At 34.9% G+C, this 63999-nt stretch overlaps 1 protein-coding gene and 1 long non-coding RNA gene across 2 annotated transcripts; both read right to left on the bottom strand.

Annotated features, from left to right (window-relative positions):
- Positions 1–26785: 26785 nt before the first annotated feature.
- On the bottom strand, positions 26786–29592 carry LOC108459283 (probable leucine-rich repeat receptor-like protein kinase At1g35710). Its single transcript, XM_017758627.2, has 2 exons — positions 27369–29592; positions 26786–27268 (listed from the first exon to the last, which is right to left on the bottom strand). The coding sequence occupies exons 1-2, from the start codon at positions 29590–29592 to the stop codon at positions 26874–26876; spliced, it is 2619 nt and encodes an 872-aa protein (XP_017614116.1). The 3' UTR covers positions 26786–26873.
- A 3381-nt stretch (positions 29593–32973) lies between these two features.
- LOC108458150 (uncharacterized) lies at positions 32974–34203 on the bottom strand. Its single transcript, XR_001867258.2, has 2 exons — positions 33821–34203; positions 32974–33745 (listed from the first exon to the last, which is right to left on the bottom strand). It is a non-coding gene; the product is annotated as an uncharacterized LOC108458150 (long non-coding RNA).
- Between the last annotated feature and the right edge of the window lie 29796 nt (positions 34204–63999).

Below are 63999 nucleotides of genomic sequence, written 5' to 3'. Positions count from 1 at the left end.
ACATCAGACTGCTCAGGAAAGCCAAACAATGTACCCATTCCAAGGATGATGGTTGGAACCTTTGAAACAACTGGAATTGAAGGTGTTTGCCCCAACGTAAGCATAGAGAGTAGGCGGTAGTTTCTTATGCCAATTTTTACCAGTCTCGGTCATCCTCTGTAATTTTTTTTTTCTTTTCTTTTGGCAACCTTTGTTGTACTATGGTGTGGCGCATTATCTTTGAAAAGACTACAAACTTTTGGCATTGTGCAGTTATATATAATCTTCTTTTCTTTTTTTTTTGGAAATGGATGACTTTTGACTTTGTAATATTAGCATATGAAGCTATCTCCCCCTCTTAATGGAGTAGTTGACGTCCACAAAGATGAGTCATTGTCAGCTTGAAACTTTTGATGAGCTCGGGCCCATAACATACATGCCTCATAAGTCTTGACTCCTTTAAATTTGGCATTCATTGTACAATTGATACGATCCCTTTCCATAATGGACCAACAGTGCCCCAAAACCTCATGTTTATCCTGGCAATTACAAATCCTCCTGCATGCGTCTTTAGACCACATTTTTGAATTCCCATAATAGTCTCAACAAGGTCTTGTTTTGTCTCCTCAGCTAATTCCAATTTCGCAATCTTTCCTTCCTCTAAGGCTATATTTCCTACCACCACTTCATGGTGTAAAAGCCATTTTCAACAAATTCAGAAACAAGTCACAATTTCTGTCACCTTCAAAGTACTGAGATTCCTCTAAACACATATCGCACTCAAAAGGAACTCTGAATATGTAGTATTGTTGCCTGTGTCATTGATATCTAGGGATCTATGATAGGCACACAAAAGAATATACAAGGAATTCAAGAATGACTATTTACATGAAATGAAAATTTATAAAGAATGTCAAAGGTCAAAAGAATCAGAATGAAAGAATATTTACTCGGATAAATAATAAAAGTATGTTTTATTGAAAATAAAAATGTCTGAACATGAGCCCACTTCTCAAAAGAAATCTCATTACTCCTAGGCTTTTGAGCAACAAGAGTGTTCTGAATATTACTCCGTAAAATTCCTAAAGATTACAGGAAGTTCTTCTACAGTCCAATTGTTTAAAGAACTTCCCGGTTCGTAAGGGTGAATGCCCTCAAGGTTTCTTTGTTTAGTCCCTTCCTCATGTATGACATTGATGGGATGATTTTCATTTCCAAACACCCCCTTCTCTGGGTAAGCTATCCCTCCTGACACAAAAGTCGGGGATATGTAAGGGAACGTCGTTAATTCCCATTCAACTTCTTTTTCACTCAGTCGTGACCTTCTTCTCTCTCTCTCTCTTTTTCTTTCTCTTTTTAATAACTTTAACTAATTAGGGTCTTTTTATAATTTTGAATGCAAATGATGCAATGAAATGCTAGAAGATGCAAATGAATGCAAAAGGTATTGATCTCAATTCAATCACATTTAGAAAACTTTATTTAGAAAAAGAATATCTTTACATATAAATGGATTACAAATACACTTTCGCCCTAATACCCAAAGTTTTAACTCTATCTAATAAAAGGGCTAACTCTCGTCCTATATCAGACGATGATCTGCACATCAGACTTAATATATCAGCTCGTATTGCCAAGTCTTGCACATATTCAGCAACCCCTCGAATTTGGGCTACAGCTTCACCAATAACGTGATCCTATAGACTGATGAAGTTCTCCCTTCAGATAGTCTTCTCGCGCCTCGAGCTGCTCAATCCGAAGTTCATCATCATACAGTGCCACTTCCAAATCTTCAATCTTACTTTTTAGTTCCTTTAACTCGACCGTAAGATCATGGTTTCGATGCCAACGAAGGGATCTTCCAAGCTCAGTTACCTTGGTCTTTAACCCTTTATTCTTTTCCTTTAATGCCAAATTCTGCGACTGCATCTCTTGGAACTTCCTCTATCAATACTCGGCTCTAGCTTTTTCCTCTTGGACCTCTTTCTGCAACTGATCCGAAGACCCTTCTATTCTCGCTCTCCTCAAGGATACTTGTACCTTTTTGTAATGCTCTTTCAAATCATCTCGATCTTCCTCTCTTTCTCGGCCTCCATCTTTTGAACATCGACGTCTAAGCTCAAGTACATCTTTTCTTCTTCAAGCTTTGCCATCCTTTTCTCGAACTCTAAGTTCTTTCTCTCAAACTATTGCTTCATAATTTCTAACTCCGAGGGCATCACTTGCAAATATTCCTCTATCGGTCGAGCTCCTTCCACGCTTAGCTTAGGGATGTTATCATTAATTCTTCTGCCCCTCCATTCGTCATACTTCGGAGTCGTAGTAGGGCTAATAGCTACTCCTTTCAACCGATAAATCTTGTTCCAAGCACTATAAACCTCGCTAATCTTCCTCTTATAATCGGCTCTTTTGTATACAAACTCACTTTGAGCCAACCCATGAGTCACTGGTACGAACTATCTTAAACCATGCTGCCTTAGCACGAGCAAAGGGGCATAACCAATGGCACCCCAAATTCCCAACAGGGGAACCCAATCAAAATTGTCGCATCGATAAAGTATCTCACCAAGAATCATCCATAGAGCCCTCCACTCAACATCTTTCCACTGAAGGTTCTGAAGTAGCGCTATCCAATTCTCTTCTGGCACATCCACCTTCCTAGATGAAGCTACTATATCTTTCAATAGTGAGTAATCCTCGAAGAAGACCCGACAAACCACTTTGTCTATCAATCGGAAGTAACTGTAGAACCAAGCTAAAAGTAACTGAGCACAACCAACAAACTTGCCTGCACTGGCCCTCCTACATGCATTCAAGGACTTGAATGTCTCTGCCAAGATTGCAGGAATAGAAGTGACCTGTTTACTAAGTCGATGGAAGAGATCCATGGTCGCCTTGTCTACCTATCCCAAGGCCCTGGGGAAAACCATCAATCCTATAAGCTTAAGTCAAAAATGTCTACCCTCTTCGCCTCGTATGGATGCGTCTGGATCACTTCTTTCAGAGCCCCCCACGGAATGTATTTACTCTCACCCTTTTCCTTGATTCTAGCCATGATCCACTGCTCACTCATCCCCGTAATAGTTATCAGCTTTTAACCAAAGGCTGGGACACAAGCAGCTCGAGAATAAATCCTATCACACTGAAATCTAGGACACCGAAGTAAGGCGGTGTACTCCTCTACAGTAGGCACTAAATCCACCTCCTCAAAGGTAAAACAACTGTATGGAGGGTTCAAAAACTGAGCGAGAGCTCGAAACAAGTGCTCATCAATCTGAATATCAAGTAAGTGAGCTAAATCTCCGTAATTACCGTAGAATGACTGTTTAGTCTCATGCCCCACTGATCCCAAATCTCCTTAAGCTCCTGTAGGTTATTCTGTGTGACACTGATGCGAGTGTAGTCTGACAGCTCCGACATATACCCCACAGCTATACTATCCCCCTTTTCTAGTTGAGTTTGCTCAGACCATCTATGGAAGTTAGCGTTGCCCTCCACTCTATCAAGAAATCCGTTCTCCATAATAAAACTTCCTAACATTAGAAACTGACCGTGAATCGATACCTTTGTAAATGCAAAATGACATGCGAACAAAAGAAAAGAAATAGTTAGTATCACATGATATTAATAAACTTAAGAATGATATGTGAGGGTAATATCTAAAGTATAATTCTAACTAAGTTGAGCTCTTACGGTTTTTCTATATGAGGTTTTAGTTCTAAAGTTGAGGTACCTGAACCAGCAGATTCCTCGATCCTCACCCATTGTAGGCTTATTTGAATCGAGTTCAATTCAGGGGAATACATTTCCCTATGGCTACACGGAGATGAAAATCTCACGAAACCATAGGTACGGATGTATCCCGAAAGTGATCCACTATCCTGCATGGAGGCGAAAACCTCACGAAGGCGTAGTTTCTCACTCCCACTTAAGGGTGTGACCACAATGGTGATGCAAATGCAATGTGCATCAGAATATATAACATATGCAATAATACAAACACATGTAATGCAAACAGGATTGAATTTTAAAATTTTTTAAATTTTCGACATTAAGACAAAAGGTAATCAATTATATTGCTTGACTCTCTTATTAGTCCCCAGCGGAGTCGCCAAGCTGTCGAAACCATTTTTAAATCGAGTTTTGGAAAATGGGATTTGACTTTAAGAAAAAACAAAAATGAGAGTCACCACCAATCTTTTTAGGTGTGATTGGATCACCAATAAATCGTTTTGTTTAAAATCATTAGTTTTGGTCTACGAGATCAAGAAAATGGGTTCGGGAGTCGTTACGAACGAGGAAGGGTTAGCACATCTTTTTAGGTGTGATTGGATCACCAATAAATCGTTTTGTTTAAAATCATTAGTTTTGGTCTACGAGATCAAGAAAATGGGTTCGGGAGTCAGTTACGAACGAGGAAGGGTTAGCACCCTCGTAACGCCCAAAATTGGTACCTAATTGATTATCAAGTGTCTTTAATGTCGGGATTTTGAAAGTTTTAAGATACAATCCTCTTTTATTTAGAATGTTTTGATTTGAAAAATTTAGGTTCGCTTATTTTAAACGAGTCAAAATATCACATCCAGTAAGTTAGGAAGCAATATTTTAAAACTTTTGAAGCTAAGCTTGCCTTTTGAAAATTTCTATTTCGAAACTACAAAACATCATATCCAGCAAGTTAGGACACCATGTTTTGAAATTCAAAAATAGTTGTTTGTATTTTGAAAATTCCAAAAATACTTAGAAGGGTGCTAGACTATCGAAATCAATGAGAAAAGTTGCAACCCAGTAAGTTAGGGTACTACTTTTCTCGAAGCTTCCAAATACCAAACATTGCCTTTTTATTTTTTTTGAAAACTTGGAATCTCGTTTTTAAATTGATGCTTTAGGATGACATATTAATGCATCATGAAGCATAGATGTACAAAATATTCTAACATTTCCATACAAACATAAATAATATCATTAAGACAAAACTAAATAACATGAACATATGTTTAATGAAAAAAATCATACTAGGGTAAATATAAGATAATAAACAAATAAAAACATGAGTAAACTAAAAGAAAAACATAATACATGCAAAAATTATACAACAATATATATCATAAAATAGCACAAAAAGAAATAATTAAACATAGCATATAAAAAAATGAAACTATGCACAAATAAGATAAATGGCATACACTAAAAAATGAATAAATAGAACATTTACAAATTATAAAAATATAATGCAATAGTTCAAAATACATGAAATGATAATATAATATATATACATGCATAGAAAATATATATTTGAAAATAAACTATACAAAAGGTTAAATATTATAATATATAAAATACATAATCCAATGTATAAAAGATAGGAATAAATATATATATTTGAAAATGAAGAAATTAAAATAAAAAAAGGGTTAAAAAACTAAGATAGACGAAGAATAAAATAAGAACAAACCACAGAGAGTAAGAACGCAAGGAGAGAAATTTGAGTGAATGCTCTCAAGAATTCTTATTGCTTCCCAAAACTCAAGTGATTTACAATGAAGGGAGAGACCTCTATTTATAGTTGAACCTCCCTAAATCCAACGGTACAGATCAATTACATCAACGGTTAAGATTAAAGGATATCTACAAATTAAATCTCCAAGATTACAAGATCATATCTTCAAGATTGCATATCATATCTAAGATTGTGTCATATCTAAGATTGCATATCATAACTAAGATTGCATATCCTTAAAGATTATATTTCCATATGAGTCAAGCTCATAGATGGACCTTCAATCTTTTCAAGTAATGGGTCATTTCGATTGGGCTAAATTATATGTTTGTAATTTTGTACTGGACTTGGACTTTTTTTTTGAAATTATTTCTGGGCCCGGGCAAAATTGAGTGTCTACAATATTAATAGTATGCATGAAATAAAATTGACTTTACTATAAAATATGTATATGTATATATATATATATAATAGTGTATATACAAAAGATATTAAAAAAAATAGCATACAACGTGACAATGCGATTACCAAAATTATAGCATATAAATAAATGATACAAATGATACGATTAACACAAATGAACAAATACGAATAAAATAAAAATAACATGAAATGAATCTAAAAAGAAAACTTATTTGGAATCACTTAAAATAAATAGGATAATTTACAAAATAATAAAGCCATAAGACAAATTTAAGGGTTAAAGCTTAATGCGCATAAATGTCCAAGGACTAAAAGCAGAGATTATCCCCAGATTCTAAAGCACAACGTTTAACCATTATGTACAAATTTTAGGAACAAATTAAAAAAACGAAAGAAAACAAGAGGACTCAATCGAATGATAGCGCGAATAGAAAGGACTTAGCGCACAAATTTCCCTCACAGGCACAAAGCAAGCGAATCTGGCCACGTCTGGGTCAGGTCACTAGGTCTATATCACTCGTGCGACACCGTTTTAGAGTTATAGGAGTTGGCTCCAAGCGGTGTCGTTTTGTCTCGCTTATAAGGGAAGAAAAACCCTAAAACTAATGAAAAAATAAAAAAAGGGAAAAGCTTTTTAACTTTCTCCTATCAAATCGGCTGATTTAACCAGCCCCACCCCTTTTTTCATTCGCAGGCTTTTGCTTCGATTTGGACTGCGGTTCGCAGTGCGCAGGGGTACCATGGAGAATCATCGAGGGTTATCTGTTTCGATTTCGAAACCCCGTCCTTACTTCGATTGCGACGAAGAAGACGAGCTTCATCGACTAGGTAAATCCCTTCATCTCTTTTCCTTTTTTATGCCCAAAATACACGATGTGTAAAACCAAAGAAAGAACCAAAATGAAATAGGAGAGCAATCGGAGAAAAAATGAACCGAATATGAAAATCACCTTTCGATTTCTTGATTGTTTTTGTTTTTGATCTGTGTATATCGTGTAGTATCTGTGTAAAAAACTTATAATGGCTATTACATGGCTTTATAGCTGAATGTTCAAAAGAAAAATACAAAAATTTTCATTCTTTCTATTGGCTATTGCTCTGTTGCTGTTGTGTTCGTCCTTTTGCAGGTACGGAGTATGCGTTGGCGTGTGTACAGGGGCATGGCATGGCTGCTGAGTCGTTGGGGCGTACGGAGGCATGGAGGCCAGGGCTTGGCTGCGGCGCAAGGTGGACCTTAAGGTTTCTGCCTGTTTCAAATTTTGGGCCACTTGGGCCGATACAATTTTGGACTAGGTTTAGTATTAGTTTTGGGCTGATGGGGTCGGGCCTTTAATCATGTAATTTGGACTGTTATAAAACTTGGGTCAATTTGAGATTGGGTATTAATTAGGGTTGGGCTTGTATTCATTATTTTTTTTGAATTTGGGCTAGGGGGCATGTAACCAGACATTTTAATAGACATTTAATTAATTATTATTTTTTATTTTGGATTTTAGTTCTGCTTTGGGCCCGGGCAAATTGGCCTGTTTACAGCTGCCCCTCTTTGCTCATTGTCGTGTAACTAGAATAGAGCAAAGACTTTAAAGAGGATCAATTTGCCCGGCCTTACCAAATCATGACTTTTTTGAAGCTCTTCTTTTCTTCAAGTAGCTTCAATATGCTCCACTGCAACTTCAGGGAGACATGGTTCGTGTGTTTTTATCTTGCTCTACTGCACCTTCAGAGAGATAAGGATTGTGACTTCGATCCGCTCCACTATAATTTTAAGGAGATAAGATCTACACTCTTCGGTCTGCTCCACTGCAACTTTAGGAAGATAAGATGGTGGCTCAAATCTGCTTCACTACAACTTTAGGAATGTGAGATTTGCCATTTTCGATCTACTCCACTGCAACTTCAGGGAAACAAGATCTACAATCTTCAGCCTACTCCACTACAACTTTAGGGAGATAGGGAGGTGGCTTAAATCTGCTTCACTGCAACTTCAGGAAGGCGAGATTCGCCATCTTCGATCTGCTCCACTGCAATTTCAGGGAGACAAGATCTGTAGAATCAGTTTCATAGGCCTATGTATATGTCAAATAGTTAGGATGCTATGATCGAAATGAATCAAATGTTCCTAACTAGACGTGGTGCTTATGTCAAATAATTAGAGTGCTATGATCGAAATGAATCAAGTGCTCCTAGATGAATGATTATGAATGTAGAAATGTCATGAGAGTAATTCCCTTTTTTAAGAGCTTAAGGTATCATTGCTCCTAGTTAATCAGGGTTCTATCATTGATGTGCTATCGCGCCTTCTTGCTTAGCAGTTATCTTCGATAGAAAATTTGAAGAAATAGTCACAATTTGGACTATTCGTTTTCCAATGTTTCCCACTTTTGAGTCTGGTTAGTTCTGACTAGTGGCCTTGTTTCTGGTACCATTTAGAGACTTTCCAGAGCAAATACATAACTTCTTTTGTGTGAATATTATAAGTCCAAAAATCGTGATTTTTCAACAAAAATGTTCGAAAGAGATTATCATAATGGACAAGATAGAATTTTATTTAGCAAAACTCAAAGTGAATAGATTAAACAGGATAGAAAATCTGCTAAAGTACAATATAAGATGGGAAAAAGGGTGCCCCAGGTATCGCAGCACGAGCTTCACCATTTTGACTTCTCAAAGACCATTTCGAGCTAAATATGTGTTCAGGAGATCCCGCGTATTTTGTTGATGCTTCAAGGTATACTGTTCTTCTCTCTTGTTAATTTGGGAGGACAAGACTACCACATGCCCTACATTCAAAATTTGAGCTGCCCGTTTTCGGGTTTTCAACTCAAAAACCCCTTTGGTCTCAAAGTGCCCTTTGCGGGTTTTCACCTTGGCCTCTCCATTTTTTTTAAGTATCAAAGCGCCCTTTGCGGGTTTTCACCTTGGCCTCTCCCTCTTTAGGTAAAATACTTCTTGACAGAATCTGAATTTACAGGATTGGGCAAGTTTTTACCATCCATCTCGGCTAGAATTAATGCTCCTCCGGAGAAAGCTTTCTTCACCACGTAAGGCCCTTCCTAATTGGGCATCCATTTTCCTCTAAAATCCTTCTGTATAGGAAGGATCTTTTTTAAAACCAAGTCCCCCTCATGGAATTCCCTTGGGCGAACCTTTTTATCATAGGCTCGTATCATTCGTTTTTGGTATATCTGACCATGACGGATAGCTCTTAGCCTCTTTTCTTCAATCAAGTTCAATTGATCGTATCGAGACTGGATCCACTCTGCTTCATCTAACTTTAACTCTAACAACACTCGAAGGGATGAGATCTCAACTTCAATTGGCAAACTGCCTTCATTCCGTAGACCAAAGAGAAAGGGGTTGCCCCAGTTGAGGTTCTTACTGATGTTCAATAAGCAAATATGGCAAATGGTAACTTCTCATGCCAATCTTTGTAGGTCTTGATCATCTTCCCCACAATCTTTTTAATGTTTTTATTGGCCACTTCTACTGCCCCATTCATCTTTAGGCGATATGGTGACGAATTGTGATGTCCGATCTTGAATTGACTGCAGGCTTCCGCTATCATACTATTGTTCAAGTTTAATGCATTGTCAGATATAATCCTTTCCGACATTTCATATGACATATGATCTCAATTTTTAGAAATTTGCTCACTGCCGACTTTGTAACATTGGCATACGAAGCGGCTTCTACCCATTTTGTGAAGTAGTTAATAACCACAAAGATGAACCGATGCCCATTGAAAGCCTTTGGCGATATTGGTCCAATCACATCCATGCCCCACATAGAAAAAGACCATGGGGAAGTCATGACATGCAGCGGTGAAGGAGGCAAATGAATTTTGTCTCCATAGATTTGACATTTATGACATCTCTTGGCGTAATTGACACAATCTCCTTCCAGAGTGGACCAATAATACCCGAATCTCATAATTTGTTTGGCCATTGTAAAGCCATTAGCGTATGTCCCATAGACGCCCTCATGGACTTCTTCTAGGATTTTCTTAGCCTCTACAGCGTCTACGCATCTTAAAAGCTTGGTCCTTTCTTCTTTTGTATAGAATCTCCCCATCTAAGACATAGTCGATGGCTAATCTTCTCAGCATCCTCTTGTCATTCTCGCTTGGCTGGTCCGGGTACTCACGATTCTTCACGTATTGCAATATATCGTGATACCAAGGGTGATCATCTTTTCCTTCATCCTCTTCAATATTGTAACAGTGGGCTGGAGTTTTATAAATGCTCATCCGGATGGGTTTGACATCTTCTTGTTTGTTCACCTTGATCATGGAAGCTAAGGTGGCCAAATCAGCTATCTGATTTTCATCCCGTGGAAGGTAGTGGAAGGTAATGTCATCGAACTCTTTAACCAATTCAAGGACCAATTTCCGATAATCGATCAACTTGGGATCTCTGGTCTCCCATTCTCCCTTGAGTTGATAAATCACTAGCGCAGAATCTCCGTACACCTCTAGCACTTTAATCTTACGTTCTATGGTTGCACGGATACCCATGATGCACGCTTCGTATTCTACCTTGTTATTCGTACAATCAAAATCCAATTTACTAGTGAATGGATAATGATATCCGTTTGGGGATACCAAGACTGCCCCAATTCCATTACCCACAGGATTTGACGCCCCATCGAAGTTCAGTTTCTAGGGAAGTTCTTCCAGAGCACCTTCTTCAGTGGCTGCCACATACATCAGGTCTTCATTCGGGAAATTGAAGTTCAAAGGCTCGTAGTCTTCCAAAGCTGTACTGGCCAGAAAATCTGCTATTGTACTCCCTTTTACTGTTTTTTGGTTCACATAAACTATGTCGAACTCAGAGAGCAGAATCTGCCATCGGGTCATTCTTCCATTCAAAGCTGATGACTCTATCATGTACTTTAAAGGGTCCAATTTTGAGATGAGCCAAATAGTGCGATACAACATATACTGCCTCAAACTTTGGGTTGTCAAAACTAGGGCGAAACACAACTTTTCTATCAGCGAGTACCATGTCTCACATTCAGTGAACTTTTTGCTAAGATAGTAAATAGCCTTTTCTTTCCTCCCTGACTCATCATGCTGACCCAGTACGCATCCCATGGAATTCTCAAATACTTCCAAATACAGTATCAATGGCTTATCGGGGTTAGGTGGCATCAATACCGGAGCGTTGGCTAAGTACTGTTTGACCTTGTCGAAAGCCCTTTGGCATTCTTCATCCCATTCACCTGGGTTGTGTTTCTTGAGGAGGCAAAAAATAGGATCACATTTCTTGGTTAGTTGTGAAATGAACCGAGCGATGTAATTTAATCTTCCTAGAAAGCCTCGAACCACTTTCTAGGTACTCGGCGGAGATAGATTTTGTATGGCTTTAACTTTGTCTAGATCGATCTCAATCCCTTTTTCACTCACCACAAATTCGAGCAACTTTCCAAACTTGGCTCCGAAGGTACATTTGGCTGGATTGAGTTTTAGCTGAAACTTCCTCAACCTTAAGAACAACTTCCTCAGGACTTGTATGTGCTCCTTCTCATTTCGAGACTTTACGATCATATCATCTACATAAACTTCAATTTCTTTATGCATCATGTCGTGAAAAAGGGTTACCATGGCCCTTTGATATGTTGCCCCCGCATTCTTCAGTCCAAATGGTATCACCTTGTAGCAGAATGTCCCCCATATGGTTACAAATGTGGTCTTTTCCATGTCTTCATGATGCATCTTGATCTGGTTATATCCAGAGAAACCGTCCATGAATGAAAACAGTGAGTGTCCTGTCGTGTTGTCCACTAGGGTGTCAATATGAGGCAGTGGGAAATTATCCTTCGGGCTGGCTTTGTTCAAATCTCTGTAGTCCACACACATTCGTACTTTTCCATCTTTCTTAAGGACGGGGACGATGTTGGCTACCCAATCTGAGTATTTTACCACCTTTAGAAATCCGGTGTCAAACTACTTCCGAACCTTTTCTTTTATTTTTAGAAAGACATCAGGCCTCATTCTTTGGAGTTTTTGCTGAACTGGCTTACATTCTTCCTTTATGGGGAGTCGGTGCACCACGATGTCAGTGTCCAACCCGGGCATATCTTGTACGACCATGCGAAGACATCTTTGAATTCTTGAAATAATTCAATAAGGTCTCGCTTCATCTCCATGGTGATACAAGTTCCGATCTTCACCTCTTGTCCCTCTCCAAAGCTCACAATTTCTACTGATTCTTTGTAAGGTAGGATTTGTTTATCTCTTGTTCTACCATCCTCAACAAATCAAGAGATAGGTTACAGCCTTGGTCATCTTCAAAATCCTGAGGATCCTCCATACACATATCTCGCTTAAAAGGAGACTCTGAGCCACTAGCAGTGTCGTTCATATCATTGATATCTGGAGACCTATTATGAGGATGAAGGAATATACAAAGAATCAAAAGAATTCAAGAACACTTATCTGTATGGTATGATTATAAATAAAGAATGAAAGAATATTTAGAAAAATGTTCGAAGAAAGAAAGAGTCCGAAAGTAATCGTTGGTATAATATGATTATGAATGAAATTGAAAGAATGAAAGAACATCCGCTCAAAATGATAATAACTGTGCATTTCATTGAAAATAACGTTTTTAAACATAAGCCTATTTCATAAAAGATTCTTATTTCTCCTAGGCCTAGAGCAATAAGTGTGTTTTGGACATTACTCTGAGTCAGTTCTAAAAACTATAGGAATCTCTTCCGCAGTCCAGTTATCCAGAACACTTCCAGGTATGTAGGGGCAAATGCCCGACAAATTTTCTCTTCCATTCTCTTCTTCATATGTGGCGTTGATGTCCAAGCTTTCCAACCTTTCTCCTATGGCTCCCTTCATTGGCGTGCTTCTCTCGGGATGAATGATTCCTCCGAACACAAAAGTTTTCGATATATGGGGGAATATCATCGGCTCCCATTTGATTTCCCCCCCCATTAACTGTGCTCTCCTTCTCTCTTGCTTCTTTTCTAGCTCTTTTCTCCTTTGTCTTGCATCTAGCTTAAATCCTAAGCCAAAGCGGTCTCTCTTATCCTTCAAACTGGCGTTTCAACCCTTCCTTGGAGATGTCTCCCAAGCCCTCTTCTGGGTAGGGCCCCTTTTCCAACCATCAACTGTAGGCTCATCCTCGTAGTTTTGGACAATTCGGCGTCAGAATCTTGTTTCCCTCGGCAATGAACGTCGCGTTAACAAATTCTAAAGACCCAAATGAGCATTCGATTGCTTCGTCATTTGTCTCCAAATAGGGCGTGTAGCGACGTAAAGATTTTACTTTCGATCGCTAATTGGGGTGTTTGATTGAAAGTTTAAAGACCGAGGTTTGATTTAAAAAAGGGAGTCGCTATCGATCTTTTTTCTAGGTGTGATCAGACACCTAATAAATCATCCTTTTTTTTTTGAAAAGAAAACTTATTCTTGAACAAAAATGAAGGCTGAATTTGGGTCTATGTGAAAATCCAGAGAAAAATAGGGTTCGGGAGTCGGTTACGCACGAGGAAGGTATTAGCACCCTCACGACGCCCAAAATTGGTATCTCGTTAAACATATGTTGTCTTGGTTTTCAAAAATAGGAGTTCAATGTAAGATTTAATCGTGATCCGATTGAAAAGACGAGAAATTTTAAATTTTGATTTGTTAGAAGGGCATTCCTTTTTCAACACGAGACGATATGATTCACCCAACATAGCGATGAAATCAACGACTTAGTGTTAAACCGATACGTTGCCTCATGTATTGAAATTAATTAGAAAACAAGAATAAGATTTTAGGCGTAATGCAAAGCAAAATTGATATGAAATAAAAATAAATAAATGGAAGAGCTAGAAATATATTGAAGCAAATAATAAATGCGGCAATAATATTAAAAACGATAAAGATGTATGTGATATTAAACGTAAGACTAGAATTAAACATGAAAGGAAACAATGAATGTACAGTATACACATATAATAATGGTTAATATGATTATGAAAACATGATATTAAAAATATTAATGATGCTATATATACGTATATAATACGGTGTTAAAATACATACATCATATAGATATTAAAAATATATACATAAGATAGTACAAAAACATTAAAACGTATATATATATATGATAGTACAAAACATTAAAACGTATATATACATGACGTACATAATATGGTAAAAATCTATGTAATATAGTGTTGAGAATATATACATGAAATATATAAAGATATAATATTAAAAGATACATATACGTAATATATATATAATAAAAACATGTATATATATTATAGTACTAAAATATTCACATAGTATACACCTATTAGAAATAATAATAATGTTAAAAAACAACTATTAATATTACATAAATATACACACATATACATATATATATTTAAAAATTGCATAATAATAATAAAATGTGTACATACTATATATATACATATAATATAGTTATTAAGAAAATACATACAATATATAATATCAAGAATATATATAACAATATGGTATTAAAAATATAGTATTGTAAAACATAATATATACATATAAGTATTGATTTTTTAAAAATAATACTAACAATGGTAATAATAAAATACTAATAAATGATAGATATAGTAATAATAAGAACGATATAAACGACAATATGTACGAGGAAAATAAAATAATAAAAGAAAATTAGTAACACTATGTATATGTAAACATAATATTAAAAATACTAATAGTGCTATATATATATATATATATATATATATATATATTAAAGTATGTGTAATGATAAGAGTGAAAAGTGTATACATAGTAATACTAAAATACATACGTAATATATAACTACATAATATATAAAATGACATATACAAGATACATTATAAATACTAATAACATAAAAATTATATACATTAATAATACTACACAAATATATACATATATTTTAAAATAAATACATAATAATATTAGAATAAAATAATAAGTATAATAATAAATATAAGGATATATGAAAATAATACTATTTATAAAAATATATATATATACGTATAATAAAATACATATACTAATATTAATAATAAATATAATAGGAATAAAAATAAATAAAATAATAGTATATATATGATGTGGTATTAAAAGATATATATATATATATGTAATAGTATTCAAGAAGATATGAAAATAAAAGTATACAAATAATATGGTATTAGAGGTATATACATAATATACATGAAAACATAATATAACATTAGAAATACATATACATAATATAGAATAAAAAATATACATGTAGCACATGTGAAAAGAATATACACACAAGTATACGTATATATATGTACTAAAACATATATGTAATAATATTATTTAAAGAAATACATATTAGAAATGTCTATACGTAATATGGGATTTAAAAGTATATATACATAAATAATAATAATAAGTAATGAATAAATATAATGAAAATAGTAAATATAAAAGTAAAAAGAAAAAAGAGAAAATATAATATATAAACAAAAACTAAGTATAATAATGATATAAAGAAAATAAAATAATAATATGTTAAAATAAATAATAAATATAATAATGTAAAATAGTAAAAAGTATGTCTATACGTATATAATAAAACATATAATAATAATAGTAATAATACCAATAACAATAAATAATAGAGAGTATAATAATAGAAAATATCAAAATTAATTAATTTAATAGTAAAGGAATGAAAATAAACTAAAAAGTCTAAAATTGAATAAAAAACAAAGTTTTGGGGTTGATTTGAAATAAAAATAAAAAGAAAGGGATGAAATTATCGCATGCATGCAACCTGAAGGGACCAAAAACACAATAAATCCCTTGGTCAAAACGCAGCGCAGCACGGGGGACCAAATTGCAAAACACAACGTATTTTGGGCCAAATTAAAATAACTAAAAACTTAATTGTAAAAATATAAAAATGCGGAAGGGCCAAAAGCGCAATTAGCCCTTCCGCTATAAAAACACGCGGATCCTAGCGGGTCGGGTCGGATCAATCCGACCCAGGGCCAAAACGACGTCGTTTTGTGCCCTGGGTTTTAATGCCAAAACGGCACCGTTTTTTAGCGTTATAAATAGCTCTAAAATCAGAAAAAAAAGGTCATTTGTGCCAAAACCAGAAAAAAAAAGAGAGGAGGAGTCGATGATTTTCTACCATAGGTCGGTCTCCCATTCCCACAATGGATCGTCATGGCGTTATATGCCACCGTGCACACAGTGGCCAGAAAAGGTAAAACTTAATTTTTTTTCTATTATAATTTTTTATGTATTTGTAATATTCTTTTAATATTTGTGTGTGAAAAACGAGCCCAAAACAGTAACTAAAATGAAAAACATTACCTTAGGTTTTTCGCCCTTTTGATTCTTCAATCTCTGATATGTTCGATTTGATTTTATGATATTCTTGTATTTGAATATTGATAGAATTGCTATTGAATGTTTTCCTTATTTATTTATGCTTGAACTGCCGAAGAAAAAAACAAAAAATTTAGACTTGGCTTTTTATAGCCATACAATTTTTATTTTCTATTGTTTTCTGTCTTGTCTTTTTTATTGATTGCAGGGAATGGGCATGGACGGTGGAGACGTGACCGGTGGAGCGGCGGAGCAGGCTTTTGGCAGAGGGGTAGGTGGCCGAAGGTCAAGGGGTGGTTGAGGGTTAGTTTTAGGGTTTCTCTTTTTTTTTTCTGATTTGGGCCTAGAGTTTATAGTTGGGCTAGGGGTTTTGGGTTTAGGTTGGTTTAGGCTTTAGTGGGCCATTCGGGTTTGGGTAAAATTTTGGGTTTAATTTGTTGGGTTTTAGTTTAAGTTGGGCCTATGTAATTTTGATATAATAGGCCCAAAATTGGCCTACAACAGGGCGCATTACTGCTTACAGTTGCAATTATATCCTCTTCAGCGTTGATCATTATCAACCGCCCCTCCGATACCAGCTTCAACTTTTGATGCAACGAAGAAGGCACTGCCCCAGTTGAATGTATCCAGGGCCTCCCTAATAAACAATTGTATGAGGGCTTGATATCCATCACTAGGAAATCCACCTCATATGTGCTTGGCCCGATCTGAAGAGGTACCTCGATTCTGCTCATCACCCTCCTCTCCGTGCCATTAAATGCTTTCACTATGTTCTGGCACTCCTTCATGTGAGAGTTGTCTATGGGTAATCTTTTTAGTGTAATCAATGGTAGGACATTTAAGGTCGATCCATTGTCAATCAATATGCCTAGCAGCGTATACCCCTTACAGCGCGTGGTAATGTGCAAAGCTTTAGTCGACCCCATGCCACCGGGTGGTATCTCGTCGTCATTGAAGAAGATATAGTTGTCGGCACTTATGTTGCTAACCAAACGGTCCAGTTTGTTGACGGAGATATCATTGGCAACATATGTTTCATTCAAAACTTTCATTAGCGCACTGCGGTAAACTTCCGAACTTAGGAGTAAGGCGAGCACCGAGATACGAGCTGGTTGTTTACTTAGCTGTTCCACCACACTGTACTTGCTGTGTTTTAGGAATTTCAAAAATTCCTTAGCCTCCTCCTCTTTAACTGGCTCATTAACGGAAAGTTCAGGTTTGGTCGCTTTTTCCTTTATCTCTTCGACCACTAGGGCTTTTCCTTTTACAGGTTGTGCCTTCTCGCTTACCGTATCATAACTCCTCCCACTACGTGTATAGGAGCCCGTATCTTGGCCTTCTTTTGAAGCGTCAACCAGGCTTTCCTTTCTCGGAATCGTCACGTTACAGTCATAATTCCATGGGACCCTTTTGCTGTCTTTGTAGGGGAAGACTGCAGGTTTCTGGATTATGACCCTCGGTGGCATTCGCACTCCAGCTTCATTATTTTTGGGTCTCGATATGATAACCACAAGGTAGTTAACTGTTTGATTCTGCACCATCGATTCTTCCTCCGACGCACATATATCTCCCTCTATGGGGTCTTCGGTCTCTTCATAGAACTCCATTTCCTTATTGTTCATCATGTTCTGTACTAAGGCCTTGAACTCTACACACCCTTGGATTTCATGCCCCACCTCATTGTGAAATTCACAGTAGTTCCTCCCTTCTTCAGATTCTTCTCTAGAATCCAACACGATCAACCCTCTCTTGACCATCTCCTTCCACACCCGTCTCAACGGGGTCCTGACTTCTGTAACCTCATATTTGATCTTATTGTTCCTACCTTCACTTATCCCGTTCACTCATTGGTCGGTATGATTGGGAAGTGGGTTTCCTGCTACATTGGGTGCGGCTGGGTTGTCAAATCTCACGATCCCCATCTTAATGAGTCTTTCGACTACTTTCTTGAACGCAGTGCAATTTTCGATTGAGTGCCCTATGATTCCCGCGTGGTATTCACATTGGGCGTTTGTGTCATACCATTTGGGATACGGGGGCTATAGTGGCTTCAGGGAAAAAGGGGACACTACATAAACGTTGAATAGGTTCTGGTACAGCTCCCTATACGTCATAGGTATAGGGGTGAATTGTGGCCTTTCTGTGTTCTCCCTCGCGTTGGATTCTTGTCTCACAGTGCTATGTTGATTGGTGGTCACCGTTTTTGGTTGATTTACGGTGAGTGACTTGGATTGACCCTTACCGAATGTGCTCGTGTTGTTCACTTCATTATCTCTTTTCCTCGAGATCGATTTTCTGGTACTTTCTCCTGATTCTATCTTTCCGCTCCTCACAACATTTTCAATCATTTCACCCGTCATCACTATGTCTGAGACGCTCTTGGTAGCGCTTCCCAACATATGAGTGATAAAAGGGGACTTCAAGGTGTTGATAAAGAGCATCGTGGTTTCCTTTTCTAGAAGCGGCGACTGAACTTGTATGGCCACTTCTCTCCATCTTTGCGCATATTGCCTGAAACTTTCATTTGATTTCTTCTCCATGTTCTGGAGAGTGATTCTGTCGGGGGTCATGTCCGTCACATGATTGTATTGTTTCATCAAGGCCTGAGCCAGGTCCTTCCATGAGTTAATTTTAGTGCGGCTTAATTGGTTATACCACTTAGATGCCGCCCCAATCAGACTATCTTAAAAGCAGTGAATTAATAGCTGGTCGTTGTTAACGTATCCCGTCATTCGCTTGCAGAACATAATGATGTAATTTGGACTGTTATAAAACTTGGGTCAATTTGGGATTGGGTATTAATTGGGGTTGGGCTTGTATTTTTATTTTATTTTTTTTGAATTTGGGCTAGGGGTCATGTAACCGAACATTTTAATAGACATTTAATTAATTATTATTTTTTATTTTGGATTTTGGTTCTACTTTGGGCCCGAGCAAATTGACCTGTTTACAGATACCTCCTTGGTTTTAATTTAATCACTCCCATAACAAAAAATTCATTTATTTTGAAAATATAATAATAAATAAGCATTATCCTTATATTATTATATACGCGATGTTGACCCCTGACAAAGACGACTCCGTGTTTAATTGTGGCCCCAAGCCTTTTCTATTATTTTGTGGACTTACTTTTCCATTAAGTTCCTAATTATGACTCAAGGGAATTTTTGGTTCAGTCGTGATGGAATTTATTTTCCAAAGACTTACGGTTTTAATCTTGAGACACAAACTCTCCTTATATGTTCATTGTCATACATTGATTCATCACCAAATGGATCCGTGTTGATAGGTGCTTAAATTAGGATGTTTTAGATATGGTATGCATATAAAGGTGATAGAGTGGTTCGGAAAGGACTCATCACCTAAGTGATACAAAGGAACATATCTTTTTACTCTTGACTTGTATAACTGCAAGTCCTTAGTGAAATACAAGGAATTACAAGTCTAACATGAATGAACAAAGACCGGCACTGTGTCATGCCTTTTAACTTATTCGGGTTATATAATGAAAATATTTAATTACACAAAAATATTAGACACTGAGAGTCTTTATCCCAAAAAATCAATTTTAACTTTACTAATAATTGGGGTCATGATAAATTGCTAGATTCTATAATTGAAATAGAATATATTTATTATCAAGATAATTAGAAGTTTAATGGGTCACACACAGTAATAAAATTTAGAAATTAAAACGAGTGGGGCTAAATTAAATAATTTAATAAATCTGAAAGATTTATGTGGTAATTAACTAAAAGTTGGTTAAAACCCTAATCTATTTATTCCTCACTTAACCCCACACTTCATAGGTTAACCAGTCTAAGGGGTTTGTTCTTTCTTGTATTTTCTCCCTACTCGCACAAAAAATAAAAAAATAAAAATCAGTTGTTGTTATTGCTTCAGTCGGTGTCATGGAACTTAATTTTACATAGGCAATACTCTTTTTTTTTCATGGAAATTTCGTGCCAACATAGTGATTAGAAAAGATAGAGTATATATTTTCATGTTGTTATTAGTATCAATTATGAAAATGTAGGGGGTGAGCGTTGAATCGAATCGAGTTTCATTTTATTATTCTAATTTTTTTATTTTTTAAAATTAAGTTGAGTAAAATGAAATTTAATTCAAGTTGGATCGAATAAAATTGTTCAAATTAAATTAAAAAAGTAAACATATCACATTAAAATATTACTACAATATAATTAATTTAGGAGGCTTAATTGAATTAGCTCAGTGTTAGAGTTATTTCCTTGAGCAGATTAAACTGGATTAAGTTTTAGTATTTTCATATTTTACTGTATAAGGCAAAATGTCTTATATAATATTTTAATGGTTGAAATATTATTAATGTGATATCTTATTTGAAAATTCCAATGTGAATTAATTATTTGAAAACAACTTAATTTCATGAATTTTCTTTGCAATTGTTTGGAAAAAAAATCAGTTTAATTCGGACCCAAAAGTGGATGATTTTGAAATATCTTCCTTCGTAGTTAAACCAAAATATTGTTCACAATCATAAATAAAAATAAAAACAAAAAGGAAGGAAAGAAGTTCTTCGCAAAACATTAGAAATTCAGTATTGTAGTATTTGAAAAATCACCTAATAATTATTAGATTCGAGTATAATTACTTGTTATTACAAAGGTGTAATCTGTTTAACTAACCAATGTAATTGGCGGATTCACTAAATTGAATGTAATTATAGTACCTCAATTATAGTATTCTTCTTAGGGGGTTGAGAGTTAGGGTAGTTACGAGAGTAATTACAATCAATTATTAATTACCTTAAAAATTTTCAAACAAACCTGCATGATTTAAGATATTAATTTTTATACAAGTTTATAAAAATTATTTTAATACAAAAATAATAGAATATTTTAATTTTAAGACATATATTTTATATTTTTAAAATATAATTATATATTTCTTATTGGATCAATATTGCTTTGCTATTAGACACATAAGTCCAAATAATTCGTGCAAAATTTGACCTAGCAAATGTTATATTATAAAATTTATATTTTTTATCTAATTTGCATGAAAAAATAGCTATTGAAATATTATAAATATGTTATAAAGTTGGTTTACTATTGAACACATAGTAAATTACAAATTAGGTTTATAAAACTATTATAATTGAAGGATTACAAAGTTAGTTTGTGCCTTAAAAATAGATCAAAATTGTATTTGATAAATACATTAATAATATCATCACCTTGCTGTTATTTTATTTTTCTCATAAATTATTTAAATTGTAACATGTTTTTAGGAAATATTATGTGGTAGATGTTGACTATGCAAATGCAAAAGGTTTTCTTGCAAGATATCACGGGTGCGATATCATTTGAAAGAATAAAGCTAGACACAAGTACCAAATACAGCTCACAAACTCTTTATTTAAAGCTTGAAAATGTGGTTATGAGGATATTTATTGTTCTAAAAAAATATTTCCCATATTAACAAACCGCATCAATATAGTCTAAAAAATAATGTTCGATCGTGCTAACTATACTTCACAATTCCATTTATAGGTGGAATTGGAGTTATCAATACTTTAAATAGTACATAAAAAAAAGATCCTGATAATATTAATGATACAGATAAAAAATGATCTCGATAATGTTAATGATACATATTCAGATTTTGATTTAGATGATGAATGTTATACCCCTGCCATATGGACATGTGTCAGCAGCATAGACAACATTGACCCTCTCATTAAGTTTGCCTGAGAAGATGTCTCGTCGGACCATCCACCAAGATCAAAGGAGCACCAACCCTTCACAAAGGCTAGGCTCCTACTTTTTTGGTGTGAACACATCTCCGAGGCCATTAGGACCTGCATGTGCATAACAACCTTGTATTGATAGAATGAAAAATAGAATGGGGCCCATCATGAATATCCTTCACATTCGTGAATATCCTTTACACATTTGGTGGGACTAGACATTTATCCTGGCACGTCATTCTAATGGATAAGAGGACCTCTCTTATAAATACCTCTCTTATAATATCCTCTTTCAGCAATCAACCTGTTCTCTTGTTCATTTCTGACTCTCAACCTCTTTAAGTGAACCGGCCTCTACAAAACCACCACTCACTTTGCCTTACCTCCTTCTTACTCCCCTCCATTGTTGTACCTTGTATCAACAATGAAGAAATTGGTCAAGGGCTAATAGATGATGATAAGAAGTACGTGTCAAATGCTAGAAAAGGAATAATGCAATAATCAACTTGTGCTCTTGTTCCTTTTCGACTCTCCGCCTCTTTAAGTGAATTGGCCTCCACAAAACCACTACTCACTCCGCCTTACCTCCTCCTTACTCACCTCCATTATTGTACCTTGTATCAACAATGAAGAAATTGGTCAAGGACTAATAGATGATTATAAGAAGTATATGTTAAATGTTAGAAAAAGAATAACCCAACAAACATGAAATGCTAGAGCAATAATAAAGTTGCATATGATGTTTATTTTTCTTGTACTTTTTTATTGGTAATCCTGTTATTGGTTACTTTCTTGGACTAAGATAAAATGGTTTGATTTTAATTTATGTTACTTGTTTAGATTTATTTCTCAAGTATTATTGATAACTATTTATAGTAATTAATACTTTTTTAAAAATTTAAAATTTATAAATGTGTAGTTACAATTTATACTACTAAACAAGATAGAAAGAATTACAATATAATTACACTATATCAGTCAAATGCATCTAGAAAATTTTAATTCTTTGTAATTATTAGAAAGTGACATTACAACTTTAATAATCACATTTTCATCTAATTCCTCTGTGGTATCAAAATACACTGTACATGTATACATGGAAACACCCCATACATTGTGTGCTTGTACTATACGCTAATGTAAAATTAATTAAAAAAGACATATCAATAGTTAAAGAAGGGCTTAATGGTATTTTTCTCATCAAACATTTTCAAAAAAATCAATTAAACCCCTGTGAACCTTTTGCACCCAATTGAGCCCATGAACTAACAAATTAGTCAAATAGGCCCTTTGACTAATGTTGATTGATACATAGAAAAGGATATATCAATAGTTAAAGAAGGGCTTAATGGTATTTTTGATCCTCAAACTTTTTCAAAAAAATTAATTAAACCCCTGCGAACTTTTTGCACCCAATTGAGCCACTAAACTAACAAAATTGGCCAAATAGGCCCTTTGACTAATGTTGACCATAACAACGTTGACGTAACCATTAACGATGCTAACGTGGTGCTTAATGTTAGCAATAGTTGCTGATGTGGCAGTACTATTTCAACTGCCATATCAACAAGAATAAAAAATTATTTAAAAAATAAAAATTAAAAGGAATATTTTATTTTTAGAAGGAATAGTTGTTGATGTTGCATTACCAAGTTCATTCGCTTTTGAAGCTTAAAACCTTTTAAATTTAAAAATATTTTTTAAAAATTTAATTTTTAAAATTTTATAATTTTGTAAAAAAATATTAAAATTATAAAAATATTAAATAATGTTCAAAATTTTAAAATTAATAAAACCATTTACAAGTTCAGTTATGTTCGATTCATTCAAGACAATTTTTCTAAATTATACGAAGCTTAAAAATATTAAAATTAATCTTTTTAAAAAATTGATATGTGTAAATTTTCTAATTCTATTGGTACATTTTAGGATGTATAAAATTAAATAAATATTTTAATGTGAATATGCTTGTTATGGAAGAAAAGTGAGAGGAAAGTACCATTTTCCATCCTAATGTATAAAACCGATACTTCCAAATTGGAATGATGGAAAGAAAGAAAATGAGAGAGAGGTGTATGCTAGTTCAAAATTATGCTTTTTTAAATGTTTATTTTCTTTCATTTCAATTTTTAACTCTACGGAGCAATGAATGGAAAGAAAATATTTTTTCTTTCGATTTTTCCATCTTTCCTACTAAGCACACATATGAAAAGAAATTTATATTTTCCATCTTTCTATTTTTCTACCCTTTCTTTTCTTTCAATTTTTCCGTATTTCCTACCAAGCACATATATGTAAAGAAAATTTATATTTTCTTTTTCTATTTTTCTACCCTTTCAATTTTCATCTTACTAATTTTTTTTCCACTCTACCAAGCAAAGCCTTAGGGTGTGCTTGGTTGAGTCGAATAGTGTAAGGATAGATGGAAGAATGGAAAATTGGAAAGAAAAATATAAGGATAGAAAATATAATTGTCCTTTCCATAGTTGTGCTTGGCAAGAAAGATGAAAAAATCAAAAGAAAAAATAATTTTCTTTCCATCCATTGCTCGGTAGAGTTGAAAATTGAAATGAAGGAAAATAAAACATTTAAAAATTGCATAATTTTGAACTAGCATACACCTCTCATTTTGTTTCATTTTAGCATTCTAGTTTGGAATGATTTTTTTATGCATTGGAATTAAAAATGGTCATCTTTCCTATTTCTTTTCACTCACTTTTCTTCTCTTCCAAGCATACTCAAATTTATTTTCTTTCCACTTTTCCATTCTTCCCTCTCCTTCTACTTTTCCACTCAACCAAGAACACCTTAAATTTTGTATTTTGTAAAAATTCGAGACAATTATTAATTTGCTAAGTGAAACAAAGTATGAATGGTACTAAGTACAGCACAAGAAAAACAAGGAATAAGAAATTGTTTGTGTAGTTCAATTTTCCTACATTTACGAGTGATGTAAATTCTATCATATTCTGATATAACAACCTCACTTTTGTATCTATTTCACCTCTAGGTTCCCCCTTGAGAACTCATGCAATAAAACTAAATAACAAAAAGTTTTACTCTCTCAAATAAAACGTTCCTTTATGAACTAATAAGTGCTCTTAAATACTTCATTACAAAACCTATACAAATCTATCAAATATATAGAAATTCGACACTTGCCAACATACTAAATATCAACTATAATCCAATCCCTTATTCCTAGCAGCTAAAATAACATAAATACAATATAATAATAAAGACCAATGTAAATTGAACCATTGGAGATAAGTCTTCAAAGTTTGTCCCGATCCAACATCCTTAATCCAATGGATTAAATTTCTACATAAGATTCAATCCAATCCAATTCTTAAGACGTGTTTCTCTAAATGGATTGATATTCATTGGTGAGCTTAAAAATTTTTAAAAATTTTCACAATATTAGAAACAATCATAGCTCAAAGATTTTGTATTGCCAACTACAAAAATGACAAAGAACAAACTATCACAATGATGGTGGAAGTGATCATTTCCATTGGCACTTAGCCAGCCACGTCACAAACTCGCCTCAACAATTTCTCTCTTTGTCAATTTTTTAAACAAAGCCAAACAAGTCAAGAAGCTAATAAACAAAACACCTATAGCTCCCCTCCAACACAATCCTTAATCCAACAAATTTAACTTAGAACATAATTAAATAGATTACCACCAATGCTTTGTCTAGAATATGCATTAACAATAAGAAAAACTATAATTATAGTTTAGTAAGATGTAGATAAAAAAATGTGCACCATAATTAATTCACCAACGAAATTCAAAAGCTTTAGCTTTACAAAAAGAATCCAAAAGAATGACTCAAAATATTGAAAGATAAAGCCTGTAAAGTCAAAAATAACTCTTATTAGTATGATTACCAAAATAAAGCAATAGAGCATGCAGCTTCCTTATAACTCTACTCCCCCTATTTAACTAATAAGCAATTGAAAAATCAAAGATGGAAATGGTAGAAGGTATCTAGGATAAACCTTCTCTGCATATTTGACCATTTCTTCATAGATCAATTGGCGAAGGTCAAACTCTACCATCTCAACAACCTTCCTAATTAGGATGAAAACTTTTTTCATTTTTGGCCTCCGTATTAAATCGGATGTTACTTGAGTTTAGACCGATTTTAAGCTTAGGAGCTCAACCTACTACTAATACTATTATTATTATTTAAAAAACAAAAACAAAGGACGACCGCCATCATTAGCTAGCATCGTTATGGTTGAGAAAAAAAATAAAGAAATTGGAAATTTGATTTGAACCATGATGTTTAGATAATTTTTGAAGTATAAATTAAAAAAATATGATTATCTAAATTGAATTTTAGTATTTGGTCTAACCTTTTTCATAAGTCCATTAAATTTAATTGGTGGCCTTTTCTAAATTTATACGTCATTTTTTGCAATTACACGTTGGAGGTTATATGGTACATCATATCTAATAAAAAGAAAATAAAATAAAAATAAAAATATGTATATTATTATTTGAGAATTTGATGGAATTTGTGCTAGCTCCATTTTGACTACCCCTTTTGTTGCTTTTAAAGTTTGGATGTTACCTAGCCCAGATCTGTGTAATCTCACTTCCATTACATAAGTGGAGAGATTTTTCAATGAATTATAGTTAGTTCAGGTGAATTCTTAATGTATGTATTGATTGCATTTTCTTGCTTTAATTCGCCATTAATTTACTTATATTTTATTTATCCTTTGAGTTGGTCTTTCATGCTTGAAAGAAGCACGAAATTGAAGGAAGCTTTTAGGAAGGTGTTTGAATATTTGGATCAAATTGTCGAATTTATGTTATGTAAAACAAATCATCAAAGCATGATAAATAATATCTAATCTAGAACAATCACATGGAGTTTAAACATTACAAGTTTCAGTTTTGCCTCTAATATGCATTTCACAGTTCACAAGTTGTAACAAAGAGATCATCCGAAGGGGAACTCCCAAGGATGTTTGGCCACAAAGAAACTCTTCGCACACTTCTTTCATCGTTGGTCGAGACTTGGGTTGCGGATTTAGGCAGGCAAATGCCAAAGTAGCAATGCGAACAAGATTTTGTGCAACTAATTGGCTTCTCGGAAGTGGTAAACGGTTGTCTAGCATATCAACCAGCCTCCTATTTACCAAAGAAATTGGTGATGACAACCATGATAACACTTCTTCAGGATGCTTTCCCATTAACGTTTCCAGTGCCACCACTCCAAAACTATAGACATCACATTTTTCGGTGACAACTAACGTATATGCAAGTTCTGCATACAAAAAACCAGATAAAAAAGAAAATCATTTATATGTTCAATTAATTTTATAAATTCCGAAGAAAATGTCATCAAACGAAGCAAAGAAAATCACCTGGAGCTACATAACCACATGTGCCCACAATAATGGTCTGATTGGATGATTCAAGATCCAACATTTTAGCAGTCCCAAAGTCAGCTACAAAGGCCTCAAAGCTCGAGTTTAAAAGAACATTGTTGCTTGATATGTCTCGATGAACTATTGGAGGGCTGCAATCATAGTGCAAGTAAGACAAAGCATGCGCTATGCCCTTGATGATTTCCACTCTTTTTTTCCAATCCATTTCCACAGCTTCCACTTCATCTCTTAGGTTGCAGAACAAACTCCCTTTTTCCATGTATTCATAGATCAAAAACATGGACCGTCGGTGTAGACAAAACCCATGAAGCTTTACGATGCTTCGATGTCGTATTTCTGTCAGAAACTTGATCTCATTCCTGAAGCTCTTGTCAAAAGTTGGATTTTCGGCTTCTAAACGATGAAGTTTCTTCAAGGCAACTACTTTACCACAAGGTAGTTGTGCTCTATAAACACTTCCATAACCACCAACTCCTATACAGAATCGAAAGTCGAAATCCTCTGTTGCTGCGACAATATCCTCGTATGCTATCTTTCCATCATAGTTCCATATGGAACACAAATCCCCATTCTTCGTCGGTTGTACACCGACACGGTTATTCTTGAGCTTAAACCGTGAAAATAGAAAATATCCCAAAATGGAGAATGTGGAGAAGATGGCAATAGGGAGGAATATTTTCATATGGTAAGGAATTGTACTGCTGTTGGCTTTGTTGGTTACTGGAGAAGTACACATATAGGGTGATAAACGACTATTCCCTTCAAATGGATCAGGAGAAATCTTGTTACAGTTATTTCCAGCGTCAATAATACGAAGCTTAGTGGCAGACAAGATAGGGACACTACCTGAGAGTTGGTTAAAGCTGAGGTTTAAATTTGATAGGTGAAAAAGCTTACCGATTTCTTCAGGGATAGAGCCTATTAATAGATTTGAATCAAGTTCTAAGGTATACAAATTGGATAAATTGCCAATACAAGATGGGATTGAACCACTCAATTTGTTTTGGGAGAGGCTTAATGAAGTTAAATTTGCTAAATTCCCAATCTCTTCGGGAATAAGACCTTCCAATAGATTTGAATCAAGATCCAATGTACGCAAGTTGAACAACTTACCAAGACAAGAAGGGATTGAACCACTGATTTGATTTTCGTCAAGGTAAATATATTCCAATTTTGTCAAACGACACAAAGCTAAGGGAATATGACCAGTAATACTATTATTAGTGATGCTTAAAAACTTGATGTTCATCAACTTTTCAATATTCTGAGGGATGGAACCTTCAAGCTGGTTATTACCAAGGTACAAAATTTCTAAATTGGTTAATTGGTACAAGGAAAAAGGTATTGAACCAACCAGTCTGTTGTCGTAGACATCAAAATAAGTTAAGTTTGATAAGAATCCAACTTCAGGTGGAATAGATCCATTAATTTTGTTGCCCCAAAGAATTAAAGATTTGAGATTTAATAACTGACCCAGAGCAGAAGGGATTGGACCAACAATTCCACAATGACCTAGGCTTAAAGTCTCAAGACCCCTCAAATTCCACAAATTTTGAGGGATTGTATTATTACCATCATTAAATTGATTCCTATCCAAAAGTAGATGCCTAAGGTTGGTCAATAGCCCAAGAAACGGTGGAATGTTTCCACTAAGACTGGTCCAACTCAAATTTAAACTGACAAGGTTCACTAGATTCCCTAGTTGTGGAGGGATGGAACCGTTAATATTATAATTATAGGAAATGTCAAGGTACTCTAATTGGGTTAGGTTTCCTAGAGAAGGAGGTAACTTACCGGATAAACCACAATTGGACAAGTCAAGGTGCTTCAATGCTGATAGATTACCTATCTGATGCGGGATATTTCCACCAAGTTGACGATGACTAAGATCAAGAAGGACAAGATTTGGAAATGAAGAGAAATTCAATTTCCCAAATCTATCTCCAACCTCGACAAGGAACGCATAAGATAAGTTAATTTGGATGATGCTTCCAGCAGTGTTGCATGATATACCTGGCCACTCGCAACGTTCTGAAGCATTGTTGCTATAGTTACTCCACCACCCACTTTCTACCATAGCTATGGCTTCGGACGCCAAAGGCGATGGATCTGCTATTGTCACAGTTCTAGCAATGGAAATTAGAAAGATGGTAGCCTGCAGTATCCCTAAAATAATGGAAAAGGTTGAGGATGAGGCCATTTTTAATTAGCTGAGCTTAATTATCTGCTAAAGGTTCAGTTGTACCATGTCATAGTTTCTGGTAATGAATTTATACAAGTTCATTTCATTGTAGGACTAAAGGTCACATTTTTGTCTATCTTTTTCTAAGCTAAAAGTTGATAGAAACAACCAGGGCACATTGACTACTGTTGTTCATAGAAAGAAAAACATACACAGTATGGAAACCCAGTAAAGTAGGTTGAAAAACGAGTGGAAAAGCATTCATCATTGATCACGTTTTGTTTTCTATACACGGAGCAGCTTTTGCCACATTTCATTAAAGGTGCATGTAAACAAAGATTGTATGTAATCACTACTCATCACCATTGAAGTGTGGATTTTTCCATAAAAGATTTTGAAACCAAAAACTCTGGCTCAATTGTTTATAATATTGTCTTCTTTCACATGTGAAATTTAATTTATTGAGGAAATATATTAGTTCTAATGACGTGGTATTATAAAATTATAATATGTCAAATTAATTTAATATTTTTAAATAAATTTAATTAAAATCATTTTCATTGTGTTATATTAATATAAAAAGTTATTTTAAATTCAAAATATTAATAAATACAACAATAATTGTTTTTTTGGTGAATTATTATAATAAGGCAAAGCTCAAATAACAAATGCAACTAGCGTGACTTAAACACAAATCACACATAAGATGGTGAACACCTTTAATCATCACGTCATCACATGGAGTTCAATAAATGCAACAATAATTTTAAATAAATAGAATATATGAACATATAATTTTTTTTGTCTTTATGCATTTTCACATGAATTATTTACAACAAATATAAGTATTATAATATTTTATGATGATAATTAATTGATTTCATGTATTTTCAATTAGGTATTAACTTATAATTCGCTTTTCATCATATAAATATATAAATTTTTTGACAAGCTATTAATAAGTGTTGAGCACAGTGGTAAAGCATATTGCAATTTGAAAGAGAGAGCATATGTTCAATCTTTGAAGACAATATTATTGGAAGAGGTAGTCATATACTCCAAACATAGATCGTAATATAGACATGAAACATACCAATAATATATAATTTCAATAAGTTATTATAAAATTGACTACGATAGAAAAAAAATATAACTTTTATTTGATTAATAAGTTATATAAATTTTACAATTATAATTATAAAATTTATTTATATCTTTTATTATAAAATATTTTATATGTATTAAAAATATGTGACCCGAATCTTTGTTAAAGAAAATAGAGTGGTAAAACTGATGGTTTCACTTTTTCCACTACGTAATAATGGAATTGGAGTTTTAAAAAGGCAAATGAACAAAACAAAAATCAACTAAGTTTATCTCAAAATGTCACAACACTTCTTAAATTGAACTAAGTTAACTCGACTTAATAATATGAAATTTTGATAATCCCAAGACAGCTAAATTAAGTTTTCTAAAAGTTAGTAAAAAAAACGTTTTTAAATCTAATTGATTCTATGAGGTAATTTCGGTGACCAATGTAACCTTCAAAATTCGGCCATAACATCCGGACCGAGTTAAGAAGGTTACAGTTGAGTACGTCAACTTCAATACCTTAATATCTGCCTTTTATCCCCCACTAATAATAGTTTTACTGGTCATATTCCTCTAGATTTGTGTCATTTGATGAAACTGGAGAACACTTCGCTCTCACTAAAATCTGCAATTTGTGCTTAATACTCAATGTTTATTTAATATATTGACTATTGTTTTTTTCACATAGAAAGAATTCTTTTGTTATCATATATGATATATAACCGTGTTTAATTAGACGAGTCTAAGAAACAATTAATCATGTTTTGTTTGTCTCTAAAAACTAAAAAAGTAAGTTGGTAAGCAAGTGAAAAAGCATTCATCATGGAATAGGTTTTGCTTTGCTTGGATGTTTTCCAGATAATTCTAAACTGCATTATTATTGTTTTTTTTTTTTAGAACTAAGTTGAAAGAAGGTTTCTGAGTTGTTTCCTATCATAAAACCCACATACATAAAGTTAGTCATTTTACACAACTCTTAATTCCTACTTTAAGATGAAAATACAGCAGCAGGTCCAAAAATTATCGTGGGAACAAATTTGATATTGTTTATTGTTCCTGCTAATGATGTATACATGGTTTGTTTGCTGGTTTTTCAAAATATATTCAATATATTCAACATAAATCATCTATATTTAAAAAAAAAACTTACATATGATAAAGATTGTATGTGATGAGGAGAGTTGACTTTTTGATAAAAGATTCTGAATAGGAATACTTTAGCTTGATTGTGTCAATAAAGTTCAGATTATGGTCTTTCTTTGCAAATCTTCCTTGGAAATTTCTAGCGTACATTGAATTAGGAAAGAAGATGTCATGAGAGCAAATGGGATGCATTGAACCTTTTACGGGGGCAGATACTTGCTATACTGATTAGCTTGTAGAGGGTTGGGTAATCAAGTATGAATATTGTTAAGTTGGACTTAAAGTTTAGAATTCGATATTTGGTTTGAGTTCAATTGAATATTTATTTTTATGCTTGAACTCATTTGAGATATAATGGAGCTATTTGAACTCGAGTTCGATTAAACTAGTTTATCAATTTTTGTACTCAAGTTCAGCTTGATAATTAAGGGAAATACAGTAACTTAATAATATAAAAAATATGAAAACTATTCAAGTCAAGTATTATTAAGCTCGAATTTGGCTCGATCGATAACTCGAGCTCAGCTCAATAATTATCGAGTCGAATTCAATTTTTTTTCGAATCAAACTCAAGTAATCTTACAAGCATCAAAATCTTATTTATTCCCTAATATAGGGGACTAAGAAGGACAAAAAAAATGACTCTTAGCAAATAAGCTGTTTTACATGTGAAATATAATATAATATAATATATGGGTAAAGTAAATTAGTTGTCACCCAACTATAGAAATTTTTTTCTTTTTATTCACTTAACTTTAAAAAACTATAAAATGGTCACTCAATTATTCAATTTTGTCTTTGTTTGATCACTCAACCATCAACCATTTTAAATTTTTAGGTGTTTCTATTTTTATGTTAACCAGTTAATAGCTAAAACAAAACTTTAATAACAACTGAATAACTATTTTATAACTTTACAAAATCCACCTACTAAAAAAAACTGCAATTTAGTTACCTCTACAATACTTTATCCATAATATATTCACTTGTTTCCGACCAAATCGTGTTGGCAGCCTACAGTCCATAAAAACGGCTCAAACATTAGAAATAGTAAACTATAAAGTATGAGTACATTTGTTTGTACTATAGAGTATATATCATACTATAATGGTCACATTTCTTTTTCTTTATTTTTTAAAAATGCATTGTAACATGTACAGTATATTATTAAATATTTAATATTCAGAGTTTTATTTGTTTATTCATTTATAAAGTGTAATTTATATAATATGTTAAAATAAATAGGTATACTAATTGTAATAGGCCCAATTCACCCGACCCATTATAAACCAAAATAAATATAAAAACCCCAAAATAAAAAAAAAAAAGCAACAAAAACATTAAACAGCCCCAAAATAAATTAATGTCCATTTACAATCCTAAAATATATATATAAGCCCAATTATTAAACTAAACCAAATCTATTGCAGCCCAATAATTATGCCCAAAGTCCTTAACCCAATAACCCTAAAGGCGTAAGACTAACCCTAACCGAAACCCTAGTTGCTGATCGGTGCTGCAGCAGTAGTCTGCACTCATGGCCGCTTATTCTCGAAGTAGGCTCATAGAGCCCAGGCCGGAAGCTTCTGGAAGTCACCAGTAGCCAGCTAGGATTGGGCTCCCCAGGAACGGTCCCAAGCACGGCCTCTTTCACACGCGCCTTTCTTCGTGCTCCTGTACGGATGCTCTTGCAAAAGAACATGGGAGAAGGGGAATAACAGAATTTACAGCAAATGACAGCAATAAAATGTAATTTTATTTTTATTTACTCTGTAAATTGGATATAAAAAGCCATTGAATGTACCTGCAAAAGACTTACGCATACTACACGCACTGAAATACAAAAAGAGAGCATTTCCAAAAGCCATAGAAAGGTGATTTCTGTTTTTGATTTGTTTGAGTCTTTCTTTGATTTTTTTTTCTTTGTTCTCATTTCCTGGTGATTTACTTCCTCAAATCTTCCACCATTACATTTAGAAAATAAAAGAAAAAAATGGAAAAGGAAATTTACCTTACGAATGGGCTAGCGATTCTTTTTTGCTTCGTTGAAATTGAAGTCTAAAAGGGGATCTCATGGCTAAAAATCAACTCTTTGAAGCCCCGAAACCACCGGTTGCCATTCATGGTGGTGGATCGGTGTATGAAAGAAAAGATTTAGGGCTTGCTAGTTGAGAAGAAAGGGGGCTGGGGTTGATTCGGTTGAAGGAGGCTGGTTTTCGGCATTTTAAAGGACCAAAAACGGTGCCGTTTTGAGCCTGTTTCAGTGGCTCCCAAAACGGTGTCGTATTAGTTATACTCGACCCGATCTGACCCTTTACCCCTAGGACCTGGGTGTTTCTGCGGAGAATGGATATTTGCGCGTTAGATCCTTCCCTTCGCGCGAGCCTTCAATTGCGCCCTATTTGTTTTACTTTTTTTTTTAAATTTGGCTCTATAATTTGTGCGCATTTTCATTTTGGTTCGCAGTACAGAGCAGCGTTTTGGGCTCGGGGTATTTCCAATTCTAGTCCTCGCACATTTGTGCGCATTGCACATTGATCCTATTTACGATTATTTTATTTGTAAATTGTTCCTCTTGTTTCAATTTTGTTTTAATTAAGTGTTTTATCCTCGTTTTTTTATTCACTGCGCGTTCATTTTCTTTTACATGCTTGATTATTTGCTTTGAATACTTTGAGTTGCTTTGATAATTGAATTTTGTTCTAAAACCATTATTATAATCTTTTTCCTTTTATTCTGCCATTTTAATATTTTGTATACTATTTGTAATTTTAGTTTATGTATACTATTAATTTTATGTTATTTTATAATTTCTTTTGAATCTATTCACATATTTTAATGTTTATATTCTTTTGTTATTTAAGGAGAAATCCATCTATTTTATATGCCATTTAAGTTATTATTAGGTATATACTTAGTACTTATATTTGACCTACAATGTTACTAAAGCCATGTTATTTTATACATATAGTTTTTTTGTATATTTGTATATATAATTGTGTTTTAAAATTTATTGCATATATAATTTATGATAAAATTAAGTTAATCTTATAATTCATATTTTAATTCCATGTTATTTTAGCATACAATTGTTTCTAAAATTTATTCACAAGTACATAACTCATATTAAATTATTTTTACTATAGTCCACGTTATTGGTTTCATATTAATATTCTTTTATGTATGTATATATATTTTTATTTAAAATTATTTATGTGTATAATGCGTTTCTTTTAAGGACCATATTTTAAATCATACAATTTACTTATTGTACTTTCATATCTTATTATCCTTATGTGTATTATCAAAATGTGTCATTAATCCAAATCGATTTGTTTCATGTAAAATTATTTTATACATCATTTATTTCAAAATTCCATTTGCACATACATATATATTGGAACATATGCTTGATTTATGAACATCGCTAAATTCATGCATTTTATACATATAGCTTTTGTACACATAATTATATATATTTTTAAAAAGTCTATTACATATAGAATTTACAGAAGAATTAATTTTGTATATATCATTAATCTCATGCTATTCTTTAAGAATAATTATTTTAAATTTATTTATATGTATATATGATTTATAAACTTATTACGTGAATTTTCTTAATATTATATTTTATTATGTATTTTTGCTATCCTTTCATATCTTGTATATTATTGAAAATTTTTTATCATATGAATATTGCCAATTTTGACAAATGTTTTAACACTTTGTATATTACTTGATTTAAAATCTTCATTCTATAATACATATTTTAATATATATCTTTAGTTTGCTTTTTTACAAATAGTTTTAAATTCATCAATTCATATAGTATATATTATGTGTTCATCATCATTTTAAATTTGTCTTATACTATAGTGGGTTTTTTTTAAATTTTCATTTTGTTTTGTATATTTTGAATGGATCATATTAGGCTATATATCATTGTTGTACTGTTTCTTTCTGTTTTTTTTTTTTTTGCTATCCCAATTGTTCTCCATATGTGCTTAGAAAGTTAGTTTCATTTTGCTTAGATTAATTATATTCAATGGTTTGATTTGATTGATTATGTAGCACCCCAAACCTGGCCCAGAAGTTATGGCCGGATCCGGCATGCCACATCAAAAATGTAAAAAAAAAATTTACATTCTAAGTCCAGAAAATCGTACTTGATGTTCAAAAGATTAATTCATTAAAGGTTAAAGTGAATGGAAGTCATGCACCGTAGGAAACCGGAAAAGAGGTGGTGAGTCCATCTGATCGCTTAATACCAAGCTCCTTCGGATCCAATCCTAGACACGCATACCGCCATTGCCACACTTTAACATCATGGATATTTCTAGGAAACCGATTTGATTAAGTCATTTTAGGAAAAGTGATTAATTTTGGAAAATACTTTCATTGCGGAAGCTTTGCTTGTTGTCGTGTTATTTTGAAATCAACGTTGTTTTTGAAAACGCTACCTAAAGCTATTCAATTTCAACAGTTAAAGTAAGTATTACCTATCTTAGTAATACATATAAAAACCATCAAAAATAAATAAGCGGCCTTATTACATTTAAAACCCAAAACTTCAAACGTAAATAAAAGGATGTCCAGTTCACGGAAGAAAATCAAACTTTCGAATGGTGGCCACTCATAATTCCCTCACGGCTCCAAGCCCACTATGGTTGGGGATTACTGCGTGGATGAAAATAAAAGGGTGAGTTTGGGGAAACTCGGTGTGTAAATTAACCCAACCATAGCCTATATCGCCTAAACCACGTAAATAGAATAAGTTGGCCTTAGCCTGCAATGAATTCAAAATAAAGCCCATAGGCCCATAATGTAACGTAATGTAATGATATTACATGTTTATGCGAAACCCAACCATATCCAACCGTATACACCCCGTACCAACCTTACACCGTGTGGGAGACAACTCGACCCACCCAACCGCTACACACCACGTAATTTGTAGCATGGTGCCGAGCAGATAATGTGACAGAGTCACCAGATCTGATAATCGTGGCGAGCCACCGTATCAGATATATGTGGCGAGCCACCAGATCGATATTTGTGGCATAGCCACCGTAACGCTTCCTCCATAATATAACCCATGTCCCCATACAATGATATATAATCATGGCATACATCATACGTAATCGATTGTCATGCTTTTCACCAAAATTAACCCTAGGGGTATAACGGTAATTTTGCACCTAGGGGTATAACAAGAATTTTCCATACATAGGGGTATTATAGTAATTAAGCTACTTTTAGGGTTTTCATGCATATCCTAACTATTTACGTACTATCGTAACACTTACCGCACATACTTATCGAATTGGGCCTTGGCCCATGAACCCGATCTTTGGCCCATTAAGCCCAAATTATCAAAATGTACGAAATCGCGTCATCGCAGCTTATTACTTTAGATTACCAAATATACAAACCCAACTATCTTACGAGCATTCGACACTTTTCGCAAATTCCCAAAATAACGACTTTTCGGTATTTCGCTTTTCGCTTTTGCCAATCTAGTCTATGAGAGGGTGTCGATTACACACATGCTTATGACGATATCTTGATTTAGATCCACACACGAACCGCCTACAATTGGATTACTAACACGTTAATCTAACTATTCAAATACAAACTACGATTAACCCCTTACAATATTCGCCAACCACACCTACAGATCATAGTAAGCTTATAAGAAATCAATAAGCAACTCATTAACAAATTTTTGTCAATGTTTACCACATAATCATAATTTCACCGCAAGTCGTCTTCCCGAGCAACAAATCACTAAATTATTTATAATCGAGCTACTGAAACTCCAAATCAAGTGCCGTTAATTTTCCCTGAAAATAGACTCATATATAATAGACTCATATATCTTTTATCCATAAAATTTTCAGAATTTTGGTATGGCCAATCAATACCGATTTTTCTTAAAGTTTCCCATGTTCCACCTGTTTGACTAATCTGACCACTCTTCATTACGAATCAAATTTCTCATTGTACAGAATTCAAAATATGTTCTTGTTTATTTCATTAGAAACTAGACTCAATAAGCTTTAATTACATAATTTATTTAGCTTTTAATTCATCTCCCACAATTTATGGTGATTTTCCAAAGTCACGTTATCGCTTTGTCCCAAACAGATTTATTACCAAATCACTCTTTCACACATACCTTGCATGCATGTTATTTAAACATGTATATCACCAATCAATCATCACATATCTATGATTTTACTTAAGTATAATCTCCATTTCATCATTTTAAAGCACAACATGTTAGCTGATTTTTCCCTTTAACATCTAAGGCACATGCATGCTCATTTGTTTGGCTCAACTTCACCTATCTTCCATTTTTCATCAAAAGAACATGAAACAACAACCATTTCCTTCATTTTAATTCATGACTAAATGCTCACAACACAACTAAAAATCAAAATATACTTCAAGAGTTAAGGTAGAATCAAGAAGAACTCATGAACCTCAAAATAGAAGCAAGGTACCAAGAACTTACCTTCAATTTTCCTCCTCCTAATGACCAAATACTCAAGAGCTTTCTCCTCTCCTTTCTCTTCTCTAACTTTCAACTATGATGAACAAAGATGGACAAAACTTTGTTCTTTTCACCCCTTTTTCTTTTAATAAAACTTCATATTTCATCCATTTAATTCTTTAATAGAAAAGACATGAAATTCTTATCATGAAACATTTACCTAACCCATTATCATGGAACATTTACCTAACCCATTATCATGGAACATTTACCTAACCTATTATCATTGAACATTTACCTAACCTATTATCAATTTGTATCAATTTGTACCATAAATTATGGATATCAAGTGTACATTTTGTCTACAACAACATGATGGCTGGCCACTTCATGTAAAATGGGAGGTTTGTCATGCAAATCTTCCTATTTTGCACTCCTATTTATTTGGCCACTTCAATTTAGCCTATAGCATTTTCAAACATTTTCACATAGGTCCTATTTCATAATTTCACCCCCTTTTTCTTATGGAACAAAAATTAACTAAAATTGTCGGGTTCTATCTTAAGTTTGGGCTTTCTAGAGGCCCACTAACATAATTAAACCTATGCTAACATTCACAGAATTCCCCAAAATTGGGCCGTTATAGATTAAAGAAGGTTATGTTATCTTCGTTTACCAAGAACTGTATTTTATGCATGTATATTATACTATATTTTCTTTTGGTTTACAAAATATTGCTTTTCCGAACTCTTTAAAATCAACTATTCCATTGTATTTCAAATAAAATTAATATGTTTTGAGTTTACAAATCTTTTTTTTTAAAAAAAATCCTAAAATAAGGCAATGTTCAGTATTTAGAAATTCGAGAAATCGTGTCCTACCGTGCTGGGTTTCGATTTTTTGTTGGACTAAATATTTGGACACCCTTTTGTAATTTTTGACCTAAGAGCTTTTGGAAGTTGAAATTCGATCGTGTTCTCAAAAGTATAAAGGATCATGTCCTATCGTGCTGGATGTGATGCTTTATACCTTTGAAACAAGAAAATTTTGACGACCAGCTTAAACCACTCAAATGTTTTAAAAGGAACCATGTTTCAAATTTGTTTGAAAAACCCTAGACATGAGGATAGCAATCAATCAATCAATCTGGTACCAGTTTTTGGGCGTAGTGAGGATGCTTACCCTTCCTCATACATAACCGGCTTCCGAACCCATTTTTAAATTTACGTGGACCAAAATTGTTTTAAGCGAAACAAAAAATTTTTATTAGGTGATCCAATCACACCTAAACGAAAAGATTTGTGGCGACTCCACATTTGGTTTTAAATAGTCGATCCTCATTTTTTTCCAAAAATAAAAAAATGGTTTCGACACTAATGTGAGTTTTTCTATTTTGTTTTGTTCCGTTGTGATTGAATAAGAATAGATAAGAGACTCATGGGATTGACGTGAGCGGATAGGTATGACTATATTTTTTAGAGTGAACTCCAAGTGAATATGAAGCGCATAATATATATAACAGCACCAATTTAAAGAAAATTTTAAATAGGTGAAGATATTTTTTTTTTCATTCATATTACTAAATTTACTTCTAAAAAAATTATAAATTATTTTGACATATAATGGTGCTAATTTTAAAAAGAAAAGAAAAACACCAGTGGTGCTACTCTAAGAATTATAATTTTCATCTCGTGGTGCTACTTAACCCTGCTTTTGTTTCTTTAAAACCTGATTTCTTCAATAACCCAATCTAAATCTTCATTCATTTCCCTCAAACAAAAAACAACGAAAATAGGATTTCAGTTAGCGCTTTACTTCATCCTCCCACTCCTCTTCCTCTTCCTGTTATGCCCAATATTACAAGCAGCATAATCTCAAGAACCTGCCTGTGGTAAAGAAGTATGTGGAAATATTAGAATTCCATACCCTTTTGGATTAATCCATAGCACCTGCTATACTCATTCTTGGTTTAGAGTAACTTGCAAATCGACACGTAATAGTGAAAAGCTGCTAGAAATCTAAAGAATCGTAAGAATATTTCAAGATATATTTCATGTGTAAAATTGATATACAAGCTATAGGTATTTATACACTCGTAGTTATTTAACAGATACTCTAACAGATCGGATAAATGATGTCAAAACTATTTTTTTACTGTCGAAACCATTTTTTAAAGGGATGTTTGAAAAATGGGGATCGACTTTTGAAAAACGAAAACGGGAGTCGCCACCAACCTTTTTAGGTGTGATTGGATCACCTTATAAAACGTTTTGGTCTACGAAAATTAAGAAAACAGGTTCGGGAGTCGATTACGTACGAGGAAGGATTAGCACCCTCACAACGCCCAAAATTGGTACCAAATTGAATAGTTTTTTGTCTTAATGTCAAAAATTTGAAAGGATTTAAAAATAGGATCCCTTTTAAGACCGAAATTATTTAAGTTGAAAAATCAAGATTCCTTAGCTCCGAAAGAATACAAACATCACATCCAGCATGATAGGACACGATATTCTTAAACTCTCAGAATCGAAATCATCTCGTGATTTACAAAATCTATTTAGAAGGATACTTTAGGCATTTAGACAAACGGAAATCGCAACCCAAAGACATGTTGGGCACTATTTCCTGAATTCCTAAATGTGAAAAACATTGCCTCATTTTAGAAAAAATTTTGGATAAAATATGACAATTAAATGAAATATATTTTTTAAAATAATGATTTGAATAAAATTTAAAAATATAATTTACTAAGAGTAATACTAAAAAAATTAAAAATGAAAGAGTTTGATATGATACTAAAATTATTAAAAATTAAAATATATAAAAAAATCAGGGAAACATGGATTAAATCAAAATAAGAAGGGTTGAAAAACGAAGATGAACAAAGAATAAAATAAGAACACATCATAGAAAATAAGAACGTAAGAGGGAGAGAAATTTGAGTGAAAGCTCTCAAAAATATTTATTGTTTCTCAAAACTCCAGTGTGTTTACAATGAAGGGAGAGGCCTCTATTTATAGTTGAACCTCCTCAAATCCAACGGTACAGATCAATTACATCAACAGTTAAGATTAAAAGGTTTCTACAAATTAAATCTCTAAGATTACAAAATCATATCTTTTAAGATTACATATCATATCTAAGATTGCAATCATATCTAAGATTGTATCATATCTAAGATTGCATATCATATCTAAGATTGCATATCATTGAAGATTATATTTCCATATGAGTCAAGCTTGTAGATGGACCTTAAATCTTTTCAAGTAATGGGCCATTCCGATCGGGCCAAATCATATTTGTAATTCTGGATTGAACTTGGACTTCTTTTTTTTTTGGGTTTATTATTTTTGTTTTTGGACTTATTTCTGGGCCCGAGCAAAATTGAGTGTCTACAATATCTAAGATTGTATCATATCTAAGATTGCATATCATATCTAAGATTGCATATCATTGAAGATTATATTTCCATATGAGTCAAGCTTGTAGATGGACCTTAAATCTTTTCAAGTAATGGGCCATTCCGATCGGGCCAAATCATATTTGTAATTCTGGACTGAACTTGGACTTCATTTTTTTTTTGGGTTTATTATTTTTGTTTTTGGACTTATTTCTAGGCCCGGGCAAAATTGAGTGTCTACAACTGTTTAAGAAATCAATTGTATTTTAACTGTTTTTAGTCGCTTCTCCTGATATTCCCTCTGCAGATTCCTACTGAAAAATTCCTAGTGCAACAATATTCAACTTATCACTACATTGCAAGAAGGATAGCTCAGACAACGGTTTAGTAAGAACATCCGCAACTTGATCCTAAGCAGGGACATAATTCACCTGTAACTAACCACCAAGAACCTTGTCACAAACAAAATGAAGGTCCAATTCCACCTGCTTGACACGAGCATGAAGCATGGGGTTCATGGCTAAAGACACAGAACTGTCACACCAAAGCACAGGAATACCATGAAGAGGCACTCCTATCTCATCTAGTAAAGATTGAAACCATGTAAGTTCAGAAGTTGCATTGGCTAAGCTTCGATATTCTGCCTCTGAAGTAGAGCGAGAGACCACACTCTGCTTTTTAGAAGACCAGCCAACAAGATTGTTGCAAGATAAACATAGAACCCTGAAGTTGGCTTTCGATCTTCTAAAGAGCTAGCCTAATCAGCGTCAGAAAGCCCTGTTAGAGTAATTTGAGAAGGCTGAAAAACCAGCCCATGATCAATCGTACCACGAATATACCGCAAAATTCGCTTCATAGCAGTCCAATGAACATCATGCTGCTTATGTATATACTGACTTACTTTATTGATATCAGGCCTAGTCAGACACAAGTACTGAAGACCACTAACCACTTGTCTATACTGGGTGCCATCATCAAGTGTCACACCAACCAGAGAAGCACGTGTGGGTGAACTGACCATTGTTGTATTGATAGATTTCGCATCCGCCATATTAGCACATTCTAATAGATCTCAGGCATACTTTCGCTGAGAAACATGAATAGAATCTCTATTGCATGTGATTTCTAAACCAAGAAAGTAACCAAGCTCCCCTAAATATTTTAAGGAGAAGTGTTGATTGAGACAATAAACTACCTCATCAAGTGCAGAACAAGAGTCACCAGTTATGATAATGTCATCAATGTAGACCAGTAAAAAAACACTTCCAATAGAGACTTTTTAAAAAACAAAGAAGGATTAACATGAGATGATCGAAACTAAAGCTATTGGAGAAAATAGTCTTTCAGGTTCTTGAACCAGGCTTTTGGAGCCTATTTAAGTCTATAGAGAGCTTGCTTCAATTTGCAAGCCAAAAGATTTCCATTGACATCACAGACTTCAAATCCAAGTGGCTGCTTCATATAGAAATCCTCAGCTAAATCGCCATTCAAAAAGGCATTATTAACATCTACCTATCTTAATTTCCATTTCTGTGATACTGCCAAAGTGAGTATTGTTCTGACCGTATTAACTTTAACTACAGGACTAAATGTCTCATGGTAGTCTATTCTAGCAGGCTGAGAGAACCCCTGAGCTACCAAGCGAACTTTATGGTGAGCAACCAACCCATTAGGATTCTTCTTAACCTTGAATAACCATTTGCAACCCACAAATGAATGATCCAGAGGTGGTGTGACCAATTCCCATGTGTTTTTATTGACTAGAGCTGTCAACTCATCATAGACAGTAACTCTCCATGCAGGAATATTCATGGCTTCATGAATGTTGTTTGGCTCAGTAGTACTTACTGCAGCAGTATAAATTTTTGGCTTATAAATACTAGCCTTACTCCTAGTTACCATATGATGAGCATTACAAGTAGCGAGAGGCAAAATTAAATACGTATCTTTACAGTAAGAACCAACTACCTGATTATCTAAACCAACAGATTGAAAACTCCCAGAATCATTTGAGTTTGCATTGAAACCAACTGTAAAAGAAGATGCAACAGATGACAATGAAATAGAAGGAACACTCATTCCACTAGAATGCTGAGATTCAGCAGAAGGCAAAAATATTAGAAGAGTAGTGACTAAACATGAACGCCCTTTTTGTTCAAAAAAAGATTGTACTTTTGCAAAGGGAAAAACCGTTTCATCAAACTTCACATCTCTTGAAATGAAAATATGACCATCCTGATCAAGACATTTATACCCTTTATAATTTGGTGCATACCCAAGAAACGTACAAGGAGTAGATCAGAATTGTAACTTGTGTTGACTATAGGGTCGGGTCAATGGATAACATAAGCAGCCAAATACTCTAAGCCATTGATAGTCAGATTGGTGTCCAAGCAAACATTTCACTAGAGAACTCCCATCTAACCATTTAGTAGGAAGCAGATTCATAAGATGCGCTTTAGAGTAGAACACATCAGACCAAAATAAGAGAGGAAGTGATGCTTATGCAAGCAACACCAAACCAGTTTCCACAATCTGTCGATGGCGTATTTCTACTAGACCATTCTGCTCATATGTGCATAGACATGACAAACGATGTGCAATACCAAAATTCCGAAGATAAGGGGCAAAACTCAAATACAAATACAAATAAAAGTAATATATAAATCGTAGTAACACAAGCACCGCGTAAAACCAACTCAAAATCAAATAAACAGAGTGTAATATATAAATCGTAGTAACACAAGCATTTGATAACAAATGTATAACCAGTACGGAACAGATCTAAAGTATCACTGAGATTTTGACATAGGTAGTACAACAAAACAAAGCAAAATAGAACAGAGCAGAATAACACAATTCAAATAGAACAGAACCGAATAGAGTAGAACAGAACAGAATGGAACAGAGCAGAGCAATACTGCATAGAACAAAACAGAACGGATCAAAGCAGAACAGAATAGAGCAGAACTCCGTTACACACCAAAATAGAGTTCTCCTCCAAACTCATCCATCCAAAACACACTAATAAAGTTATCATGGGTTGCCCGACAACGATAACTAGCCACCCCGGGTTGCCCAACAATGATGGCTTATCAATATGCAGTTAAACTGCCAATCAAATATATGTGGTCAAGCCACTAATTACGCAGATCATTAACTACTAGTACAAAATCTTCCTCCTTTAACATCAACCCTAGTCCCTATGCATTGTGTCATAGCACGCATATGCAAAATTAGAGTAATGAGCATGTAAGACATGCTATCTTTCAATTACAAAATTAGTAACCATGAAAATCCATGTTTTGTAAAATAGAATAAAAAAAAATTAGTCTGACATGTTCAAATATCGCATATTATTCATCAACAGAGCAATGTAAAGGGCTACCAACAAACTTAACAGAATATAAATCGTTCCTAATAATTCGTACACATAAACAATAGCAAATTACGTTTTGATGGATCCTACTCACTTAGGTTCAAACATAACAGATTTACGTACAGATCATAAGTTGTTCATCATCAGTCTAACACGTTCAGATATCGCATATATCATCTATATATCAGTCTTAGAGCATCAGATAGTCCTCTTACGATCAAATTTAAATCCTAAATACATTGTGGAGTTTAGTGCTCGTGTTGGGTAACTCTCGCGGCCTCAAAAATAAGATTCAAATCCTATTCATATGCCATACGATCTAGACACACACCCATGTCCTTGCCTGTGTGGCTCACATCACCTGGGCACACGTCCATGTCATTGCTCGTATGGTTTTAAATCATAAACAGTCTATTGCACGGCCTGGACACACGCCCATGTCCTTGCCCGTGTGGCTCACACGGCTTGGGCACATGTCCATGTCCTTGCCCGTGTGGTTCTAATGCATCAACAGTGAGTTACACAGCCTGGAAACACATCCATGTCCTTGCCCGTGTGGCTCACACGGCCTAGGCACATGCCCATGTCCCTGACCATGTGACATTGATAGTCCCGTTTTCTAATGACTGAAAACACAGAAAAAAAGGGATTTCGGCACCCACCTGATTCGGACTCGATGCAAGAGCAATAAGGATGAATTTCCATCCCTAAACGACAAGCAATTGCCCAATAAAATGATTAATTCACAGTCAAATCGCTAAACTAACATTCCAAAATTACAGTTATGTCGAAGAACTTTCGACACCAAAACTTTAAATCGAACTTACCGACCAGTGAGTTAACTAAAAGGATAAGTCAGATCTCGTACAGAATTGGTGTAATGTAACATAGTACAAAAACAAAAAGAACTTGAAACAGTGAAACCAAATCAATGCAGAAGGAAGCAAAAAGGGTAACCTTCGAAATAAAGAAATAAAAAATAAAACAATGTGAAAAGAAACGAAAATTTTGTTTCGGAAAAGTTTAATTAACTAAAATAAACTACCCCACAAGGTAGTTCAGTAAAAACAATATCTCCATAGCTTTTGCTAAGACTTTAACACAATCAAAAGGTGTACAAACATTTAACCATTAAACCAACAAACTCATTCTTAATATTAATTGCACACAATCACTTACAAACCACACGTTCCAAGGTAAAAGTTTAAGCAAAATAGAAAAATTTCCAAAAATAAGATTTGAACCCAGAACCTCACACACATACCTAGAAAACTTAACTACTAAACCAAATCAATGTACTTGTCACATATTTCAAAATTTTAATTCAAACACAGAACATAATCACTCTGTGTTTCACACTAACTCGCTTTCTACTAACCCGATTTTTAAGATGTTACACAATTATAATTATAAAATTTATTTATATCTTTTATTATATTTTTTAAGTTACATGTCAATTACTGTATTTTTACTCTTATATTTAAATTATTTATTACTATGTTATTAAGTACTTATCTTTTATCTAATTGATAGAGTTATTATTATTATTATTATTATTATTATTATTATTATTATTATTGATTACAAAAAGGGAAATAAATTTTATATAGTATAATTTATAAACTTTCATCTGTCATAATAAAATCTACCACGTATAACTGTTGACTATATTAAAAATTAATTCAATGCAATTTTCTTATAAAAGTGTAGCAACAGAATTGGAATAAATATTTTATATATTTTGTTAATATATCCAACATCCTCCTCATTATAATTTTTAATTTTGTTTAATATAAAACCTAAAATGGACACCATGTACTTTTTAATAATTATAATTTAACGATATATGTTACTTAAAAAACATGTTGCTATATTTAAATCATTAATTAATTTTAAAATCATTTATATTTATTGTTCACAATATCGATGCATTTGGACTTATTTTATTTTCAGCATATTATTATACGCTATATATGAATACAAGATTATACATGCATAAATGTAGTTTATTTTACATCAATTTTTCGCGTGATACTTAAATTAATTGAAATATGCATGGATATATAAATATACACTAAAATGCAAAATTTAAGATTAAGTATAATTCCACCTATAATTAAGTTAAATAAAATATTAGAAATACAAATTATAAGGAAAATTGACGCTAGTATATATATTTAATAGTTTTAAACTTAAAATATATTTTTAAAAATTAACTTTTAATGTTGACAATATTTGAAACTTATAATATGTTGGACAAAACACACTAGCGAACGAATATAAATATATAAATAAACAAATTTTTATATTTATGTAAAAAGAAAAAAAAAGAATAACTAGATTTAAATAAAACAAATTGAATAAATATTTATATTTAAAATATCGATACAAATCTGCATTAAAGGAGTCTTTGATTGGAATAAAATCAAATCAAATCAAGATATATGTTATTTTAAAACAGATTCTGTACAATATTTGCTGAGAAAAAATTTTTTTTGTCTTGGGCCCGACATTTCACGTTGCCCATGTCATGCGAGTACGCCCCAACCCTAATGGATTTGGATCTGCAGCCCCCTTGCGCAGGAGGCAAAGTTACATGCTTAGTCATTCAATTTATCCTTCAAGTGGGTTCTCATATATATAAATATCTCACACTTGGTATTTAACCAATGTGGGATCTAAAATTTCCTTTTCCTCAACAAATATTCACAAATAGCTTACTTTAAGCATCAATTTCTCATTTCTTACTCAACTATTTTGAAAAATTACATTTTTTTCGAACACAAAATATTATAAAAACATTACAATATTAATGCACAAAAATAACTTGGGCATCCCATGCAAATCCAAATTAGTTGTTTACTAATACATTATATACTATTCATTTAAAGTTACCAATCTTTAAAACTATGAAATTTATTAATATGTTAGTTTATAATAATGTGTTTTTTTTATATAATGCCTAAAAGTTCTAATAATCTCTGCCCAACTTTATTCCTGTCCAACTTTTAAATAAGAGGATTGTAATACCCCGAAACTCGGCCTATACGCTATGGCCGAATCTGGCGGCGTCACATGTGAGTGCTTTTTTAGAAAAATCTTAGCAAGTTAAAAATCATCCAATTTGTTATCTTACTTAAGTCGTGAAATCTCTATTCCAAATATTAAGTGAAAACTTTCATTAACGCGGAAGCTAAAACATCATTAATTCATAAATCAATAATTTAACAATTTAAAATCCCAAAATAAACCCAAGAATAGTTCGAGTCCAAATACATATTAATCCCCAAACATATATTTAAATAAAGAAAACAAAATAAAGTGTTACTCAAAAATCCGTAAATGTCTACCAGTAGTCACCATCGAGCCCTCCGTCACACCGATCCATCTACTGCTGAGGATTACCTGACAAAAAAAATAAACAAAAGGGTGAGTTTTCGCAAACTCAGTGTGTACATCCCCACAAATAGCATGCATACAAACAGATAACAGAATACAGTTATTTGGCCTTAGCCATACAGATATCGCATGCATAACAAATCAAATATCAGAAATATCATGCCCACGAACCCTGCACACCATCTCCGTCCAACCCATCACACCATGTGGGGATAAAATCGACCCACCCAGCCCTACACATCATGTATGGAGAAATAATCGACCCATCCAACCCTACACACCAACTGGTACCGTAAAAACGGTACATAACAAATATACGCAGCATGGCTGCCAGATAACAGGCTAATCTCCTCTCAGACTTCCTTTTCTTCACAACAATCCCAACTTAATGCAATGCAACATAAATATTATGGCATGCTTATATACAAATATCAGATCATATGTCATGTCAGAACAGATATACAAAATCAGGCAAATATACATGCTTGTATTATCATACTTCCGCATACAATGTAGTAATCAAACAGAGTATAGGGTCCAAGTAACATTTACCACCCCTACAGTCAGGTTACAGTCAACTTAGGCGACCTGTACAACCTTATAAAACATTTCAAACAAATTGGGCTCACACGCCTGTGTGCTTGCCCGTGTGGCTCACATGGCCCAGGTTGGCCTTACCCGTGTGGATCACACGGCCTGGCCCAAACTTTCACGTGCCCGTGTGGTTCATTCGTGTGACCCACACAACCGTGTAGACCACATGGCCTAAATGGACGAGCCTATGCCTTGCACACAGCCTCGCCAGCCTCACACGCCCGTATCCGTCGCTTTCGTGTAGTACGTGCACGGCCTGGCTCATTAGTGACACGCCCTTGTCTCGCGACGCAGGCCACCACAGGGTAGACCACACGCCCGTGGCGTCGATAGGCCACTTTTTGGCTTTCGTTGAAACTCATTTTTTGCGTAATTGGAGTACACACCTGGTTCGTTTCCACTGCGAATCCAACCATGAGCACTCCAAAGCCTAAAATCGATAATACCGAGCCCAATATCAATCACTTAAATCGACATCCTTAAGAACTGCCAAATCCTGAAAGAGAGATCTACTTACCTTCAATGAATACGGTGATTCCTCACTGTTTAGAACCCTGATTAATGACCCACAGAACCTTGAATATCCCCTAAACAGCAAACAAAAACCCTCTTAAAAGATCTCCAAAGAAAATCATGCAACTTAATAAAGCGATACTTACCGAATCGATAGAACCGTTAGCAATACGCCTAAGCTTATCGAAAAAGAAGTAAAACGAAGGAGAGGGGGAAAAAGAGAAGAGAATTTTCGACAGCAAGGGGGATTTAGGAAAAAAAAGAAGACGACAGAGAAAAGCTTTTATTAAAAGAAGGAAATAAGCCCTAATTTTCCCTACAGCCCCCAACTCAGAATTCTGATAAAACCCAACTCTTAGCCAAAAGTTGCAACAAAATAATTCCAAAGCCACTACAAGGATTCGAACTCAGGACCTTGAGTAGCCTGACACTCCTCTTAACCATTAGACCAGCAGGCCTATTCTGTTAAGTTTTTACCAACAATTCCTTAAAAGCCCACTGACCTAAAGTCAGGATTTATTTAAATAAAAACCAAAATTTAGCCCAAGTTAAAGCTTGAACTTGAGACCCCCCCCCAAACACACCCCAAAGTACATAACCACCTAAACCAACAAATCTTTTAAGCCAAAATATCACAAAATAGTAGTTTAGATACTTCCAACCCAGTTATCACAAAAGTCGAAACTATAGAAATTTGAGGCGTTACAACTCTACCCCCTAAAAGAAAATTCATCCTCGAATTTTACCTGATCAGAAAAGGTGAGGATACTACTGTCGCATCGAATCCTCTGGCTCCTAAGTAGCCTCCTCAGTGCTATGATTCTACCACAGCACCTTTACTAAGGGAATAGACTTCCTATGTAAGACCTTAATGTTGAGATCTAGAATCTGAATAGGCTCCTCTTCGAATGTCAGATCCGGTCTAATCTTCATCTCCTCCACGGGCATAATGTGTGTAAGATTAGAGTGGTAGTGTCTCAACATCGAGACATGGAACACATCATGTATACGGTCTAACTCTAGAGGTAGCTCTAATTGATATGCGACTGGCCCTACTAGCTTCAGAATCCGATACGGCCCAATAAACCGAGGACTCAGCCTGCCCTTGCGTCTGAACCTCAGAACCTTCTTCTATGGCGAGACCCTAAGGAAAACCATGTCCCCCACCGTATATTCTATGTCCTTCCTCTTCAAATCAACATAGGACTTTTGTCTATCAGAAGTCGCTTTTAGATGATCTTGAATCAAGCTGATTTTATTCTCATTTTTTGCTACCTACTCTGGACCTAGATCTCGTCGCTCACCCAACTCAGTCCAACATAAGGGAGTGCGACACTTACGACCATACAGTGCCTCGTAAGGTGCCATCTGTATACTAGACTGGTACCTGTTGTTGTAAGCGAACTCTGCTAAAGGTAAGTACTCCTCCCAACTGCCTCGGAAGTCGATAATACAGCCCCTCAACATTTTCTCCAGTATTTGAATCGCCCTATCTGACTGACCGCCTGTCTGAGGATGGAAAGCAGTATTGAAGTCCAATCTCAAACCCAGAGCCTCATGAAGTTTTCCCCAAAACTAAGACGTAAAACAAGGATACCTATCAGAAATGATCAAAACAGGTACCCCATGCAGCCACACTATCTCAGAAATGTACAGCTTGGCCAACTTTTGTACAGAGAAGTTTGTCCTAACAGGAATGAAATGTACAGTCTTGGTCAATCGGTCCACGATGAACCAAACAGAATCCTTCTTAGTGGGTGTTAGGGGCAACCCACTAACGAAGTCCATTGTTACTTGCTCCCATTTCCACATCGGTGTCTTAACTGGCTGTAGCAAACCCGAAGGTAACTGATACTCAGCCTTCACCTGCTGACAAGTCAAACAACGAGAAACATAGTTAGTCACATCACGTTTTAACCCTGGCCACCAGTATAACTCTCGAAGATCTTTATACATCTTGTTCCCACTAGGATGCATAGCATAAGGGCTACTCTGTGCCTCCCTCAAAATCGACAGTCTCAAATCTTCATCATTAGGTACATAGATCCTACCTTGGAAACACAGTACCCCATCACTATTAATCCCAAAGTCAGTAGTAGTCCTAGTCTCAACTTGACGAAATAGTAACTGAAGAGACTCATCTCCTAACTGCTTATCCTTAATCTGAACCAGCCACGTCGGCCTAACCTGCAACTCAGCCAGGAGATTCCCATCGTCATAAAGACTCAGTCGAGCGAACAACGCTCTCAAATCAGCCACAGCCCTACGGCTTAATGTATCGGCCACCACATTGGTCTTTCCAGGATGATACTCTATACTGCAGTCATAGTCCTTAAGCAGCTTGACCCATCGTCGATGCCTAAGATTTAACTCTTTCTGAGTGAGGAGATACTTAAGGCTCTTGTGATTAGTGTAGATGGTACACTTCTCACCATACAGATAGTGCCTCCAAATCTTCAATGCAAAGACAACTGCCGCCAACTCCAAACCATGTGTCGAATAATTAGCCTCGTGAGTCTTAAGCTATGGAGACGCATAAGCAACTACCTTACCATCTTGCATCAAGACGCAACCCAAACCCACATGTGACGCATCACTGTAAACCATGAAGTTCCTACCAGGCTCAGGCTGTATCAAAACTGGAGCCTGAGTCAAAACTATCTTGAGCTTCACGAAGCTCTCCTACTACGCGTCAGTCTAAACGAAAGGAACTCATTTATGCAACAACTTAGTCAACGGTGCTGCGATCAACGAGAACCCCTCTATAAAACGTCAGTAATACCCTACAAGTCTAAGAAAACTGTAGATTTTCGACACACTCTTTGGCTGTTTCCCATGCAACACAGCCTCAATCTTACGAGGATCCATCTGAATCCCCTCAGCAGAAACTACATGACCCAGAAATGTCACTTCCCAAAGCTAGAACTCACACTTGCTGAACTTCGCATACAACTGTTTCTCAAGAAGGATCTACAAAACCACTCTTAAATGCTCGTCATTCTCATTCTCAGACTTAAAATACAGCAAAATGTCATCGATGTACACCACCACAAACTGATCCAAGTAGGACTGAAACACACATGGTTCATCAAGTCCATGAATGCCACTGGTGCATTAGTCAACCTAAAGGGCATGACTAGAAACTCGTAGTACCCATAACGAGTCTTAAATGCCATCTTATGCACATCGGCCTCCTTAACCCTCAACTGATGATAACTTGACCACAGATCAATTTTAAAAAACACTGAAGCCTCTCTGAACTGATCGAATAAGTCGTCTACCCTCATAAGTGGGTACTTATTTTTAATTATCAACTTGTTCAATTGATGATAGTCGATACAAATCCTCATTGTACCATCATTCTTCTTTACGAACAGAACAGGTGCTCCCCATAGAGACACACTGGGACGAATAAACCCACGATCCAATAGCCCCTGAATTTGAGCCTTAAGTTACGTCAGCTCCTTCAGTGCCATTCGGTAAGAGGTGATAGACACCGGAGCTGTGCCCGAAAATAACTCAATCCTGAATTCTACCTCACGATTCAGAGGTAATCCTAGTAGTTCCTCTGAAAAGACATTTGGAAAGTCCTTCACCATTCGGATGTCCTTAATTGAAGAGTCCTTAGAATTAGTAACACTGATATATGCCAAGTATGCCTCGCACCCCTTCCTTACCAACTTTTCTGCCACTAATGCAAATATCACATTAGTCAGATAATGTCGTTGTTCCCCAATCACGACTATCTCATTATCCTCCTCGGTCCTCAGAACAACCCTTTTTCCAGTACAATCCAGAGTTACACAATGCTTCACCAACCAGTCCATACCAGAATTAAGTCGAACTGCCCAAATGGAAGTTCCATCAGATCAGCCAAAAATATCGTCCCTTGGACTTCCAACGGAATGTTTTTGAACGGTTTATTAACCCTAATAGACTACCCCAATAGACTCACCACTGAAATCTCACTAAAAGCGCCTTCAAACGATATTCCCAAAGTCTCAGACACAGAATATGCAACGTAGGAATGTGTAGAGCCTATGCTTATCAGTGCAGCATAATGTACATTAAGGATCAAGAACGTACCCGTGATGACGTCCGGAGCATCTCTACCCTCACGACGACATGTAGCATACACAAGCGCAGGCTACCTCGCCTCAGTCAGCCTAGTACCTCGACCCGATGCTCTCTGTCCTCGGCCCATACCATTACCACCCCTAGCCTAGCCTCGGCCCCTAAGTGGCTGCTGAACTACCTTCGGTGGTTGTGCAATCTCAGTAGCTGGAGCTTGTATCTGATTAGTCTTCACTGGACAGTCCTTAACAGGATGCTCAGAAGATCCACATCTAAGACAAGCTCTAGTAGACCTCCAACACTCGCCTGGATGGCATCTATTACAAAGCTAACAAATCACTACCCCAGCAGCTGCAGTAGGCCCAACTCTCACGAGCCCATCAGATATGGCCTTTCTCCTAGGCCTCACCCCAGCATTCAACGACTCTACATCCCTCATAGCCTTCCCTCTGTTACTGTTCTAGTGCTCAGTGCGCTTCACTTGTTCTGCAATCCTAGCATTCTCGACCAACACGGCAAACTCACACTCTCTCTGCAGTGCTATCAAGACCTTCAAGTTATCCCTAAGACCGTCCTCAAAACGAACACAGGGCTCATACTCAGTCGCCACCATGCCTCGAGTATAATGGCTCAGCCTCAGAAAGTCAGCCTCATACTCGGCCACTGAACGATCTCCCTGAGTAATGTCGAAACCATTTCTTGAAAAAAGGGGATCGACTTTATATTTTGAAAAGAAAACGAAAATTGGGAGTCGCCACCAATCCTTTTTGTTTAGGTGTGATCAGATCACCTAAGAATTTGGTCATTCTAATAAAACATTTCAATTTACTAAAACAACGATTTTGGTCTACGAAATTTGAGAAAACGGGTTCGGGATTCGGTTACGCACGAGGAAGGATTAGCACCCTCGTAACGCTCAAAATTGGTACCTAATTGATTAGTTAATGTCTTAATGTCGAAATTTAAAAACTCGAAAAGAATTTAGAATACGATCCCTTTTTTTATGTTGATCTATATGAAAAATTTGCTTGAGTAAATCGAAATGGATTCTAGAGACCTTCTTGTCCCGAAGTAATAAAATGCAACAACCAGTACGTTAGGACACAACATTTCAGACCCTTAAGAATAAATTGGTCTTTTGATTTTCAAAACTCACATGTTTTAATTTTAAAAAGGATATTCGGTTGTTTGGTCAAACGGTAAATCGAAACCCAGCACGTAGGGCACGATTTCTCAAAATTTCCAAACACGAAATATTGTCTTGTTTTGAAGTTTAGAAAACACGAAAAAAATTTAAAATGGAAATCTGATTATTTAGACAAACGAAAGATTGAATCCCAGCACATTAGAGCATGATTCTTTGAATTTCTAAACATCAAACATCGCCTTTGTTTTAAGGTTTAGAAAACGAGGACGAAATTTTAAAGGGAAATTTGATTATTTAAACAAACAAAAGATTGAAACCCAACACATTAGGGCATGAACCCTCGAATTGCTAAACATCAAACTTCGCCTTTGTTTTATAAAGTCGACCCAAAATACATTAATTTGACTTGAAATGAAATGGAATCATGAATTTCGGATCAATAAGTTGAAAATTACAATGCGGCAATTATGAATGAAATGCGAAATTACAAACATGGAACAATATACATGGATAACACATTACAAATTATTGAGAAATGCAAACATGAAAATCAAAACACGCCCAATGATAATAATCTTACCACATACACTATTTAACGTTCCTAAATAATGATTAAATAAAAATCTATTTTAAAAAACTTTTAAAAGGTAATAAGCAATGTTAAAACAAACAAACTTGAAATCGACAATGTAAAACAAACAATTTAAAAGTAATTAAATTATATGTATATAAACAAATAATACATGCAAAAATTTGCAATAGATCGTAAAATAAATAAAATAAAAATAAATAATACAGAAAATATAAAGTTTAACATATGAATGAACTTCAAAACAAGTATTATACAAAGAAACTTAAAATTAGTGCTACACAAAACAATTTTAAACCAAAATTTACACATTAAAATATAATATAAATTATGCACATAAAAATTAAAATGTATGCTCATATGAAAGTTTTAAAACAAATTCTATACATATTAAAAATTTTAACATAAATTATATAAATATAGCCGTATAAAAAATCTACAAAAGGATATATGTGAATAGCAATTTATATAATATGAAATCAATAGTCACACAAAATAATTTGAAACGAGGTTTATTAATCAACAATTAATCATATACATAAAGGGAAATACTTTGTGTAAATAATACCTATATAAAAATACTAATGGATGAGAGTATTAAAATATATATATATATATATATATATATATATATATATAGTAAATAGGATATTTGAAAAGAATGAATTATATATATAAATGGATTTAAAAGATAATATAAATATCATGAAATTAATAATGTTCATAGAATAAAACTGATTTTGATATAAACTATATACATATATATATTAATTAATATATAAGAGTAATTAAATTTAATATCATACAAAATTTAAAGCAATATGATAAAGTAAGGTCTCAAAATAATAACTATAACAAAAAAATAAATATAAAAATAAAATAAATGCGTTAAAATACCAAGTTGAAATGAGGTAAAATGATTAAGAGTAATTCAAAATATATATTTAAATATTTTTTAAAAAGAAATGAATACTAAGAAAATAAAAAATAAAAGAATTATATATTGAAATGAAAGAAAAACTTAATTGAAATAAAATCAAACTTAAAGGGATAATTAATAAATAAAATAAACCATTGAGACTGAAATAAGGACTAAAATGCAATACGCGTCAATGTACGAGGACTAAAAATACAAATAAACCCAATCCCAAAACGAAATTTTTATGCGTGGGCCAATTTGAAACAGCGTGCAAATTCCAAGGGAAAATCTAAAAACAAAAGGAGAATAAAAAAGGATTAAATTAAAAGAAACAAAAATACGGAAGGACTACGCGCGCAATTATCCCGTTTAGTAGAAACACGCGGATCCTGATGCTCGCGGGTCGGGTCGCATGGGCATGGACTGAAATGGCGCCGTTTTGGGCATCTGGGGCTTGTTCCAAAACGACGCCGTATAGGGGGTGGTATATAAACTAAAATTTTTGCTAAAAATTCATTTCCCCCTCTCATTTAAAAAAAAAAACTTTAAAACTCTCAAAAGGGCTCTCCCCCCCTTCTCTCGATCCTTTGGGCTGACCATAGCTCCAGCGTCGGACCACCGCGATGGTCACTGGTCACTGGTGACGGCGCCGCCGTACACGGTGGCCGGAGTTCATAAAAAACGACCGACTTGAGCGCTCCAACGTGCAAGGTCCTGATCCGAGGCTATTTTCCACGAAAACTCAACCAAAAAGAAGAAAAGGCAAGGAGACCTTTCAGATTTTCGTCCATTTTACCGAGAATGACCCTTCATCATCGGGAACGACGACCTCCCCCATTTCGCGATGTTGAAACCTCAAGTAAACTTTTACCCCTTTTCTATTTTAAAACTATTTCTTTAAACAGAATGAAATTACTAAAAAAAAGAACACCTTTTGAAACTTTTTTCTTTTGATTCTTTGATATCTCGTCTAATACAAAGTTTTTTGTATTAAAAAAAACCCCCCGATATTACATTCGGATATGGCTCTTATAGCCATTTCAAAACAATATTTTTAAGTTTTTTGCTACTGCTCTGTGTCGTCTGCTGCTATTTCTACATTTCTTTTTTTGTGCCTTTTTTTGCAGGTTTTAGAAGTCAACGGGATGGGTTTTCGCCATTTTGGTGCAAAATGATGAAAGGTGCCAGGTCTCAGGACGAGGCGCTGGCGGGGCAACCAAGGAGGGCGTACGAACGAGTGCGGCGCACATGGAGGAGTTAGGGTTTTCGTTTGGCTGATGGGGTTTAAGGTTTTGGGCCAATTAGGCCTTGTAATTTTAGGCTGGGGTTAATTGGGCTACTTGGGCTAATTGGGTTAGACTTAGCTTAAGATTTGGATTGGGCTTGTAATTGACTGACGGACATTAAAGGTTTTATTATATTTTAATTTTGATTCTTCTCTGGACCCGGGCAAAAATGGGTTCATTATAGCTGCCCCTCTTTGCTCATTGTCGTGTAACGAGAAAAGAGCAAAGACTTTTAAGAATGACCAGTTTTGCCCGGTCTAGCCGAATCTCAACCTCTTTGGTGCTTTTGTTCTTCAAGTAGCCTCGTTCTAATCCATTGCAACTTCAGGGGTATAGGACTCATTGTTTTGACCCGCTCCACTGTAACTTCAGGGAGATAAGACTTATAATTTAACCTACTCCACTACTACTTCGGGGAGATAAGGTTTGCTATCTTCAGTCTGCTCCACTGCAAATTCAAGGAGATAAGGTTTGTGGTTTGTAGCTTCAATCTGCCTCATTGCAACTTCATGGAGATAAGATTTGCTATCTCCAGTCTACTCCACTGCAACTCCAGGGAGATAAGACTTGTAACTTCAACCTGCCCCACTGCCACTTCAGGGGGATAAGGTTTGTAGCTTTAATCTGCTCCACTACAACTTCAGGGAGATAAAATTGGTATCTTTAGTCTGTTTCAATGCCATTTCAGAGAGAAGATATTTGTAGGTTCGATCTACCCCACTGGAACTTCAAGGAGATATGAACCGTGGCTTCAAGCCGCTCCAATGCCATTTTAGGGAAAAGAGATTTGTAGCCTCGATCTACTCTGCTCAAACTTCAAGGAGATACGAACTATGGCTTCGAGCCACTCTAGTGCCATTTCAAGGAGAAGAGATTTGTAGCCTTGATCTACTCCGCTGGAACTTCAAGGAGATACTAACTATGGCTTCAAGCCACTCCAATGCCATTTCAAGGAGAAGAGATTTGTAGTTTCGATCTACTCCGCTAGAACTTCAAGGAGATACGAACTGTGGCTTCGAGCCGCTCCAATGCCATTTCAGAGAGAAGAGATTTGTAGCCTCGATCTACTCTGCTGAAACTTCAAGGAGATACGAAATGTGGCTTCGAGCCACTCCAATGCCATTTCAGGGAGAAGAGGTTTGTAGACTCGATCTTCTCCGTTGAAACTTCAAGGAGATACGAATTGTTGATTTCAACCTGCCCCACTACTGCTTAGGGAGACAAGATCTGTGATTTTCAGCCTGTTACCCTACTACTTAGGGGGTTAAAGTTCACCGTCTTTGATCTACTTTACTACTGCTTAGGGAGGTAAGATTTGTAATTCAGCCTGTTACCCTACTACTTAGGGGGTTAAGGCTCACCATCTTTGATCTGTTCCACTGCAACTTCAGAGAGACAAGATCTGCAATCTTCAGCCTACTCCACTACTACTTAGGGAGATAGAATGGTGGCTTAAATCCGTTCCACTACTGGTCAGGGAGACAAGATTCGCCGTCTTCGATCAGTTCCACTGCAACTTCAGGGAGACAAGATCTGCAATCTTCAGCCTACTTCACTACTACTTAAGGAGATAGGATGGCGGCTTAAATCTGCTCCACTACAACTTCAGAGAGACAAGGTTCGCCATTTTCGATCTGTTCCACTACAACTTCAAGGAGACAAGATCTACAATCTTCAACCTACTCCACTACTTCTTATGGAGATAGGATGGAACTTAAATTTGCTCCACTGCAACTTCAGAGAGACGAGATTCGCTGTCTTCGATCTATTCCATTGCAACTTCAGGGAGACGAGATCTGTAAATTCACCGATGCTATTACACTATCCACTAGGGACATGATCTGTAGAATCGGTTTCATGTATCCATGCTTATGCCAAATAATTAGGATGCCATGATCGAAATGAATCAAATGCTCCTAACTAGATATGATGCTTATGTCAAATAACTAGGATGCTATGATCAAAATAAATCAAATGCTCCTAACTAGATGTGTTATGAATGATATATGAATGCAGAAATGGAAGTGATCCCCCTCTTTTTTTTCTTTTTTTTAAGGTATCATTGCTCGTTGTTCATCAGGACATTATCACTGATGTATTACGCTGCCATCTTGTTCGGCTGGTATTTTTGACAAAAAAGTCAAAGAAACTATCACATTCTATTTAGCAAGCTTACCCCGCTTTAATTTCAGAGTCCCTTCCACTGTACCTTCTGGGACATAAATTTTGTACCTCCCACTGTAACTTCAGGGGAATAACATTTGGTTTCTTCCATCCAGTCTGCTGCAACTCAGAGGTATAGGATTTGTATCATCTTCAATCAATTTCATCTGTTACACCGTTCCTTGGGTGTAATGACCATATGTATATGTCTGACATCTGTATGAATGCAAAGTATCATTTTTCTTTTCCCGAGAGTGCCCCTTTTTACACTTGGGTTGACATTACTCGTTATTCATCGAGGTTGTATCATCGAAGAAATATCTTGCTTCTTCATTCAACTGATACCTTTGACAGAAAATTTGAAGAGATAGTCACAATTTAGACTCCTCTTTCTCAAACATTACCAACGCAAACAACAGTCCTGTCTCAGGTTCTTGTACTATTTAGAAGCTTCTAAAGTAATATGTAGAACTTCTTTTATGAAAGTATTATTGGTCCATTAATTGTTATTTCAATGCAAAATGCTTGAAAAAGATCAAAATAATGGATAAGAAGGAAATTGATTGGGAGTATAGCTCGAAATGAATAAATTAATCAAAGATTGCAAATGCAATAAGAAAGAAATTAACTCAAAATGAATAAGTTAATGAAAGATAACAATGCAATAAGAAGGAAATTAACTCGAAATAAGTTAATCAAAGATAGCAATGTAATAAGAAGGAAATTTGTTGGGAGCGTATTTTGAAATGAATAAAGTAATCAAAGATAGTAAATTCAGTATGGGTAAGATGAAAACTAGGTGCCCCAGATATCGCAGCCTGAGCTTCTTTGTACAAACTTCTTGAGGACCATTTTAAGCTCAATATGTATTTAGGGGATCTGGAGTCCTTTGTCGATGCCTCAAGACGTAGCATACTTCTTCATTGTTAATTCAGACATAACAAGACTGTTGTATACCCCACTTTAATCCAAATTTGAGCTGCCTTTTTCGGGTTTTCAACTCAAATCCCCTTTGGTCTCATGGCGCCCTTTGTGGGTTTTCGCCTTGGCCTCTCACTTTCTAGGTGAAATACTTCTTGACGGAATTCGAATTCACAAGATTGGGCAAGTTTTTACCATCCATTTTGACTAGAATCGATGCTCCTCTAGAACAAGCCTTCTTCACTACATAAGGTCCTTTCCAGTTTGGTGTCCACTTTACTCTGAAGTCCTTTTGTATAAAAAGGATCTTTTTCAACACCAAGTCCCACTCATGGAATTCTCTAGGACGAACCTCTTTATTGTAAGCTCGCATCAGTCATTTCTGGTGCATTGGACCTCGACAGATAGCTTTCAACTCTCTCTCTTCAAATTCAACTGATCCTATCAGGATTGGGTCCATTCGAACTTTAGCTCTAATAAGACTCGGAGAAAAATAATCTTGTCTTCAAAACTGATTCTATCCCATAAACCCATGAGAAATGTGATGCCTTGACAAAGGTCCTGACCAACGTTTGATAAGTATAGAGGGTAAATGGTAACTTCTTTACGCCAATCTTTACAAGTCTCGGTCATTTTCTGTATAATCCTTGTTTAGTTGTTTTTGTTTTTTTCTTTCTCTTTTCTTTTCTTTTCGTTTTTTTTTGCCTTTGCTACACTGCAATATGGCGCCTAGTCTTGGAACAGACTGCAAACCTTTGACATTGTGCAGTTGTGTTAGACATGATCCTTTCTAGCATTCTTTGTTGGCACCTCTTTTCTTTTCTTTTATTTTTGTTTTTGAATTTAATGACTATCGACTTAGTAATATTGGCATATGAAATGACTTTCACCTTTTTCGTGAAGTAATCGACGACGCTAAAGATGAATCAGTATAGGTTAGAAGCTTTTGACAAGATCAACCCCATAATATCCATGCCCCGCATATAGAAAAATCTGTGAAGAAATTGAGGAGGCATAAAAGTCTTGTCTTCCTTCGTTTGGTATTCATGGCTTGACTGACACAATCCCCTTCCATGGTGGATCAGCAGCACCTGAACCTCATGATTAGCATGGTTAACGTAAAACCATTAACATGTGTCCTTCTGACACTAGTATGGACCCTTTTTAGCATCCACAGGCCTTAGTAGCACAGGCATATCTTGATACAATCATGCGAAAATATCTTTGTATTCTTGACATCTCGCTTTGTCTCTGTAGTGGTATACACTCCAATCTTTACCTCTTTCTCTTCTCTTAGGTTCACGATGTCCATTGCCTCTTTGTAAGGTAGGATTTATTTCTCATCTTATTCCACCATCCTTGACAAATCAGGAAATAGGCTACAAGCTCTATCATCTTCAAGGTTCTGAGATCCCTTTAGACACATATCTTGCTCAAAAAGAGACTCGGAGTCAGTGACAACGTCGCTCTCGTTATTGATATCTAGAGACCTGTTGTAGGTACGAAGGCAGTTTCCAAAGAATAAATGATTTCAAGGATGATTATTTGTATGGTATGATCATGAATGAAAAATATTCAAAAGAATGTCCAAAAAATAAAAGAATCTAAGAATAATTGTTTGTACGGTATGAAATGGAAAGAATAAAAGAATATTTAATCAAAATGATAACAAATATGTATTTTATTGCAATAAAGATTTTGGATATAAACCTATTTCACAAAAGAATTCTTGTTGCTTCTAGGCTTAAAGCAACAAGCGTGTTTTGAATGTTACTCTAGATTAGCTCTAAAAATACAGGGGTCTCTTCCACAGTCTCATGGTTCAAAACACTCCCAAGTATATAAGGGCAGATGCTTGCAAAATTCTATTCTCGGGTTCCCTCTTCTGATACGTCGTTAATGTTCAGGTTCTCCAATATCAAGTCTTGCACTATAGTCCTTAGCTCGATGTACCCTTGGATCTCATGCCCTATCTATCATGGAACTCATAATGTTTACCACTTTAACAGAAAGGTTGGGTAACAGATTTTCTGCACTAGAGGGATCATCAAATTTCATGATACCCAATTTGGTAAATCTTTCGATTAACTTTTTAAAAGCGATGCAGTTCTCGATGGAATGCCCCGTGACTCTCGCATGATATTCATATTGGCTGCTTGCATCGTACCATTTAGGGTATGGAGGCTATATTGGTTCTATGTAAAAAGGGGATACAACATGTGTGTCGAACAAAATGTGGTACAACTACCTATACGTGATTGAGATGGGCGTGAATTGGGGTTTTTCTGAGTTTAGTCTTCGATTGCGTTCCCGCCTTGGGGAGACCTGATGGCTGATAGTTACCATCCTTGGCTGGCTTATTGTAATCAGCTTCAAGTGGCCCTTGTTATACCTACTCATACTATTCGCTTCTTTTTCCTTCTTCTTCGGGGCCTTTAAAATCCACTCTCCCATTTTCTTTGTTTCTGCCAGAACAACCGGTTTGGCTCGATCATCTTCTGGGTTAAAACCTGAACCCATCGGGAAGTTCAACAATGCAGGGTGTCAGCCTGATATCGGGGTCCGATAATGACGGGTACCCCTTGCATGTCTGGTTGGGTTAGGATGCTTATTAGGGCAAAACCTGGGTAATAGATGATGTCTTCATTATTATCCTCACTATTGACCACTGGGCCACTCCTTTTTTCAAATTCTCCGGTCAGTAACTGGGTTAATTGGCCCATCATATTTCTTTGGAGTTCTAGCATTTGTTATCGCATATCTTGTTGAATTTTGATCAATTGCTTTTGCATCTGTATTTGCATTTGCTCTATTCTCTCCAACCTTTGGTCCATATCCCTTGTTAGTTCTGAAATAATTTTACCTAATTAGGGTCCTTTAGTGAAAGTTTAATGTAAATGATGCAATGCAATGCAAATGTATGGAATGAATGCAAAAGAAAGAGAGGCATTGATTCTGAATTCAATTTCATTAAAACAACTTTTATAGAAAACAAATTCCTTTACATAAAACATGTAGCACCCCAAACCCGGCCCAGACGTTATGGCCAGATCCGACATTCCACATCGAAGCGTTCAAAACATTTTATATTGTTGATCCAGAAAAAACCTACTTAGTGTTTTAAAAGATAATTTCATTATAGGTTAAAGTGAATGGAAGCTGTGCACCAGGTAGGAAACCGGAAAAGAGGAGGTGAGTCTATCGGACTACTTAAGTACCAAGCTCCCTTCGGATCCAATCCTAGACATACACACCGCAATTGCCACACCTTAACGTCATGTATATTTCTAGGAAACCGATTTGATTA

Source organism: Gossypium arboreum, chromosome 9 (assembly GCF_025698485.1).
Source record: "Gossypium arboreum isolate Shixiya-1 chromosome 9, ASM2569848v2, whole genome shotgun sequence".
NCBI lineage: Eukaryota > Viridiplantae > Streptophyta > Magnoliopsida > Malvales > Malvaceae > Gossypium > Gossypium arboreum.
This window is presented reverse-complemented; position numbering and strand designations above follow the sequence as displayed.

Bases quoted from the DNA above. Each gene is read 5' to 3' on its own strand.
- LOC108459283 (XM_017758627.2), bottom strand. From the start codon at position 29,592: ATGGCCTCATCCTCAACCTTTTCCATTATTTTAGGGATACTGCAGGCT. The intron at 27,269-27,368 runs GTGATTTTCTTT...TTTTGTATGCAG, and splicing joins ATGTGGTTATGTAGCTCCAG to AACTTGCATATACGTTAGTT.